Source organism: Glycine soja, chromosome 1 (genome assembly GCF_004193775.1).
Source record: "Glycine soja cultivar W05 chromosome 1, ASM419377v2, whole genome shotgun sequence".
NCBI classification, from domain to species: domain Eukaryota; kingdom Viridiplantae; phylum Streptophyta; class Magnoliopsida; order Fabales; family Fabaceae; genus Glycine; species Glycine soja.
The window spans coordinates 43,517,000-43,589,088 of NC_041002.1; the positions used below are offsets into that span (position 1 = coordinate 43,517,000).

Consider the following 72,089-nt stretch of genomic DNA (forward strand, 5'->3'; position numbering starts at 1 on the left):
ACTACTTAGATTTTTAAATGCATCATTCATTTGGCTAAAAACACTGTTCATTTTCAGGATTTCATCTTCTAAGCTCTCTGTTATCTCCATTCTTTTTGTTAGCCCATTGTTAGCCAGTTTTCTCCTTGTCAAGGCGCCTTTAATATGAGTTCTAAGTTCTTGATTTTCACTGACTTGCAACGTTAGAGCCTCACGTTCTTTTGAGAGATCCAACTCAAGAGCTCTAATTATGTCTGATTTGTCCTGCAACGGAGCTTTAAGCAATTGATAGTTTGCAACAACATCAGTAGGTTCACCTGATTTAACAGCTAGCTCCACTTATAATGCCTCCATTGTAGCCACAATTTTTTCAACTTCATCTTTTTGGTCTTTATTGTTTGATGCAGATTCCTGTAGTAAGCTCAGATCATACAACAGTCCTTTTATTACATCATCCTTTCTGGATAACTCAACCTCCAGTAAGTTCTGCATTCTGGTTAACTCCGAATCCTTTAGGTTCAGCTCATTCTTAAGTCTGCAAGATGAATTTTCCAACATTTAGTTTACTTTCTTTAACTCTGTGTTTTGATGTTTGAGAAAATAAACTTGTTGGAAAGAAAATTATGAAGCCACATCCTTCTCAATGACATCACTAATTACTTTATCATAATCAGCTTCTAGATTAAGAATCCTATCCAGAAGTTTTTTATTTGCCTTGTTAGCTTCAACAAGTTCACCCTTCAATGCATGATTAGAGCAAGTAACATCCTTTAGAAACTCAATATTTTGTTCAAGGACCTTGTTTACTTCACCCATGTCTGTAATCCTTAAGACATTCCGGTTTAGTTCTGTTACAAGGTCCTTCCTTTCCACTTTTCCCTACTGAACTTCTTTTTCTAAAAGGGAAACTTCAACTTCCTTATCCATCAAAATTGTTTTGCTAACTCAATTTCTACTTGGGAAAAGATTGTTTCTTTCTTCAGTTGCTCAATTAATACAGAGTACTTGGCAAAATGCTCCTCCATATTAGCTATATTACATGACATATTTTTCAATTCAGATGCATAGATAAGTGATTCAAAGTCTTTGACATACCAATCTGCCATAAAAAATTCAGCCTCACACTCAATGGCCACTACTTTCTGTTTCTGTAGTTTCTCTTGATCTAAAAGTAATTTCACAATATCTGTATTACTCATATTGAATTTCATCATCAGTTTAGCAAGTTGGGATCCCATTTCATTCGACCTTTGCAACATCATCTCCTCCTGAAGCTGTAGGTCTGATATGTTTCTTTCTTATTAATATGATCAAAATTGTTCTTGATGTCAGCCAGCAGTTTCCCTTTCAAGATTCTACACATATCAAGCTCTTGTTTTGTCCTATAATTATGTTCCTTCAAATCACTTATGATAGAGTTCGATTCACACAAGCCGTGTGAAAGCAAACCGTTTTCTGCATGCATCCTTGTTACCGTTTCCAGTAAAATACCCATGTGACAGAGATGTAGCATAGACATAGCACAATCATTAAAAACTATCTCAAACCATATCTTCTCAAGCCATGGTTGTATCAATTTAGTGGAATATAAACATTGAGACTTCAAGCACTCTAAATCATAAGCTAAAGACTTGAAATTTTCTGCCATCGTCAATTGGACGTCTTTAATGACATCATCCAACGTAACAATTAGATCCCTTATTTCTACTAGACTTGATTCAACAAGGTTCTCTATCTCCTAATGCTTCAAATCAACAATAGTTTGTAAGCTTTCAATATTGCTGACTAATATACCCTTCTCATTGAGTAAAGTCATTTCTCTGTCTTTCAGTCATTGCTGATCATGGTTAGGACTAGAGGCTTAGGTCATGCCTTAGGTAGGGTTATTGGGAGAGCTATGGGGAGAGAGGATCGTCATGATTCAGATGATGCTCCTCAGCTGTGAAGGCCTATAGCATCGGCACGTAGGCAATGGGAAGCTGCCCTATTGCCGAGGATGAGCCTGTGGTAGCTGCAGATAAGCCTGTGGTAGTTGTAGACGTACATGCACTTGGTGCTGACGCTGGTCATGATGCTGAGGGATTTCTAGGTGGGTCGCGTGACCCATCAGTGCTTACAGAGTATGCTGACCATGTTGCAATCAGTGTATGGAACGAAGAGGTATTTATAATTTTCAAGTTAACTTATTTGTTAAGTATCTGTTATTATTGAAATTTGTGTTCCTTTAAATTATTATGTTAATAAAGTGTTTGTTCCTTTATACTTCAATTCAGGACCAACCTGAATTGAAGTTATCCTCCCATGGGAGGAAGGTGCAAAAATTTGGTAGGCCTGCTTCTAAAGTTGAGGGCCTAGTTGCTGTCACAGGACTAAGTCCTTTGATCGCGTGCTCAATAGACATTGGCGATCGGGGACTTATATCCGCATTCGTGGAGAGGTGGCACAGGGAAAATAGCAGTTTCCATCTTCTCGTGGGGGAGGTTAGCATCACCCTGGATGATGTGGAATCTCTGCTTCATCTTCCCATTGTTGGCGCCTTCCATACCTTCGAGCCTCTGCATGTTGACGAGGCCGTGTTGATGTTAGTTGAGTTACTAGAGGTCTCCAAAGAGGTAGCCAGGGCCGAGACAACAAGTGTCATGGACCATACGTATGCTTATCTTGGCTACGAGATATATATCAGAGCAGATGTCAGGCTGGACATTGGACAACTACAACTCGTGCCTATGTTCTTCGTCTTCTAGGTTACACGTTTTTTGCTAACAAGAGTGCAACCCATGTTCATTGTGTCTTATTAGACGCTCTGGGTAACTTATGTCAAACTGGGAGCTGTGCATGGGGAGCTGCTGCCCTAGTGCATATGTACAATCATTTGAATGATGCTTGTAGGAGCAGCAACCGACAACTTGCTGGTTACATCACTCTCTTACAGGTAATTAATATGCTTTTCATAAGTTAAGTACAACAATGTTTTAAATAGGATATTTAAGATGTTCATTTGAAATTTGTATGCTTTTCATGCAATCTTTGTAGTGTTGGATATATATGAGCACTTTCATTTAGTTGCGGAGTGTGTGGCTGATCCAAACTATGATAAGGTGTCACCACGTGCATGTCACTGGATTGCTACGAAGGCGACTTTGAAGTTCATATCTACAACGACGTACAAGCAACGTCTGGATTGACTTAGGATTCCTAATGTCAGATGGATGCCTTATGGGGAGCATCGACCCGTTCAGGAGTTTGATTTGATTTCATGCTTTTCCGATCAGCTACGTTGGGGGCCCGTTGCCGTCAGACACCAACCAGAGAGGGTCATGCGCCAGTTTGGATACGTCCAGAGTATTCCTGTAGAGGATGCTGATTCATGGGTTTCATTTGAAGAAATAGACGACAGGTGGATGCACTACTTAGACCATCTTGCACCAACAGGTGAGATATGTCTTGTGCCAGGTCAGTGTGTGCCCGAGTACATGGACTGGTTCTTCGTCATTTCTCATCCATGCATGACTGCGGCACAACAATAAGATCTGCCACGACATCCACTTGCGACGCATGATGCCTCATTCGTGGAGCCACATATCCCTTAGGTCCTCAAGCCACTAGCAGCACCGACACATGCCCGTTCTGATGTGGACCAGCCTAGACATGTAGTGGTAAGTGTTACTATTTGCTTAGTTGTATCAAATGTCATTTACGTCAATTATTTTAATACTAATTTGTCTAATTTTTTTGTTTTCTATTTAATGGGATGCTTGCCATGCGATCGCTGAAAGGTTAGAGCGTCTACTCAACCTTAGGATAGTCACAGCAGGCACAGAGACACACGAGGTCATGAAAGAATGCATCAGGATTGCTAGGGGTGTCACATAAGACGACAATGTGTATGTGAGGTCTCGACGTAGGCAGCGCATGGATTAACCATAGTTTCTTTACACATTTTATATCATCATATTTGGACAATGTATATACTTTTCTTGTATTTGAAAACATTTTGTATATTTTAAGTTATTTTGGTTTATAATATTAGTGTTAATGTTAAAATCTTAATTTTAAATTACTTGATTCCAAATTCATTCCAAATTCATCGAAATAGTATGAATGCGATTCCAAATTGAAGCAAACAACTAAAAACTATTTTGAAATAAGACAATATGGATCTCACTAATTTTGAAATTTAATTTTTCTTATTCTCTTACTTACCAATTTAACCAATTTTTTCTTATTCTCTTACTTACCTGTAATTGTTTCTCAGTTTCTCTAAACTTAGTTATATCTAATTCCATAATATATTATAATACTATTAATGAAAATACACAATTTAGAGAGTACCATATTTAAATTAGTCTTTTTAAACATTTTATTTTCTTTCTTTGGATTTGCATTCACTCATTGCATATGCAGTTAGTAAATAGATAAATATCTTAATTATCTCAAATTACTCTTTTTTATTTATTTTTATTTCTAAATTAAGTTTATGGTAACTAGTGAGATGACTAGTTATTCTTAAGAGAGTGAGAGGAATAAATATGGATTATACAACTATATACAAATGGTCAAAATTATGATAAAAATATTATCAAAGTTTAATGTCATATGATCACTTAAAAAATTATATAATTTTTTTAAAAAATTCACATAATATTGTGTTTTAATCTTTATCCTTCATGATAAGATTAACTATCATTATTTATTTTTCTCACTAAATAAATCCCTTGTATTTTATATTTTTTGTTATTAAATGAAATTAAATTTATAAATTCTAATAAAATTTTCTTGAAATACTACAACTAAGTAATGAACACAAATTCAAACATTAACTTCAACATAGTGGACACGTATTCAAGCATTACATTAACTTCAACATAGTGGAAAGAAATAAAATTTGCATGAAATACTACAACTAAGTAATGCTAATTTTGCAACAAGGACACGTCGTCTTCCATTTTCATTACATGTTTACTAAAAACAACTAAAATTTCTATTGACCCAAATTGTTTCCAGTAGTTAGACTGCACTAAGACCTTTAGCACGTCATCATTGGTTTTCAGTTTAATAATTTCAAATTTGATAGTTTTATCTGAATACTCATGGTGGCTTGGTTGTTGAAAAAACAATCGTCTTACCGTTTGTGTTTCATGAATACCATAAGGGGGAATCCCATGAGGTGCAACTTGCTTGATCAAATCTTTCAGTTCATCCACGGTACATCCGGAAGGAATGTCAAACTTTTTGGGATTTTTTCCTGTGAACGAGTAACCAAAAAACTCATGTTTGTTTGACATATTCCACCTCCCATTGTAATATAGCAGGGCATCATGAATAGGGGTCATAGTCGCTTCAAGTAAGTTTAATATACCATTTGGTGTTCTACCAATGGTGCATAATAACTCAATCGGACCAACATACGGAAATTGATGATTACACATTAACATTGTCTTAACATCATCATCATTTTTCAGTTGCATACATTGAAAGTGAAATTGGTTACCTGTATCTGTGAATGGCTGTCGGTAGTAAATTTCATCAAAATATTGTTTGTCGGATAGTTGAAGGATATTGTGTATTTTGGTTTTTAACGTTTGAAAATCACAAGCGTTAGGTACTCAAATGGGTACTAGAGTGGAAGTTTGAAAATAAACACCACTGTCGTTGTGAACAATCGATCCATTTGGAAAAATAAAACCTAATGTCGAGTTCACAATTGTCTGACTGCTTGTTTCTCCCAAGAATGTCATACTTTGTTCTAATAATTAGGTTGGGAGAGAATGTGTGATTTTTTTACAGTGTTCGGGTGTGTCATATATATAGATGATTTTCACTATCATTGCTTCATTTTTTTTAACATAGAGATGCGTGTAAATGATTTCTATTTGTGTTGTCAACTACAACAATATCGTGTCATGCTTTATCTTGCATAAGAATGTGTTGTCAAGTCTTACAATATCCTGTCACGCTTTATGTTAATACGCATGCATTTCACAATGTGTTGTCAACTCAGACAACGATTTATCATACATGCATACAGTAAAAAAAATTAAGAAACCAAGTTAAATCTTAAAATATAATTAAGGGACTAATTCTATGTGTTAAAAATTAATGTGTTCAAACTTAATTCAATAAGTATACAAAGACAGATAACTCTAATGTGAGATTAAAAGGTATATGTTCAATCTTCATTTATGTCAACATAGTCTCTTTTGAACATCATGAAACTTTTGTAATGTTGCATTCTATTAATATATGGAGTTGGCCACTGCTTTGCTTGAGGATGACAATTACTAGACCATAACAATGCTACAGGCGGTAAAGAACAACGGTCTTTTAGATAAACCTGTTGTACATGCAGAAACAATATTAACTCAACCGTAGACAACTGATTGCATAAATTTAAAAATAGCGCTATATATCTAGAATGTACTTGAACAAAATGATTGTCATATACGTGACCGATACAAATTACGCGATGCATTGATGAATCTGTCGGTGGTTGACTTCTAAGAGGAAAGAACGTCATGCTTTGTTGTTGAGACAACGATAAAAGGATTATTATACCTTGATGCAATGACATATCCCATGTCGGTTATATCCATCCACTTATCCATATTCACCTGAATGAAACAAATATACATGTCAATGTTAATTTTAAAGTTAACTCTTAAAAATCAAAACATAAATTACATACCTTGGTTAACCCATCAACAAGTAGTGACATCCTTAATTCCTCAAATTTGTTTGTGCCACCGAAGAGCTTGATATAGTCATTTGAGAATTTGTCAAGTTCTTTAAGCAGATGGTTGTGGGCCAACGACCAAGAGTCTTCACCCACACCTAATAAACTGGCAACTGACTGATATCCATAGTTTCCGTCAGGTTTGACATCCACAATGTTGTCAATGAAATCTTGCATAAATGGCTGAAATTGATCCAACATAGGCATGATCCTTCTTGGATTGGGCTGGTCAGAAGATGATGCACTACGCCTCACTGACGAATTGCTATTTTGCACAGAATGAAAAGCATATACATACTCTTCAAAGTAAACTTACCACAAACATCAAGTTCTTCAAATCTTTTACATATGGTTTCCATCTCTTCCTTGATGCTTACTTCGGGCTCAGATAACCCTTGGTCTGAAAAACTGAGTCTCCTCCAGAACATATGGATTGAATCAAGTGGGATGCAACCAACAACATACTTAGATAGCTCCCATGCATAAGGAAGACTATGCGTGATTCTCATGACACAACCACAAGTGGAAGGATTCTTGCCAGCATAATGTACACACTTAAACTCAACAACAATATGATTTAAAGCATACCTTGAAACCATTCCAAGAAGCCTCTTGTATAAGGTTTTTTTTAAGACATGTCCAATGACATGTGTACTTGTTTCAAAGGATGCTTTAATTTCAGTGTGCTACATCGTCATCATGTTGTTCATGACATCCCAGACACTGCATAAGTCTCAAAGGCTATTTTGTAACACTCTTTTTAAAGCCCAGTGAGCAGATTCAACCCTACATTTCAATTACACAAATAACAATAAACATATACAACAATAAAATTCCATCAATTCATCAACGTTAATAGAAATAATTGAACATTTTCATACCTATTCGTTGTTGTGTTTCCTAAGTGCATCACCTTATTTGTCTAGGCAGTAACAAATTTTTCCTTAATAGAACATTATCCATGTTTCGTTGACATAGTCAACAAACATTGGCCAAGCTAAACAAGCCATTTCAAACTTCTTCAGGCATTCATCGAACTGCTGCTCCAAAGGACAATCTACCAGACTTCTCTGGGCATCCATGACATACTCCTAAACATTTTTTTGACCAATTAATGATTTACATTTGGCCTTGACATTCTTGCTTATGTGAAAGCTACACAACAAATTTGTACACTCAGGAAATATATTTTTCACTGCATTCATCAATGTTAGGTCTCTGTTAGTCATAATAACTCCAGGGAGGGCATCACGTCTTAAAAATATACCTCGAAACCGTTCTAAGGCCCATACCACATTATTAAGACGTTCACCCTCCAGATATGCAAAACCAGCAGAGAATGTCATCCATGTTGGTTTCACCCCAACAAAATCAAGTAGTGGGAGTCTGTACCTATTTGTTTTGTAGGTATTGTCTATCAAAAACACCAAATTACATGCATTGACTAACTTCACTACATCCGGGTGACACCAAAAGATACAATGTACCACGTCTTCATCCTTTAATCTATGCCAATGAATATATTGATCCCATTCAAGAAGCTTCATTAGATGTTGCATTTCAATATCACTTCCTTTAATGGAAGAACGGAATGCACTTCTTTCATTGTATATTTGTTTGATGGTTGTACAACTATTAGCATTGTGCTCCTTCAAAGTTAGCAGGATGTTTCTTGGTTTCACCATTGACTTGGTCATATCAGCAATAAGTGTCTTTTCAGCTTTAGTCAATCGCCCAGCGTATGGATGTCCAACTAATGACTTGGCCAATTCATGATTATGAATCCCCCACATCAACTTCACCATCCAACCTTGCCCTCCAACCACTGGTTTGCCACGAAGCTTGAAGGGACACCCACATTTCCTAGTCCCATTATTTCTTCTAAAAAATTCTTTCTTCCTACACCTATACTCACCACTCCTTTCACAGCCAATTAACACAAATGAACTCCTTCCTTTACTACCAGTGCTTGTGTCAGACCTTATAATGACTGCCACAAATCCATTTTCATGAGCAACGAATTGAGCCCACTGTAAAACATCATCTTGGCTACCAAACAACTACAACGCAACCCAAACAATTTTAGTTTTCTACAACACATTCATTTTATTAAATCACTCACAATAATGAACATTATTACCTGAGAAGTATTGAATGCATCCAAACAATCAACTTGTGGTTCATTCACACCACATTCTTGTTCATTTTGATCATCCATATCAACTTCTTCAGACATTATAGTGTCATACATCCATTGATCTTCATCCATCTTAACAATAAATCATAAATTTCAACACAGACATACAACACCTAACCGCACTATACATATAATACAAAACTCTACATAATAACTCATGATTAGTAACCGCACTATACATATAATACACCTAATCTTTTACTGTTAATCACAATAACTCATGATTAGTAAAATGCAAAAACCCTGTATCATTCTACACGTATAAATAATTAAATTATTTTTTTAAATGACAATACAAACAAACTAATAATTAAAAAAGTTAAAACTTAAATAAATATTACAAATTCAAAATCTGTATAAGCTTACGGATCAAGTTGATCCATATAAGCATTATGGATCAAGTTGATCCGTAAGGCTTATACGGATCAACTTGATCCGTATAAGCCTTACGGATCAACTTGATCCGTATAAGCCTTACGGATCAACTTGATTCGTAATGCTTATATGGATCAACTTGATCCGTAATGCTTATATGGATCAACTTGATATGCATGCTTAATATCAACATACAGATCAACTTGACCCGTATCAACCTTACGGATCAAGTTGATCCGTATGATTTACGGACCACCCCACTCACGCATACCTAGCAAAAATGGGTACCTCGTTTGCCGTCGATGTCAAACCAACCACCGTAACAATGAACACCGCCCCCTTCACCTTCACCGAAGCTCACCTATCACAAGAAAAAATCACACGAAAGCGAGAAACGGAAGAAAAAATAACCTTCACAACGAAAAGCACTGTACACCCCCCTTTTTAAAGAAAAAGATAGAAGAAGGGGCATTTTTGGCATTTTCAAAAATGTTGGGTGCACCAGCAATAATGCTGGGTGCACCTAGCATCAGCCTCCAATCTTTGCACCTCAAACTTTGGGTCTAAACCTTTTCCCTTGATAGGCCCATCATAAGACACTTGTTTCTTGCTCACCTCCCTCTCCTCTTTCATATTGGGCTTGGACAAAGAAAAAGATTGGGCCCTAATTTTTGACTTTTTGAGCCTCGATGCTTTGACGATTTTACCTTTATTAACTTTTCCGTTTTTGTGGATTCTTGCCCCCTTTGTGCATTTTGAACTCTAGTTGAGTAACTGTTATCCTCTTTACTTCAAAACCAGAATCGCAGATCTGAACCATTATAAGGAGAATCTTTTTGTTATGTTTTTTCCTAACTAGTCTTAATAATCTCCTTTAATTGCAGAGAATATCAAATTTTGAAATTGAAGCTATATCTTGTGAAATCTTAATAGATTTACCTCTCTCCCTTAACCCAAATACCTAATGGTTAGGTTTATTTTGTTGGGGCATCTTAACCAACATCTGTGGACCAAAAGTTGGCTTTAATTCATCATCCAATGTTGATTATGGATTTCCTAATTTACGATCAATTTATTAGTGCCAAAATTTTCTAACACGTCAGCGTTAACCATAGCTTCATCCTCCTTCTGCAACCCTCTTATGTCACCATTGTCGCTATGAGAGATGTCTTCTACTGCCACAATTTTATGTATCCCTTCTTTCTCTCCAAACTCTAAGCATACATATTTCTTATGTCCATAACGTCCACACAAAAAACAAACTGCATGCAGACCTCCTAATTTATTTTATTTACCTTCAGCGTGGTACCCAATCAACTACCCACCCTCCATAAAAACTTATTAGTGTATAGATCCAGAGGCAATTTTGGTATTCGAATCCATGTTGGTATCCTGGTCACTTCCTTCACATTGGATAGAAAGAACAACCTCCATCTCTTAACTAGCAAGTATTGATCAACAAGAATATAGGGTCCTTCAAATAAGGCACCCTTATAATCTTCTTCCAATGAGAAGACCATCGTAAAGAAGTTTTAAGGCATGCCAATAATTTGGATTACACCCACCTTAGCCTATTCCTTCTTCAATTTGTTCTCTAATATCTTAAAACTAACTTGTTTCCCAAGTAGAGAGACCACTAAAGAGTTCTTCTAAGGAGTACTTCATTCCTCCAACTCTTTTTCATTAACTATAATCTCAAGGCACGACACATACGAGACCTCCTCCTCTTCATAGACTATAGGCTTTGCTATCCATCAACATTTATGTAGACAAATCCTCATTACTACCTTTCTTTTCCCCTTCAATAAAAGGATAATGAAGTAGGCTACCCTTATACGCACAACTCACCAAAAGGGAAGTAATACCTTCACCCTTTTCCGAACCTTCTTCCTTATGTGCACTCTTATCATCCAATCTCCCCACCCTCAATTTCACCTTTTTGGTACTATGAACCCTCAAGTATTTCTCTTCAACAAAAAAATGGCAAGATCAGATACGAGTGAAAGAAAATAAGCATAGGAAAGAAAAGAAAGCCTTATTGTTGGCCTATGCTTGAATATAAGACTGTTGGGATTAGGAGCAATAGTCTACCTTGTGGGAAAGTCTTTGAGCACTAGTTCCTTGTCTCCATACACTCCAAGTGTATATTCTTCCTCCTCAGGCAAAGTATCCTAAGATGGATAGTACTTGAAAGGATCAATACCTAGAAAATCATCCTTCCAAAGCTTTGTAAGATTAAGCATGTCAAGCTATACTTCTTGCATCTTTGGATGAGGAATATGAGACCCAATATCACCCTTCTCCTTTTAGACTCTGTTGCAAGTCTGTCGTTCTAAAACTTTGTATCCTTTGAAACCATGATACAATTTGGTATAAATATTGGGATGGACAATGGTCTTAAGGGTAAGATCCATTATGTTCCTCGTTATTTAGTTGGTTTCATTAGTTTTCTATTAAGCCTATTGAAGAGTTATGTCACTTTGAAAGGTTCTTCAATTAACATCATGATCTTCCTTTGCTATAGATGTTCTTTCATGACCTCTATGGAGATAGATTCTAGTGCTCCATATATCTATTCAAAGCGTCTGAGTTTGTTAGCATCCATTGTATCATACTGAGCAATAATAAGCTGATCATCAACATCAGACATTGGTAATGCTCGAATAGGTGCAATTCCAGGATTTATTTCAATAACATCATCCTCTACTTCTGTAAAAGATGCTTCAATAATAGACTAAAGCTTGGCCTCCTCAAGATTTTCCCTCTCCATATGATCCATGTCTTCAGGAACAATAGCAACTTCCATCTCTGTTTGTCTTTGGGAACCATCCAAAGACAAAAGCTCAGTTATATGTTTTGCTGTTGTTGATTGAGAATTTCGGTATTAGGGTCGAGTATTTTTAAATGAACAAATAAGATTTTAATTTTAAGATAGTGTACTAAACCAAAATACTTTTAGGGTTCTTTATTTTCAAACTAACAATCTTTATATTTTCAATTTAACAAGCAATGTATCCTTTTTAGAAACTTATTACAAGAACAAATTTTATATTCATTACAAAATGATTATTTGGATTAAAATATATGATTCATACAAATGTAAATAACTTATGTAGACAAACATAAAATAACACTTGAATTGAAAAACATTTACGATTACATGAATATAATTATAATCACACAAGAATATATACAATCATTTGAAAGCAATAAAGAATGAGTTATAGGCAGATGAAAAGGGTTATAGATAGAAGAAGATATTATTGAAAGGAGAATAAGTCATAGAAAGTATAATAAAGATAAAAATAATAAATAGACAAGAGCATACATTTTTCCATTGAAGTGTAAAGCCATTGAGAGTGGCATTGTTTAGTAACTGTTGTTCTAAATGTTTGATTTACAATTCATGATTTCTTTTCTTTTAAATTAACATATTCGAGAATAGAAAACAACCCCTTCTCCACATATTAAATCAAATTTACCCTTTTCGACTTCACACATTTCTATTTCTTATACTTGTTATTTTTTCGATTTCATATTTTCAACACTACAAGATAGGTCTTCCTTATTATATCATCAACCTTAATTGATAGAAAGATAATCAAACAAAATTCAAGAATAATTCATTTGAACAATCCTAACAACTATTGATTGTACTCTCTCCAGTTCATCCATCTGAGTTTTCTTCATCTTTTGTTTAGACTGTGCATGTATGGATTTAACAATAACAACTTCATGCACTAGCTCACTGTCTATATCTATCAGGGTGGCCTTCTCAGCACTCTACCTCTGAACTTATTCGACAGACAATGTCTTTAGAGATTCCAAAATAACTTTGTCTGGAACTTCTTAAAATAACTTGCCTACCAAGGCTTCAATATTCATCTTCAACTAGCTTCTTCTTATGGTCTTTAGCTGATAGAGCTTTCATAGATGCGAGCACACCTTCTTCCAACTCTAAAGCCTCTTCCTTTTCTAGAGTCTCATCTAACTTGACCTTCTTGCATGCTTCGACTAGAGGCTTCTTCTTAGCCTTAGCAAAGGTTGCTGAAAAAAGATTATGGAATTCATAAACCAAGAAGGGGGGGGGGGGTGAATTGGTTTTTAAATCAAATCAAACTTAAAAATAAAGTTTTGAAAAACTTTTTCTTCCAAGGATTGTATCACAAACTTTTGTTAAAACCAATATCTAATCAACCACCCATACACTATATCCTTTTGTTAAAGTTCTTTTCAAAAAGAAATTTTCTTAAAACTCAACAGATTGATCAAGAATACAATGAGAGAGAAAAGATCAGGAGAATAAGTACACCAATTTTTATACTGGTTCACTCTCTATCTCTAGAGAAGCTACTTCAGTTATCTAATTCATTTTGAATTAGATTTCCACTATGCACTTTGAATTCCTACAAGTAATCACAATCAATCTCAGTTTCTATCCAGAAAAAGAGACTAAGGTACCCAACCCTAGGGTCCTTTATGAATAAGAGCCTAAAGACACTTACCCTTAGCCCAAACTAGAAAACCCTATTCTAGCATGCCTTCAAAAATTCATGCAAATGCTAAAACATGTAAAAACATGAGAAACTAAGTGAAGTAGAGACACAACTTGGTCATTCAAATGCAATAATCTATGCTTGATTGAATGGATCTCTTCTTGATCTCACAAGGTGTTAACAACTCACTTTTACCATTCAAAAAACAAAGACTTGAATGTGTGAGTCGAACAAACTTATTCTAAGCACTTATTCTGATCTCCTAAAAGTGAGAACACAAGGTGGTTATTTATAGAGAAAACAATTATAACCGCCTGTAATCAATTAAATTGTCAATGTAATCGAGTATCCCAAAGAAGTAATTGATTAGATTATCATTTGAGTCGATTAAAGTGTTCTTCCCAAACCTGGAAAGCTTTCAAGAACAGTGTAATCAATTAGATTCTTGATTTAATCAATTAAAGTGTTCTTGATCACTTTTGGGAACACTTTTGAGAATGAAGTAATCGATTACGATCACCTGGTAATTGATTAAAGCAGAGACTCATGAAAAACCATAGATGGTCTCAAACAAAACTGTGTAATCGATTACAGATAATTGGTAATCGATTAAAACGAAAAAGGATCTCTCTGCAAGCTCCAAATGACTTATGTAATCGATTACGAATAGCCTGATAATCGATTAAAACAAAGAGTTTTATACACCGAGGAAGTTTCTAACTTTTGAAACAATCTTCTTACCTCTACATGATGATGCATGATGTACATATGGATAGATTGAGACTAAGATGCAATAATCAATACAAATGCCACTCAAAGAGTCGGGCATGTAAATAGACAACTTCTTCAAGCTCCAAAGCTTAATCTTCATGTTGCTCCCCTTATCTCTAACAATCACCCCCTTTTGGCTTTAATGATGCCAAACTTGAATTTCCATTTGAGTGCATTTGGAGAGTCTTAAGAGTAAAGACTTCTTTTGAAAAAAACCTAAAAGTATCTGAACACTAAGAGAAGTGTCAAATCATATCTCATCATCACCATTGAATAGAGTTAGTATGCAATGTACTACTAATGCAATGCTTCTCCCTTTTTTGACACAACAAGTCCAAAAAGTCATAACTACAAAAAATAGACAAATATATGATGTTAAATGGGAAAATATCATAACATTTTATTGATACAATAACCATTACAGATTGATCAGTACAACCATTTTAAGAAAACATAACTACTTAATCAAACAACATAATAATTGACTAGATAAATAAAAACAGTATTAAAAGCAAATAGAAAGGACAATCAAATAGTAGAGGCAAGCACTAGAAACACAACTAAGCTTCATCCTCATCAAGGTTAAGGAGGTTACTAAGGGCCAACCTAGTCTCAATGTTTTCTAGTTGGGTAGTTACATTCTTCAAAGAACTATGAACTTTAGTTGAGTGCTCTTGAGGGAGGTGAAACATAGCATCCATCTTCTGAATCACAAGGGACTCAAAAAGACTCCATTGATATGCAGGCTCATGTTGAGCTTTAGATTCAACATCTTCTTCCATCTCATCAATGTTTCCAGTTGTAGGCTCTCCAGCCATTATCCATTCATGATCAACAAACCTCATTCAAAGCTTCTTGAGATGCATTTCGATAATCTCACTAGATGTTTTGGTAAAATCCATAATCTCATTAGAAACATCAACATTGAAGTATTCAATGAATCTTGAGGCAAGCACAACATAAGGAAATTCATAATCCACCAGGAGACGACATTTCAACACAATGTCTTCAATCGGCAGTACCCAGTTCATCTTTATATATGATTTCAGACCATAAACTATCTATAGATCATCATCCGTTACCTGAGCATGATTGCTTAACCTAGGTGTGAGAATGTAGGTGATAAGGTATACTAACATTTTTTCCTCTACAGTCAGTCCACCAACTCCGAAGCGATTCCTTAAGTTTTTAGCAGGTCAAAAAGCATTCCCCTGTATCTTTCTGTACCCATCAGGTGTTTCATCAAACTTGCAAACTCCACCTATGTCCAGACCGACTACTTCCTTCTACACAGTAGCATCAATGACCAAATCTACTCCATTAACAATAGAAAAAAGGTTACCTTCAAGGTCTACACGTGCACAAGTGTAGAATACCATGACCAACTCTAAATAAAATGTTCCTTTCATCTACACTAACTTTGACAGTCCTTGTACTTCCAACAGATTGGGAAAGTTGAACCCTTGTTGAGAGAACCATTCTAAGTCCAAATACTTGGGGACCCTCACATTTTTTACAATATATATCATCTTATAGTCATTCTTCTTGCTTTCATCTGTGAACCATGTGCCCAAACGGTTGATAACAACCTTTGAACATTCTCCTTGCTTCCTCTTGGAGGTTCTTGCTTTCTTCTGTGCTCTTAAAGGATTACTTGCCATCGTGAAAAGGAGACAGAGAGTTTGAGAGCAAAAGATGTTTGGGTTTAGAAAGGAGTGGTAACAAGGGTTTTAGAAGAGGTGTTGGTCTGATTTGTGGATATGATAAGGTTGGCTTTCAAATAAGGGCTAAGGCATTTTGGTTGGATTAGGTGGGTGGCAGGAGTAAATACAGTAATAGTGGTGGTTACTGAGGTGAAGACGAATAGATGTACCATATTACAACACACAAAATAACGCAGGTAATCAATTACAATTACATGGTAATCAATTAAACGCTTTATGAGATTCTTATTTAAATATATTGGTATATTGTTCTCAAAACTAGAGTAATCTTCTAATTGATATTGTACGTATAGCAGTTGTAAGCAACAACTTGTAACAAACACATATTCAACTTTTGCTACAGATAGAGTGACGAAGTTTTGCTTCTTACTTGCCCAAGATAACAGACAATGTCCAATATAATGACATCTACCACTTGTGCTTTTTCATTCAACTTTGTCACATGCATAGTTTACATTATAGTATCCTACTAATTTGAAATCTTGATTTTTCTTATAGAACGAACTTTGGTTAGTAGTACCTACTAGATAGTGTAAGATCCTTTCAGCAACTTGAGATGTGACTCTCAAGGATCAAACTGAAATCTAGCACATGAACATACACTATACATAATATCATGTCTACTAGCAGTAAGATACAAAAGTGAGTCGATCATACCTTTGTAGATCATCTGATCTAATGGTTTACCTAATTCATCTCTGCTTAGAGGATTGGAAGCTTGCATAGGTGTTTTCACTAGTTTGGCACCTTCCATCTTGAACTTATTTAGAACTTCTTTAGTGTATTTCTATTGATAAATGTATAAACCTTTACTATCTTGTTTGATCTGAAGCCTTAGGAAGAACTTAAGTTCTCCCATCTTGCTAATTTCAAACTCACTCTTCATCAGATAAGAAAAATTCTTGTAAAGAGATTAATTAGTAGCTTAAAAAAATAATATCATCAACATAAATTTGAATTATAATGAAGTCTTTGCCAACTTCTCTTTTGAAAATACTTGTATCCATTTTGCTTCTCATAAAACCATTTTCTAAAAGAAAAGAGCTTGGTATGCCATACCAAGCACGTGGTGCCTGTTTCAATAAACATTGTTTGGAAGAGTATGATCTTCAAACCCAGGAGGTTGTTTGACATACACTTCCTCTTCAATAAAGCCTTTTAAGAAAACACTTTTAACATTCATTGGAAATAACTTTATATTTTTATGAGTAGCAAAGGCAAGCATGATTCTTATAACTACAAGCCTAGCAGCAGGAGCAAAGGCTTCAATGAAGTTTATACCATCTTGTTGGTTATAGCCTTGAGGTATTAGCCTAGCTTTGTTCCTTACCACCTTACCTTGTTCATCCATCTTATTTCAGAATATCCATCTCGTTGCAATGATGCTTTTGTTCTCAAGCTTGGAAATAAGTTTCCAGGCATCTTTTTTGGTGAATTGGTGGAGTTCTTCTTCCATTGTAATGATCCAGTCATAATATATTAATGCTTAATCTATCATCTTAGGTTATATTTCAAACACAAGAGCATGAGATGCAAGATATTTGAATGATCATTTGGTTCTGATTCCTTTGGTCAATCTCCAATGATCTGATCTCTAATGATCCCCAATTAATCTATTCTGAACATAGCAAGTTTTTTTCACTGCTTCTGCTCATAAGTTTTTAGGAAGTGAGTTTTCTCAAAGCATCGTCCTAGCCATTTCTTACAAAGTTTTATTTTTTCTTTCCACTACCCCATTCTGTTGAGGTGTTCTCAGTGAAGAGAAGTTGTGAAACATACCATTCCTTTCACATAATGATTTGAACTCAACATTCTTAAGCTCAATTTTGTGGTCTCTTATGATGGAAGAAATACAAAACCTTTTTCATTTTAAACCTGTTACAAAATATGTCAAAGGCCTTAAAAGACTTATGTTTATGTGCGCGAAATTAAACCCATGTATATCTTAAGTAGTCATCAACTATGACAAAGCCATATTTCTTACCTCCCAGACTCAACGTTCTAGTTGGTCCAAACAAATCCATATGCAATAGTTGTAGTGGTTTGGTGGTGGAAACAATATCTTTAGATTGAAAAGAAGTTTTGATATCTTTCCCTTGTTGACATGCTTCACATAGAAGATGGATTTTTTAACAAATATTAGGCAATCTTTTTACTAAATCTGTTTTAGATAATTTTGAAATATGTTTCAAATTGACGTGCTCAAGTTTTTTTCGCCAAATCCATTTTTCATCTTCTTTAGAAAGTAGATACATTACATTCTATTTACTCAGATCTATTAGATAGATCTCATACAGATTGTTGTGCCATCTAGCAGTAAAGAAGGACTTTTCATCTTCTATCTTTACTGTACATTGGTCTTTGTTGAAGGACACAATATAACTACTATCACAAAATTGACTTAGACTTAACAAGTTATACTTCAAACGTTCAACATATAAGACGTTGTCTGTGGAGGCTAGAGAGGGAATACCAATTTTACCTATACTAGTGATCTTCCCCTTACCCAGGCCTCCAAAGGCAATCGGTCATCCTTCAATTGGCTTTTGGTCGAGGAACATAGACCTTTTCTCTGTCTTGTGTTGTGAGCAGCCACTTTTCAAGTATCAACTTAAGCCCTAGCCTTTTCCTACCAAGGATATCTGCAATAGGAACAATCTAACATTTTCGTACCTAAATCTTTTTGGGTCCATAAGCATTAGTACCCTTTGACATCTACTTTTTTTTATGGATGCATCTAAACTTGGAATGCCCAAACTTGCCACAGAAGTCACATTTGTTTAGATCATACTATGAATTGGAGGATGATGCCTTTTTTCTAAGCCTAGGTAAGACTTTTCATGGGAATGTTAATGGAATTTTAAAGACATGGTTAAGGTATTTGAACTTTTCGTAAAATTCCCAAAAGTTTTCATAAGACATGCAACTTCCTCTCATAGTTTTTCAACTATGGAGGATTCGTCAATCTTATAGCCCTCACTTGGACTCTTTTCCAGAGTTTGGATTTTTTTTTCAGACTTTCATTTGATTTCTTTAATTTAGTATTTTCACAAATAGATGATTTATATTTTTCTTTATACCTTTTGAATTGAAGAGAAATCATATGACTGTTCTAAAGAAGAACATCATAAGGCACACTTCTTCATCGTCTGATGAAGCACTAAAAGAGGTATCAAATTTAGAGCAAGTTTTTAATTCAACTTTTTTGTCTGTATCTACCATCAGAAAGATGTTGGCTCTCCTATCATCTAAATTGTTACTCTTCTCACTATCTGAGTCATCCTAGGTGACCATAAGACTTTTTTCTTCTTCTCACCAGTGTCTCTTTTTCTTTAACCGAGTACACTCAGCCTTTATATGTCTAGGATTTGTACATTCAAAACATATGATCTTATTGCTTTCCTCCTTATATTTCCTTCTGAACTTGGTATTTCCGTCTGGAGGAGTGTGGAACTTTGATTTCTTTTTTCAGCATTTGTTTGAAATTTCTAGACATAAGGGGCACTTCATCATATATGGATCCTCTAGAATTATTATTTGAGCCACCAAACTCAACCATTTATACTTTTAGAGAAGCTCTTCTTTTCTTTTTCTTTTTCTTTAGGAGCTAGTTTCTTCAGTCTTGAGGGCAGCAAAATCTCTCTTTGGTAGATGATCTTGGTTCTAAAGGTGAACTTCACGAACTCTTAGGATACCCAACAGTTCATCCCATGCTAGAGTTTTTAGATTTCTAGCTTCTTAGATGGCTGTTATTTTTTATTCATGCACCTTGGGAAAGTTATCTAGATTCTTTAGATTTATCTTAGCTTTGGTGAAGGTGTGTCCTAGAGCCTTAAATCCTTTCCAAAGCACTTGAAGTCTTCCAAATATGTTGTCCAAAAATTCTCCTTCTTTCATGGAGAAACTCTCATAGTGTCGCATCAGAGTGGTAGTTTTTCTCAATTGAACATCTTTTTTTCCTTCATAATTGATGCTCAATGAATCCCTAATGTCTTTGGCTATCTTTAGTCTGCATATCTTGTTATACTCATTATTGGATAAAACACATGCCAAAGTATAACAAGCTTTTGTGTTCAACTCCATTATAACATGGTTTGCGCCTGTCCATTCTGCTTCAGGTCTAATAATGGGTATATCTCCATTTGTGATGATCAACTTGAGTTTGTAATGATTGGACTTGATGTACATCTCTATTCTGCCTTTCCAAAATAGATAGTCATCTCTTGTGAAGCCTGGTGGCCTCGTGAGGAATGCTCCCTTAACAATGAACTAACCGTTGTTGTTGTTGTTGTTGTTGTTATATGCCATCAGGATCTTTTCATCTAGACGTTATCAAGTGCTTAACCCTTAGAGCCCAGGCTCTAATACTAAACTGTAACCTTGTGTTTGGATGGAGCAATTAAAGTGAGTAAAGTATTTTAACTGAGCTATTAAAATGCTTCTTATATTTTAATTTGTTTGGATAAAGTATTTTAGAAAGTAATTAAAATGTCATCATTTTTTTAAAGCATTTTAATAGACTAAATTAGAAGAATTTTAAATTCTCACAAAAACCACAAGAATTAAAATTCCCCATCCCTCTCTTCCACTGTCAGCCACTCACTCACGCAGCAAACGCTTTCTTCCACTTTTCCCCTCTCAGCCACTCTCTCTTCCCCTCTCAGTCACTCTCTCACGCTCTTCCCCTCTCATTCACTCTCTCACGCTCTTATCCTCTCAGCCACTTTCTCACACTACAGACGCAAGTAAGTTTTCTTTGCGATTTCGATCCACACTCTTGTTGTGTCAAGTGAATTCATTTTTTTCGTTAATTTGTGATTTATTTTTTATTTAGTTGTTTGATTTCATTGGTTTTGTACTCTGGGTACTCATTGTTTGATTTCGTTGCTCATTGTTTGATTTCATTAATTTGTACTGTGGGCATTTTTGCAAATTTGTTAGGAACAGACCTTGCACTCTAGGTGCTTGTGTTCATTCTTCAATGACAACTTTCTTTTCACAATATGTTTTTCTGGGATAGGGTTTTGGTTTGTAAATTTTTTGGATTAATTGAAGGGTTTCAATTGTGTGGTTAGAGTTCCAATTACGGTGTATCGTTTGCTATTTTGATTTTGATTGATATGCTCTTGCATTGTAATGTTTGATTCTATTCACCTCCATTCATCTTAAACAAAACTTGAATTTCAGTACATTGTATGGAGGGCCTATACATTTTTCCTTGCTTCAAGCCCAAAGGGCTCTTCCATGAGGGGACATGTTCAAAATAAAACAATTGGAATTAGTAGTTAAATGCCTATTGTTCACCAAAAATAAAGTAGTTAAATGCCTATTGGAATCTGTAGCAACTAGCAATTTTTTTCCAGATTCATGTACATAGCTATTCTTATACTAGAGTATACTGTCAAAGGAACTAGGATCATCCTTAATCTCCTTATAATCATTGTCAAATTGTATATAAATACTAGATCAGCTGAATAACTCCCTCAATCTATTCAGAAAATTCATTCTCAGTTTTTAATTTGTGATTTATTTTTTATTTAGTTGTTTTGGATAATTGAAAGATTACCTCATTAGATTCTGTTGGAACAGGGGAATGTCCTAGAGTCAAGTTTGGTAGTCAATCATCATTATTGAGCATCAAAGTTAGAAATTGTTTCACTAAATTGTAAGTATATAAATATTGCCAATACTAAGTTAACAAGAGCTTTAAGATATTAATTTCTCTATTAGTGTACAAACTGATTATAAATAGGTGTTGTGCAGATTAACTATTGCCCTTTGTACTACTTATTTGTTGCATCAAACATAAGTGATAATTTATATTTTATGCAATCAATATCACTAGAAGGTAAAGTAAAATGAGCCAAGAAATATGCGTACGAATGGTTTTTTGTTTGTTTGTACATATATTATAAGAACTTGTTCTCTTCGCCCATGGAAGCTTCAACTTGAGATGCCCCCAACATGAAAGCCTCCCTCCGTTTGTTTTGCTTCTAAGAGATGAACTTTTTTCCATGACTTCGAGATAGCTTCATTCATGGAACGAAACTTTAGTCTAGCTTGTAGTGTTTGTGCCTGGTGGGGGTGTTATCTTAATTCTCAATTTATTTGCTAAGAATTTTAAGTGTGTGGTAGAGAATAATGTATAACTTAAGAAAAAACCCTTTTTGGGTTGGTAGTAGCTAGATGATATGTATGGAGAAGCAATACTATTAACATCTGGATTAACCTCTTGAGGAATAATGTAGTTATCTCTATTCTTTACAATAAATATTACAAAAGAATAGAATATTTTATTAAAATATAAAATGATAAGTAAGACTTAAATAATATTATTTACATACTTAAATTTCCAAAACAAAATAATTACTTAATATTATTTTTTTAAGAATAACCTAATATAAAAAATCTAATGTGGAAAAATTAGGGGACCAAGGCCCCCCTCATGTAGCCGTAGGTCTGCCCCTGATCATGTATGTTTGAAAAGTTGTTTAAAAATATGTTATTTCCAAAATGCAAAGATATATTTAGATTCATATTATTTAATATATTTTTATTTATTTATAAGAATGGAAAATAAATATACTAAAAGAATTACATCAATTTACGCATGTGTTAAATAACTGAGCTAGAAGTCCCTTTAGTTCATACTATTTAATATGAACAAATAAATTTGATGTCTTGTAATTAAATCTACACCAGCTTGAAGAAAGCCACAAAAAGATGAAACTGAAGAAATGGTGCGTACAATGTCATGGGAGGGGGGAAAAGAGTGCAGCTAAAAAGTAATAACAGGAACTATAGTCAACAACCCATGGCATGCTCCCTGAAGTCATTATATCATCATTGTTTAAGACACTATTGATCTATAGTCATACCCAACAAATTTTATAAACCATAAACCAGTAATAACAGGAACTTTATTATTAGCATTCTAGAATCAAAATTTCAACTATTATGCAATTGTTACTCATATATTGGCCCCTTTTCCATGTCAACTTCCTCTGCTACTTGGTCAATTCATTGTTGTCCAAGTGATATGTTCCTCTAAAGAAAGGAAATGTCTTAGACAATCTTCTAGTCTGTGTTTGATGAGTTAAAGTTGCACTTTTTTTACTGTTGAATATTGATACTCTGATTTTGAAGTTTGTAGATATGGACATTTATTTTTGTTTTGAAGTCTGTGTTAGTATTTTTTTTTTATAATTTTTTATATATGCTGAATCTAAAGCACTTCATAATAGAATTAATTAATCAGTACTTTAATTACATACTTTTAATTCTAACAGATAATTTTAACAAATCTTAAAAGCAGTATATCTAAAACCTGTACAATCATATATACCATATCAATCACATCCCCTTTGCCTTTGCCTCGAGTTCAATTTTTTATTACAGGGGTCTAATCAAACCCAAAAAGGAAAAAAAACACTTCTTTTTTTGTTGTGTATATATAGTTAAGAGACATTTCTTGTCATCCAATTTATATTCTGCTAAATATCAGGTTCCTCGACCTTTTACACTTGATGATGAATGAAAATTAAGGAATGAAGAACATTGTTTTTTTTTTTTAATTTGGACCTTGTAATTCTTGTTTAAGATCTTTGTTTGGAACTTGATTAATTAGGACCTTGTAATGCTTGTGTTGATTCGTGTTTATGCGTTTGTGCGTTATTAACAATTTGAATTTTCTTCCTGTACGAACAATGAAATTAATATCATTTGAATTTTGTACGAGATAATTGTCCTTAAATTACATAATTATTTAATTTTAATATGTTTTCTAAAATTATTGCAAGACTAGGTAATTAATTTTTTTTAACAAGAATAAAGAATTACATATCATTCATCTTTTAATTTTGTAGTATTGTTTAATCCAAGTTTTTTTTTTGTGCTACTACAAGAATATTGTATAAGATTCAAAATTGTTTAGCATTAAAATTATTTTGATTATTTAATTATTAAATATTTAAAAAATTTATTATTATATATTTTATAAAATTAAATTTATTTTGAATATTTAACTATTTAAAAAATGACTCATGTTTATTTTTATTCAATATTGAAATTTTAATTTTTAAATAAATATTTAAAAATGTAAATTTGAATTTCATTGAAATTGAATTACTTTGTCCAAACAAGGAAATTAAAATACAAGAAATTGAATTGCCTCATCCAAACAAAATATTTACAAAATGAAAGGAATTTAAATTAAGGCAATCAAAATGTATGAATTTGAATTTCCTAGAAATCTTAAAATTCCCCATCCAAACACAAGGTAAAGGAAAATATCACAAGAAGGAGGGTTGAATTTTGATTTTTAGAAATTTTAAAGCATTTTTCTAAAAGGCTTAAATATATTTTTAATCCCTAATAAATATTTGATTTTGCATTTGCTCCCTAATAAATTTTTGTTTTGCGATGAGTCTCTAATAAAACAAAAAAAATTTTTTGGTCCTTGACACTTATTGTTAGTCCCTAATAAATTAGCAAATTTTGGGTTTACTCCATGATAAATATTTTCCATTTTTTATTAATACAGACTAAAAAAAATTTGTTAATTTATTAGGAAGCAAACATAAAATTTTCTAATTTATCAGAGACAAACAAAATATCAAGGATAAAAAATAAAAGTTTTATTTTATTATAAACTCGATGTGAAGAAAGAATTTATTAGAGAGTAAATACAAATATCGGGTATTTATTAGGAATCAAAAATATATTTAAGCCTTTATAAAACAATGACAATATCGTTTGGTGATAAAACATAAAAGAATAGAGATTAGATTTCTGCAAAAAGGTCCAGAAGATAGCCTCAGATTTTGTAAAATAAACAAAGTTTTTCAAAAGCAAAAATCAAATTCGAACCTTAAGTCAATTTAAAGCACAAAAGAGAAAACAAGCAAGATAAGACACAAAAAGTTATATTGGTTCATCTCAACCACCGAGACTACGTCCAGTTCTTAGAAAACCACCAAGTTTCACTAACTTCAACAAGTTACAAGTATTAATCACTATCACTTTTGGCTCTACAGATGAAGCTCTACACCAAGTTTGTTACAACTAGTATTATTTGTCCTACCAAACCATTGTTGACTCTAATACAAATAAGAAGATTTTTTTGTTTGATTAATTGCACAATAACCAACTCTCAATCGTCATACAAATGGATATTCAATCTTAACACGTAGTCTTGTCTCTCAAGATATTCAAAGTGTTCTGAGAGCTATTCGAAGCTTTACTATAATTTATAGAGAGTTTTTTACAAAAAGAATTTGAATATGAGTGCTTTAGTTAGTTCTTCATATCTTTAAAGCTTTTGGTATTTATAGGCCTTTTGCAACAAATTTTTGTTGTCTCTAAACAAATAGATTTCTTCTCTTTAGCTTGTCTCTAAAAAATGTGATCGTTGGAGCATTTAATGCGCATACTTCTTCATACCAAAAATTTCTATTCTTAGCTATCGTGTTGAACACTTCAGTAGGAAACCACTTTCTTTTGCGTCAGAGCAAGTCTATACAGCAGAGCGTTTCTTTTGATGGCAATTACCAATTTTCAGAACTTGAGTTTCATTTATTCTTCATAGGATTCGACAGATCCTAAAGAATATTTCTGGAAAACAAATCTCAAACATAAAGTATTAAATGAAGTCTTAAATATCATTTTTTTAATGTTGTATCAGATCATGACTTTAGCTTGCTATCATCTGAAACATCAAACACATACTCGTGAAGCTTTTTTTGATATCACATAAGACGCAACTTTTAACCTTCAGATCTTGATCGGGCCTATTAAGTATATTAGTTCAGATCTTGACAATAAAAGTGTTTCCCAACATCATTCACATCCAAAAATATGTCATGGTTACATGTAAGTGATCAATCCACAACAAACATTAAGTAAGGAAGCAAGATACTAACATGGAATACAAATATGCAATATATATATATATATATATATATATATATATATATATTAAATCATATCAAAAGATACAAGAGAGTGCATAAATTGTTACATCTAATCTCTTACAACTAAAGAAATCAACTATCCATAGCCATGGATAACATCAAAATACATGGAAGATAGAAGACGGAAGAAAATGCTCCCATGGAGCAAGAAGGATCTCCTCTACTCCAAGGAACTATCCAAATCCATGTCCTACTACATAATGATCCATAATGCCTTCACAAATGAGGGTTAGCCCTTTATATAGTCAAGCATAATTTCTGTTTTTAAAAGACAATTGGTTTGGCCATGGATTTTTGGCTTAGCTGGCTGACAAATTCTACACCAAAATGTTGCTTTAGTTGACCCTTCAAGGCTTCAAAACTTCAAAATCTAGATCCAAATTATGTTCTACATCTTCAATCTCTTTTTTTCCTACAAAAAAATAGGGTAAATTACTACAACATAACCAAGAACTCAAAAAGCTAGACTAAAATTCATAAAATAGTGAAGACAAAGAAATTTGAGTTAAAACAACCCTCTAAATCAAGGTAAGAGCAAGAAAAATGCCTTAAAAAGCACTCAAAAAATACTCGATTTTGGCACTTAATAGGGGGCTAAAAGTAATCGGAAAAAATGGAGGAAATGAAGTGAAATTAAGACAAACCTTGAGAGAGCCATTATAATTTACTCTAAAAAAATCAAATAATTTAAATGAGTTTTGTTGGATCGAGTGGTCTCAGAATAATTAAGAAGGGGGGGTTGAATTAATTATTCCTAAACCTTTACTAATTAAAAATTTACTCTTCTAAGGCTTTTACTAAATTGTTAAGAGAATGAGGAGTACAAGAAAAACTTAACAGAAAGTAAAAGCGGAAATTAAATGCACAGCGGAAAGTAAAAGAGTAGGGAAGAAGGAAACAAACACACAAGAGTTTTTATACTGGTTCGGCAACAACTCGTGCCTACATCCAGTCCCCAAGCGACCTGCGGTCCTTGAGATTTCTTTCAACCTTGTAAAAAACCTTTTACAAGAAAAGATCCACAAGGGATGTACCCTCCCTTGTTCTCTTTGAAACCCTAGTGGATGTACCCTCCACTAGAACTGATCCACAAGAGATGTACTCTCTCTTGTTCTCAGTCAAACCCAAGTAGATGTACCCTCTACTTGTACCACAAAGGATGTACCCTCCAATGTGTTAAGACAAAGATCTCAGGTTGTTAAACCTTTGATACTTTGTGAATGGGGATACAAAAGAATTCTCAGGCGGTTAGTCCTTTGAACACTTTTGTATTAGGGAATGGGAAGAATCAAAAGAATTCTCAGACTGTGTCGTTTTAAATTCTTTGACAAGGGAGAAGGGAGACACAAAAGAATTCAGGCGGTTAGTCCTTCGTTCTTTTGGAAAAGGGAAAAGAGAGACACAAAAAGAATTCAGGCGGTTAGTCCTTGGCGAATTCTTTTTGGCAAAGGGAGAAGAGATGAAAAGAATGAATAGCACAAGTTTTCAAGGTTCAGAAAACCAGAAAACTTTGGAAAGCTTTTGGCACAAAGAAGAAGAAGAAGTTCAAAGAGATTCAAGGCTTGTAAAGGATTGTATAAGATTGATTGAAAAAGTGTTTGAAAGATTGATTGAATGAATGATTAAAAATACAAAACAAATCCTTGCTTTTATAAACTCTTCATGTCTGGTCAAGAGGACCATTTAGAAGAGTTATAACTTTTAGAAAAACTTAAAACCAATTTGAAAAAGTCAAAAACCTTTTGAAGAGTTACATCTTTTGATTTATTTAGAAACAATCATTGGTAATCGATTACCAAATCAGTGTAATCAATTACACAAAGCTTTTAGTGAAAGGATGTGACTCTTCACATTTGAATTTGAATTTCAACGTTCAAAGGCACTGGTAATCGATTACCAAAACATTGTAATCGATTACAGCTTTTTTGAAATCAATTGGAACGTTGTAAATTCATTTGAAAACTTTTTCAAATCCATTTTGCTACTGATAATCGATTACAACAATCTGGTAATCGATTACCAGAGAGTAAAAACTCTTTGGTAAACATGTTTTGAGAAAAATCCATGTGCTACTCAGTTTTTGAAAAAACCTTTTCATACTTATCTTGATTAAGTCTTCTCTTGATTCTTGAGTCTTGAATCTTGTTCTTGATTATTCTTGATTCTTGATTCTTGAAAACTTGAAACTTGAAACTTCTCTTGAATCTTTCTTTTGATTCTTGAATTCTTTGGCATCATCAAAATAACCTTTGAAGGCATTGCTTCCACAAGTTTTTATATTTTATAACTTTGGGAAAAAAATTCCTCTTTGTCACTAGCATATAAGAAATTATGTAGCTGACATAATTGACTATATACCTTGTCAAAACCATTTTTTTTCAAAAAAACTTTGAGCATATAATCAATTATGTGATAGGCATAATAATGTTAAGGTATATAATCGATTATGTCTATGACATAATTGATTATATGCCTCAATATAAAAAAATCTCAAAAAAGACATAATTAATTATGCAATAATTTATTATGTCTCTAAGTAAAATAACTTTTGATCATGTGAAAAGGCATAATCAATTATATGCTTCAAATAAAAAAAGGTTTCATTTTCATTTTTGCGCAATTGATTGACAAGTACTCTTTGTAGCCATATAATTGATCATGGGCACGTCATAATTAATGGATTAGGTGGCTACCAAATTTGTATTTGCATAAATTAAAAAATCAAAATATCATATTTTCAACTTAGGGGTAAAATGATATTTTTATTACTGTATCAATTTTTTTTTTCTTATTTATCAAATAAATTTAATTAAAATATTTATTTTCTATTATAATCTATTTCATCTCAACCAAATAACTTATTTTCACTCTATTTCTATGTTATTGCTTCTCTTATTTTTCTTTCTTCACTTATTCTCTTTCATTTTTTTTCTCTCAATCAAACACAATGTAAATGAGTTCTAAAAATAACATTTATATATAAGAGGAATGAGAATGCAATTCTTAAGGCATACATATTGATGCTGAATATTCAGGGTCAATGACTGATACATAGGAAGTCCATACTAGATATTGTATTTTTTTTTTAAGGAAATTGAGTAATTTGGAGGAGTAAACAAACAAAATGCATTTTAGGAAGTAGTAATAATAATAAATTGCTTTCTTGCGAATTGTAATTGACATTGATTATCTTTTCATTACTTATAAATATAAATAGATCATTCATGCTGAGTAGTAAAATTCAATCGAACACATTTGAAAAGAAAAAAAGTTTGTTTCGCATTTTCTCACACATATATTGCTTTCATGTAATGTATGGGATATACCCTGCAACAAAAATCTGTTGGTTATTATTATCTTAGAGGAAGAACTGGGAAGGAAGTGAAAAGGACAATAGGCCTCGATCTTTCTTTAAGCAATGTTCTTGGTTGTGAAAACGTCAACAACACAACCTAATGGTATTCATATTTTGCCAAAATAAACTTTGAAACAATCAATATCGAATATGTAGTGCTGGTAAAGTGCAAATGCAGCGAAAAAAACTTGCCGACGAATGTTTTGTATTAATTAGTGAAAAATATTACATAGAGATGTACCACTAAATGCAATATCTTGGGAAACGTAATAGCAAAGTTCACATTTAATATTAGGGTTGATATTTTCCATTTTGTCTATTAAATTAATGCATATTTATTCAAGAACTATTATTCCATCATTTTTTTTAGAAAAAAAAAATTGATTTAAGAAAAACTTAACAATAATGATGAAACAATTTTGCAAATAATTTTATAAATTTGGTCACTAATGCATTAATTTCTTGTAATGACTTAGTTCTAATTTCCTTAGGAAATAACTTCAGTGGTTGATATATGTTAATTTTTTAATATAAACTCCATTAATCTAATTATAATTTTTAATTATAAAATTCAATACTATGTACAGAATATTCACTAATATAGCTTTTTTAATGTGAGTAATGTTAAAAATAAAAAGTATTAAAAAACATCATTATAAAAAAAACAATACATACTCCACCAAACACGTGAATAAATTAGTATGTAACTATATTAAATATTTTGTAAAAGAGTTTTGTCATCAATAGTGATTTGAGTTCAATGGAGAATAATTATGGTTTAGACAAAAAAAATGTGACTAATATAATACAAAGATTTTAATGTTTATATATTAAGAGTATAAAATAGTTTTACAATATCATTTAATCATAAATTACTGTTTGAATTAGTCTCATAATAATTAGATAACTAAATTTTTAGTTCCTAAACTTTTTCAAAATTTGGGTTTTAGTCCGTATACAAAGTTTGACCGGTTAATGTCCTTAAACTTTATAAAAATTCAATTTTTAGTGCATAAATAAAAGTTTGACTAGTCAAAGTTCTTAAGCTTTTTAAAAATTAAGTTTTTAATGCATAAAGATTTCTAACATTTAATTTTTAGTCCCTAAATTTTCATTAATTATGGGACAAAAATCAATTTTTTTTTATAAAATTTAAGGACTAAAAACCAACATTTTAAAAATTTTAGAGATTTTGATCGGTCAAACTTTCATTCTAAGGATTAAAAACTAAATTTTAAAAAGTTTAAGAACTTTGACCAGTCAAAATTTTGTATAAAAACTAAAATCTGAACTTTGAAAAGTTTAAAGATTAAAAACTTAATTAACTCTTACTTTCAGATATTTTTTTAAAAAATTTAACAAACTTATTATATATGATGAATTGTAATTAGTTAACTATGTAAAAAATTTTACACTACCATAATCCTTTTTCTCTAATACAAATTAGACTTCAGTAAAAATAAAAATAAAAAAGTATATGTAATACAATTAGATAAGTTGAGGAATATTCAACCAAAAAAAAAAAGATAAGTAGACGAATTTAATCTTTACATTGGCTGCTGTAAATAAGTGCTTATTTTTTCCTTTTAGAAAAATAACAGTTCTCCACTGTTGATGATAAAATTAATGAAATAAGTTCTTACCTGCCTACAATTTATTAAACATGTATATATATTTAATGACCAGTTAATTCTATTGATAGGTACTTTATTTAAATTTTTTTTTAATGAAAAAGTACTTCCCTAGGTAGAATCCAAGACTTTTAATATCTAAGATTGGAATTAAAGTTTTTTTTCATTTTTTTATTTGAAAAATCCTTATTAGGCAAACTCTAAGTCAAAAGTGGGTTTGATAATTTTGAGTCTTTTATATTTAGCGAATATTTCAATTTTCAACATGCAAAAGCTTCAATATGAATCATGCTCTCCCTAGCTAGTAGTTACTGCATTCAACTTAACTAGAGATGATAAAATTAACTATCTTCTAACTCACCAACCGGTTTCAAGAAGCTTCAAAAGGGAGTAAGGAAGAGATGCAGTGAGAAACAAAGATCAAACTGAATGTAAATGGCAAAGGCACATCAAATAGTGCTAGGGAGCAATTGGGGAATCAGAAACATTTTTCAATCCATTTGTGGCCATCTTAACCTCTATTCTAGTTGTCACTGCCATTTATCTAACACAGGAGGGAGAACAATGGTCTAATGAAAGGAACAAGTTTCATTCATTATCAAAATGTAACTTATTTTCTGGTAAGTGGATTTTTGATAATGAATCATATCCACTCTACAAGGAGCAGCAGTGCACATTCATGTCTGATCAATTGGCTTGTGAGAAGTTTGGAAGGAAGGATCTAAGCTACCAGAATTGGAGGTGGAAGCCCCACCAATGTGACTTACCCAGGTCTCTCTCCCTACCCTATGACATTTTTTAAGGATGTATTTAGAAGTGTGATTTTGAGAAGAAAAGGGAGGCTAATTTTTTTAATTTTTAAATAAAGAAATTTATACAATATTTATAAAAATAAACAAAACATTGATATATTAATCTATTGCTTTATTTATTTTATTTTAAAAATAATTAAATGAAAAATATTGATTAGAAATGAAAAGTCCATCCTTTATCTTTCAAAACCTAACTCCCAAAATATCCTAGCAATGTTCTTAATGAGTATCAGAAAGGGTACTTTGTTATGGAATTAATAAATGGAAAAATTTTATTAGAAATCATGTTGAGAAATTATTAGTGACATTTTTTCATATAAATTTTTCATTTTTGATTCATTAACCAATTTTTCTTTCTTAATTACATACTCATTCTTTTCTACCTACATATATGTATGGTATGCGTCAATATTAAGTTAGGCTATGTTTTTTTAGCTTTGTGAAATGTGGCTCCTTCTTTGTTAATAAGGTTCAATGCCACAGCATTGCTTGAAAGGCTAAGGAACAAGAGGATGGATGGTGTTTGTGGGGGATTCACTCAACAGAGGCCAATGGGTTTCAATGGTTTGCCTAGTTGAATCTTCTGTGCCCCCAACTCTCAAATCTATTCGGACTGTTGCAAATGGTTCACTCAACATTTTCAAGGCCGAAGTAAGTCTATGGGAGTAGAAATTAAGGATAAATAACCTTACTCCTACCTACTTCTCGCATGGTCCTACATTTCAAAACTATTACTACTGACTTTTTTTTTTTTTTCAAAAGTTCTGTTTTTTATTAAACACATTTAATTAACTTGAGCACAAATTTGAAAGGAATTATGTATGAAAAAAACAGTTAATGGATTTAAAGTAATTATTAAGCATTTCAGTATATATTAATTGCTTAATAATTTTGATAATTAATTAATCAAAATTAGGTGAGATTAATGTGAAGGTGTATACATGGATAATTGACGTAACAATGATTTGAATAGAAATGTTTTATTTGACTTTATATTCTATAAATATCATAGAAACAAAATGATGTATACATAAATTTCTCTTTCAAGATATAATGTTGATGGATGATTAAGAAAAAAGAAAATAAAAAAAAAATCATAAATTTGATTCGTTCTTATTAGACAATAACCTTGACATGTGCAAGTATCTCTTTACGAGATTAACCCAATGAGGTTAGCTTAATGGTAAGAGGGTTTAAGTAGTATGCACACAAGTCTTACGTTCGATCTTCAGTATTGTCGTCACTTTATACCCTCCCCAAAAAAGAGACTTAATTAGTTGTTTAACTAACACGTTTATTAATTTTAATGAAGGAAAACAATGCAACAATTGAGTTCTATTGGGCCCCATTGCTGGTAGAATCAAACTCGGATGACCCTCTGAACCATAGGGTAGCAGAACGAACTGTGAGAGTGCAGGCCATAGAGAAGCATGCTAGGTACTGGACTGATGCGACATTCTGGTGTTCAACACTTTCCTCTGGTGGAGAAGGCGCGCAATGAATGTGCTGTAAGTACATGTACAACAATTCACCAAAACCCCCCATAATCGCTTTCATAATTTCATTTCATCATCTTGCATGCCTTTCAACAACTCCAATTCCCAACCACCATGTACATGTCATAGTGTTGGGAATTGTGATGTTTCCACCATAAATGAATCCTATGCCTCTCTCTTCTCCTACCACCAATTTAGTTCCATCTAGAACAATTTTAATTTTTAAGAACACAACTTAATGAAGTATAAGAGTTTTGGTATGTTTGATAATTCCTTCCCATTTTTTAGATTTAAAATAATTCTACGCTACTCAACCAACAATTTCTCATCTAAAATCTATTAAGATTTTTATTTATTTTTTTATTTCCAAAACAAGTATTTTTTTATAAAAAAAAAAAACAGTTGAGGCGCCTTCTCATTAATTCTTCTCCTTGTTAATTAGAACTAATATTGTGTCTTTGTAATGGTTGCTTTTATTTTGATAACTAAAACTAATAGTTCTCAAAAAGATAAAATATTGATTTTACTAGAAAACTGTATCATTCAAATCACAAATTTGATTAGAATTTATTAACAATACGAAAAATTATAGTCATTCAATTAAAAACTATTAGTCATAATTACTTTAAAAATCATATTTAAGGTGATTTGTAAGTGCTTGATATTGTATAAATCTTTATAGTTTATAAAAATTAATCTCCTAAAATATTACATGTGCTTGTGTATTTTTTTAATACTTACAAAATTAAAGACTAAGAAAGTTAACAAGATAGCTTAACTCTTAAGATTCACCAGAAAAAAGAAAAGCTTAACTCTTAAGAAAAAGATATAACATGCATTAGTCATAATTCTTTTGGTTTTTGGTCAGTAGAGTCTTAATTTTAATAGTGACAGTGTAACCTGCAAGCAGGTGGGGTTCATTTGGAGACCCAAATGGGGTAAACAAAAGGGTAGGAATGGTGCGAGTCTATGAAATGGCCTTGAGGACCTGGTTTGACTGGTTGGAAGTCCATATTAATCGTAACAAAACCAAGCTGTTTTTCGTTTCTATGTCACCAACTCACCAAAAGTAAGTGCGACAACTCCACATTTCCCATCATTATAAATAGGATTAGAACCCGTCTTAAAAATAGAGTTTAAATATGCTTTTAATTTTAGTAATATATTTTTTTCTTATGTTTGTCGTGATGTGTCGGCGGGACAGTTTTTTTTAGTTATATTTGTTATATTGTACTCACTTTTTTACTTTGTTTCTTTTCAAAAATAGTAAATGCAGAGGCTCCGCTGGAAGTTTTGTTTTAATTATTATTCTCCATACTTTCTATTATAATAGTCATTCTAAATCTTTTTAAACCTTTCAAGAAAAATTAATAAATTGATAAAAAAAATATAATTTTATAGAATTAATCTTACCGTCATCAATTTATTTTTAAGTTTTATTTTCTATATCACTAATATTATAAGCGATATAAATAAAAAAATATTATATCAACAAGTTAGAATGATCATTATTTTGAAATATTTTTTTTTTCTTATACAATGATTATTTATGGGCCGAGGGACTAATTTACGAGTGCAGAGAACTCCTAAAAGAAAATGAACCAGTATTTAATAAAGTAATCAAATTATATATAGGAATACACAAGTACATAACATATTGATTGCTCTATGATTACACTATGATCTAATCAATGCTCTAATTAGATTTATAATATAAAAAATGGCAGGGCTCATGAATGGGGAGGAGTTAAGGGTGACAATTGTTACAAAGAAACAGATCAAATTACAGAAGAAGGGTATTGGGGGAATGGTTCAATTCCAAGTATGATGCGAGTTGTGGAAAATGTGATTGAGGATTTGAATGGAAGAGGTTTGAATGTTCAATTGCTTAACATCACACAGCTCTCAGAGTATAGGAAAGAAGGACACCCATCTATCTATAGAAAGCAATGGGAGCCTCTAACTGAAGAACAGTTATCAAATCCAAAAACTAATGCTGATTGCATACATTGGTGCCTAACTGGTGCGCCTGATGCGTGGAATGAGCTCCTCTATGCCTATATTTCCATCGATGACTAACATTTGACTAGAAAAATTAAGTTTGGAATGTAGTATTTTGCATGCCAAGTTGTTCGTTTGTTTATCTTGTGTTTTTCCTTTTCTTTTCCTTTTAGCTTTGTGATCTTATTTTTCTCTTATTGGTGTGGTGAGGGGAGTCAAAGTGTAAAAAAGTTGCCTCTCTATATATGCCAATATATTTTCTTAATGTTTATTCTCTCACGTGATTCATGTAGTGGACTTTTATTTAGTGGAATAAGAAAATGTTAGTTTTGTTTAGTGGGTATTTTCCCCTTCCAAATGTCTCATTTGTCTTGCAAAATTGAAAACAACCCATGTTTCAAACTTTGGTAGCATCAAAATATATAATTGCTAAGACCGTAATTGGGTCGATAAGCCGTGTATTTAGTTGTTCCTTGTTTGTTACGAAACATTCTCGAAGGATAATATATTTGGTGAAAGGAAAAACAGTAAAACAAGATGCCAGCAACATCCATGAAGAAAGCGTTCGGTAAAACTCATTTGCAAATTTTGCACAAAAGCAATTTTAAAAACAAACACACACAAATACGTTGGTACCGTAATAATTGTTGACTTCTACAAATAAATATCCCCAAAAACTATATTTAGGAAAATTGATTGTAAAAGGATCAACTAGTCTGACAACATACCATAAAACAAGTTGGCACAGAGCTAGCTTAAAAAAATAGAAAAAGCAGTAGAAACATGAATAGGAACAAAATAAACCGAATAAAACATAACCCTGACTTTTCTGTTTGTTCTAGTTCTGTTCAATCGTTGACTCTTTTGTTTAGTGAAGCTTTTGAAATCGTGGAAAATTAGCTGAGGCCACAATTTCGGATGGTTTGGTCCTGGATGCGACACAGGTCTAGAACAGGCTATTGCTTTCAGAATATAAAAATTACATTCTGAAATACATTTCCTTTTTAGCTTCTGGAATAATCAAAAAGTCAAAAAAACATGCCGGAAATAGTGCAGGAAACAACTTGGAAAGTGCATCAATAAACAACCTCTAGAACAAGTTCATTTGTCTTGAACCATGAATGATATTTCAAATTTTATATTGGCTAGTATTGCAAGTAATTTTCATTATTTATTCATATTTTTAATAAAATCTAAAATAGACCAATTTTAGTGATTGAACCCATTTGCGACATATAACAAACCGCATAAGTCCCAACATGTTTATATTGTATTCTTGTTAACTCGAGATAAGAAAGAGTTGGCCCCGGCATATCACTAAGACACTAACAAAACATAGCAGCAATTAGGAAAGACAAATGCAAAACGTTCCGAACACTTTACCCTTAATAAATAGCCGAACCATTCAAGATGATACTTTTCAAATTTTATAATTATAAAAATATATTTTATTTTTACTTTAAAATGATAAGATATTTTATTATTTTCAACATCTTTTTATAAATGTTAATCATAGAAAATGAATATTTTTAACATTTCTTGTACAAATCTTTAAGTAAAGTATAAATAATACAATACTTTATAATAAATCAAAATAAAATTAAACATTTTCTCAAACGACATGTATGTAGTTTATTTTAAAAAATCGCTAGTTTTTATCAGCTTCATAAAAAAGTTATTGAAAAAATAATCTACTCAGCTAGTTTGTTTAAACTTAACAACTATAATTGTAAAATAATTGTTTTTTTAAAAAAAAGTAAATAAGATTTACTTTTTAGAATAAACAGAAAATTATTTTTAAAAAAATTTAAACAAAGACTAGAAAAAAACATAAAACTGCTTCTTTTATTAAAATATGCAATTTTTCTTTTAACAAATAAGTTTAAACAAACCAGTTCAATTATTTTTCCAAAATTAATATAAACTAAACAAGCACCTAGAAAAAACGCTTAGAAGCTGATACGCTGATCCTATAGCCTTAATTCAAATAACAAGTACCAAATCATGGAAACTTGGTGGTTAATCAAATAGAACGCATACCATCAATCTCTCTTTAAAATCAAGATGTACCCAATACAAAGCCATTAGCATTACCAACATGCAAAATGTTTAAGCTTGAAAAATGTTTGAGCCAATATCTGTCTTCTAATGCCAAAAGCACCACAAATAAATAAGATAGGGATAATTAAAGTGCACCAGGCATGGAATAGCAAACTAGGCAGTGTCTGTTGCAGGTTGGGTAACACCAGACTTCACCAACATCTTAGTCAGGGCCTCTGGGGAGCAAACTTCATACTTGACTTTCCCAGAGGGTGAAAGGAAAACCTCTGCAAGTTCAAGCTTTTCTGAGGTTAGACTTGTGCTGTCCATGGTTTTACTTAACACCTTCAATGCAAGTTGTACTGCTTCTTCTCTTGTGATGTCATCCTTGTAGTCCTGTTTCAGTATTGATTGTGCTGCCTGGTTATTTGCCCCAATGGCTCCAGCTTTCCAGCCACCATAATTTCCACTAGGGTCGCTCATGTAAAGCTGAAAGCCAAAGTTTTTGTCCCATCCTGCAAATAGGAACGAAACTCCAAATGGCCGAAGACCACCGAATTGGGTGTAACCTTGCTTGGTATCGCAGAGAGACTGAACTAACTGCTCAACTGGCATGGGCTCTTGATAGGCGTATGTGTAGCGTTGGGCTTGGACCCTTGCGGTATTGATTAGGATGTTGGCATCAGACATTATCCCAGCCACAGCGCATGCAACATGATCATCAATCTTGTACATTTTCTCGGTGGAAGTTGAGGTTTGGAGCAGCTTGGATGTGACCTTCTTTTCACCAACCAGCACTACCCCATCTTTTGATAAGATCCCTATTGCGGTACCAGCATTCCCAATAGCCTCCATTGCATATTCCACTTGGTAAAGACGTCCTTCCGGGGAGAAGATTGTTGTACGGCTGTCATATCTTCGAGACATTTTGATCTCTGATTACTGATCTATGCAAAGTAGCAAGATGGAAATGAAAGGAATTAAACAGGTATTTCCTAGTTTGATGCAAAAAGGAGGAAAGAATTAAAATTCTAATACTTTTTTTTCTCTATACCTACAAGCTCAGCAGAATATTATAAATTTAAGAGACAGTAAAACAATGGAATGATCTAAATTCCCCTGAGCTACCCCCAACCCGGTCACTCTTCCAGCAAAAAATCAATTCTCACCATACTAAAAAATTAATAAAACCTCTATAACATACATAGTTTTTTTAAAAAAAAAAATCATTAGATTGAGAATATAGGCTTCACTGCACTAAAGTTCCCAGTCTGCATTATGGATATAAGTGCCAACTAAGAAATAATAAGAGATAAGTCCCTGATTCATGGCCAACAAATATAGAGCTTCCAGATGCAATTAGGAAAACTGAAATGAAGTAAAAGACAACAATATAAAGAGTCCTCGTTACACAACCAGTTGTGACATTTATATTAGTGAAAAACTGTTGAATTGATGGCACAAAAAACAAAGCAAACAGTTGTGACATTTAAGACTATTGTTGCTTTTATCTCTTAAAAAAAAAGAAAAAAAGAGCCTTTTCCTCGAAAAAAACAGCATATTAAATACTGCAAATCACATAAACTAGATAACTCTGTTAAAAACACAGTTGTATTTCTCAATCTTATCTTCAAAATATGTTTTCTACTACCTACAGGACTACATCATGTAGTTATTAGCATGAAGACATAGAATGGATAAAAGGACAAGGGGAAGTAAAAAATCTTGCTAAAAAACAAGTGAAAATACAATTCAGGAAGGAATTGTGTTGTGATTATTTGTTCAAGCTGACAAAAGGAAGATAGTCATGTTGATTTTGCGTTCTACTCAATGAGCCCCTATGAAGGTTCAGGTGTCTCCTTTGGGTAAGTTGTCAATCAAATAGGAAGTTTACCTACAAAGGGGTCTGTTCTGACATACGCTTTCTCTTGTTTTAAAATGTTTAGGAAAATTTTGATACTGTCGGTATTTCTGTTGAAATGATTTCATATGAAAATCATAGCAGTATCCTCCACGATATCCTGTATACTCCAGGCCAGGAACTTTTAAATTGCTCAACTTTAATACAGGGGTTGAAGACCCAAAGGAAAATATTATTCAGCTGAGTACCCAAGGGAGTGAAGAAGACAATTGGAATACCAATCCTTTGCTCCATAATTTGAGCTTACAAAATGATGAAAATATGGATGGTTCATGATTCTCAACTGGTGGTTGAGAACAGGATCATTCTGAATAAATTTAAACTAAGTTATATAAGTGGATTCCCGAATTCTTTCATGCATAATAAGCTCTCACTATTTTCTGGAAGGTTAAAGGTCCAGGGTCATGTCTTTTGTCAAAAAATGATACTGAAGAGAATTAATACTATTAATCTGATAGAAATGATAAGACCAGATAAGACCATATCTCCAGGTGTTAATGCAGCACATTACAATCGTTCAGAATATGCTACTATTGCTAGACACTCAGGGTTACATGGATTAAGGATCAACATCTACCCTTCTTGACAGATGTTACAGGGACACCTTAGCTACAAAACAAGCCAACCCTCTACAAAATATGGACAAGCTGAGCATCATGCTGAGAATAGTGAGACATGTTTAGAAGGGCACGCAAAACAGAGTGAAGCTTCCAACATCATATTAGTGTGCATAAATTTCGGGTACATATAAAATGAACAAGCCAGGAAACTCATTTAATGGACAACCCTGGAAACTTGTTTAGTATTAGTTAAATATACAATCAACTAAAGAAACTTCAATCAGACAAAGTTTCCTGTTCACTTGACTTTATGGCATTGTTGAAGATGTCCTCTTTAAAAAAGGAAATCCAAGATCAATGAGAAGCTTTAACATGGAAATCAATATATATATATTTGAATTACTTGCTAGGCCTAAAGATGAAGCGCCTGAAAAACGGCCATAGCAATTTAGCCATACCAAATAACCCTTATAATCTTCCCTGCCCATTGAGCAGCTGGAGCAGCATGAACTTCCATTCAGGATCAAAATTAAGATGAAATGTAACACACTAACACCACATAAAATAGAAGGACAAAATGAGCAGTGTTGATAACTACCACCATATGAACCAATCAACATCTTAAGGTTCATTAGCATTGCAACTAAGCAAGAGCACATCACACATCAAAATTCAACTTTCAACTTTTATTACACCTCATCAACTGAAATATCAGTGCAAGTGTGTATTTCAGAGAGAGACACACAAAATAAGAGGAGAGGAGGGTAGCAAAAAGGAAAAGAGAAACTATCGTTTGAGCACTCAACATAACTCACAGCAAGGTAAATGTTTGATTAGGAACAACAAAAAAAAAATTCAATCCAAAACAACTTTATGATTTTGATCCGTTTTGCCCTAGTCTTACTTTTTGAAGAAGAAACAAAAAATACAGTAATCTATATCAACATTAGGAAATAAAAATAACTGCTTCAGAAAATTATGCAAGTCAATTTGACATGGGGAAAAAAGCGTACACATAACTATCTCCATAAACCACAAAGATCGAATTTTTAAACCACCCACAAGCAAATCTACCGTGCAGAGCAACAAAAAAAGTCACGGATTTAACTAATATAAAAGAAAACCAATTATTCGACCTATTCGATAACCAACACCGAATAGAAGAAGAAAAAAAGGAGAGAAACAGAAATTGAAACTGAAATCGAAAGAAGAAACGAAAAAAGCTTACACGAAATCGGAGGTGAAGGGGAAGCAGCGGTGGAGTGTGTAAAAAGCTGCGACGGAAACGAAGTGAGGAGTGTTAAGGTTGAAAGAGGGATTCAAGACTCGAATTGCCCTTTGGACACGAAAACTTATTAGACGCCTTTTTCTTTTGTCTTTTTTTATTAGTATTTTACAACGAGTTCTTTTTTTTTTTTTCTTTCTTAATGTTTGGACTTGGGTTGGAAGACTCGACATCGTAGTTATATTATTATTTGATTTGATAATTTAATGATAAAGATAAAAGAAATTTTATCTAATTTTTGTTCAAGTTAAAATTTGTCTTTAAAGTATTTACATATTTATTTAGGTGGTGTATGACTCGACTTTTATTTTAGTTTTTCCGAACATAATTTGAGGGGGTAAAAAAATAAGGAAGTTGATTTTTTATTAAAAAGAATAGAAAAGTAATTTTAAAAAATAAGTAAATTTATCTTCAAAGTTGCAATCCACTCTTTTTTTAAAGAAAAAAAAAGGAGCCTAGGTCCTAAGAGGAGAACTCAGATTAAAAGCCCCGAAGGAAAGAAGCATTACAAACATCAGTCATCAACTCCAAGTAAACAAGGGTGGGCAAAGAGTCAAAAACAAGCAAATCATTAGGACTTAAACCATAATTTGCAAAGAAATCGGCTACTTGGTTTGCTTCACGTAGAACGTGAGCCCAAGACCTAACAATAGAATTCCCCGCTAGGTGATGAATGGATTGCACCAATTGGGCACAAGCATGCTTACTCATGCGCCTGTTTTGAATGATGTTAATCACAAAACTAGAATCGAATTCAACCAAGACATCTACAAAACCTCTCGCAACCAACAATTTTATCCTTATATCAATCGCCTTCACCTCATCCATGTTGATCAAGCATGCTCTCACTTCCTCAGAGAAACCAAGCACCACCTTGCCACAACTGTCCCTTAGCACTCCTTTGTAAGAATTAATGTCTCATGTGAGAGACATGTAACTTATGTAGGAACTAATAAGTAAATAATTAACGATTAAAGGTTAAATTGTAATTGGGCTTAATAAGAGAAGCTTCTAGAGCTAACTGCTACTTGATAGGAGTAGTGGTTATAAAAGGGGCTTAATACTCACTAACGTGAAATAAGGCCTCTTTCCTGACTAGAAAAGTGTTCTCTCTCACCCATAGTCATTACGAATGGAGAGAGACAGAAAAGAAAGGCCTAAGGAAGTGAAATCTTATTTTTCTCCTCTTTCAAGGAAATCAAAGTGCACCGGAGAGAAGTTCCTATGAAAAAAGGTACACAAAAAATTATCTATTGTTTATTGACTGTTTGTGAGAATCATAAGTTTCAAGATCCTGTTGTTTCCTATAATTGATAGTCTAGGAAACCCCTTAAGAATTTTTACATGTGGTATCAGAGCATGTGTTATGAAATTTATGATTCTCCAAGAATGATTTAATTTCTCTCAATTATGCATGAACCCTAATTATGAAATTTAGGGATAATTTAATTTCTCTCTATTATGTATGAACCCTAATTATGAAATTTAGGGATAATTTAATTTTTCCCAATTATGCATAAATCCTAATTATGAAATTTAGGAATTTTATTTTCCGTTGCATGTATTGTTTTATTGGCAATATTTTATTATTGTCGAATACCAATTTTTGGGGAAAGATTATTTGAAAGCTTATGATTATCAGAGAGAAAGTTGCACGGTATGTATATATTAAATTTGGAGAAAGTTTTTACTTCTAATGGTGAAAGAAAGGAAGCATGCCATTGACGTAAAGATTCAATTCCAATTTTGAAAAGCTGCGCAGATACGTTTGTTGTAGGGAAGAATATGGAATTTTGGAAATTGTTATTTGCAACCTTATGTTTGTTATTTCCAATCTCACTTGATTTTTTTTTCCGTAAAATTATTGTTAAATGTGATTAAAGGATTGAAAGTTTATGTTCTGTAATTAAATTAATATGAATGTTTTGCAATTATTGGTAACAGTAAATATATGTATATGCTACATATTTGCTTGAACGTGTTTGAATGCAAAAATACAAATAAATGCAAATATTATTTTATGGCTTGGAATGAAATTAATAAAATTGCTATGAATTGTTAATAGCAATAAGTATGTGCAGACCATACATATTTGATTGGAATTAAATGTATGCTGAATTTGTTAGTCACCAAAGTGACCAAATTTGTAAGGTTATTTAATTCCAAATTAATGATTATTTCAATTATACTTGGTTAGAATTAAATGTATGTTGAATTTGTTAGTCACCAAAGTGGCCAAATTTGTAAGGTTATTTAATTCCAAAATTAATGATTATTTTGATTAGTCATAGAATAATGGATGTTAAATTATATGGTTATTGGTTTATGAGTAATTGAAATTCATTGTTATAAGGCATTTATGGATCGCCCAAAGGTTGATTAGTTGTTCTTATAATTAATGAATATAATTGTAGGCGATTTGTGTGTATCATTAGTTTTATTTATATGCCCAAAGGAAATAGATACTACTAATTGGTGCATATTTAATTGTCAAATAATGTTAAAATTTTATTAGCATCATTATGTTTGTATGTTGTGTGTTGATGTATCACCCAAAGGAGAACATCAATATACATTGACTGTTATCTGAATGAATCATATGTATGACATGTATTTTATGTCTCAAAACACTTATGTGAATTTTATTATGTAATACATGTTTTGAATTCATTGGATTCTTATGTATCATCTGAGCCAATTTTAATGGGCTTAACTTCTCTGACTGAAATGAGCAAGTCCAATTTCACCTCCGTGTTTTGGATCATGATCTTGCTATGTTGGAAGAGAAGTTTGTTACTATTATTGATGTTAGTAGCAATGAAGAGAAAGTTCATTATAAAACTTGGGAAAGATTTAATAGACTCAGCCTAATGTTGATGAGAATGACTGTTGCAAACATTATTAAGACAACTCTCCCTAAAATCGAAAGTGCTAAAAAGTTTATGTGATTAGTGGGAGAGTGCTCTCAAACAGTTGATAAGTCTGTTGCTGGGACATTAATGAGTACATTGACCACCATGAAGTTTGATGGTTCACGTACTATGTATGAACATGTCATTGAGATGACAAACATTGCAGCAAGACTTAAGACCTTGGGAATATAATGGTTGTGAATGAGAACTTTCTTGTTCAGTTTATTCTAAACTCATTACCGTTTGAGTTTGGCCCGTTCTAAATGAACTATAATACCATGAAAGATAAATGGAATGTGCATGAATTGCACATTATGTTAGTTCAAGAAGAAATGAGGCTTAAGAATCAAGGAAGTCACTCAGTTCATTATGTAAGTCATCAAGGAAATCAAGGAGCTTGAAAAGAAATTTATGAAGAAGCATGATAAAGGCAAAGGGTCATTAAAGAACAATGACGACTCTTTGCAAATCCAAAGGAAAGTATCAAAGGGAAATAATTGTCAATTTTGTAGGAAATCTGAACATTTCCAGAAGGATTACCTAAAGTGCAAGTCTTGGTTCGAAAAGAAAAGTGAGCTTAATGCTCATGTATGTTTTGAATCAAACTTAACTGAAGTTTCTCATGATACATGATGGATTAATTTTGGATGTATGACTCATGTTTCTAACATCATGCAGAGATTCCTTACCATCCAAATCATAAGCCCAAATGAAAAGTTCGTTTTTCATGGGGAATGGAGTGAAAGCTCCAGTGGAAACAATTGAGACTTATTGTTTAAAACTCGACACTGGACATCGTTTAGATTTATTGGAAACTCCTTATGTACCTAGTTTATCTAGGAATTTAGTTTCATTATCTAAACTTGATGTTACTGCATACTCTTTTAATTTTGGTAATGGATGTTTCAATTTATTTAAGTATAATCATCTCATTGATACTGATATTCTTGTGATGGTTTATATAAATTGGAAATAAACAGTTTGTATGTTGAAACTGTTTTAACTCTGTATCATAATGTTAGCACTAAACGTAGTTTAGTGAATGAATGATCTGCTTTCTTGTGGCATAAACTTTTAGGTCACATTTCTAGATAAAGGATGGAAAGATTAATAAAGAATGAAATTCTTCCTTATCTAGATTTTACGGATCTAAATATTTGTGTGGGTTGTGTTAAGGGAAAAACAAGCAAAACATACAAAGAAAAGAGCTACAAGAAGCACTCAGCTTCTTGAAATTGTGCATACTGATATTTGTGGACCTTTTGATGTTAGTTCTTTCATAAAGGAAGGATATTTTATCACCATTATTGATGATTATTCACATTACGGTTATGTATACTTACTGCCCGAGATTTCTTAGGCAATAGATGCCTTAGAAATTTACTACAATGAAGTGAAAAGGCAATTAGACATAAATGTGAAAATTATTAGATATGATAGAGGTGGTGAGTATTACGGAAGATATGATGAAACTGGGCAACACCCAGGTCCATTTGCTAAGCTTCTTCAGAAACGTGGCATTTGTGCACAATACACAATGTCCGGTACACCACAACCAAATGGTGTATCAGAAAGGCATAATAGAACTTTAATGGATATGATTAGGAGTATGTTAATCAATTTGACTTTACCCGTATCTTTGTGGATGTATTCCTTGAAAAATGTCATGTATTTGTTGAATAGGGTTCCTAGTAAGGCAGTTCCAAAGACACCTTTGAACTGTGGACAAATAGGACACCTAGTATAAGGCACCTGCATGTTTGGGGTTGTTAGGCAGAAATAAGGATTTATAATCCGCAAGAAAGAAAATTGGATGCAAGAACAATCAGTGGATATTTCATTGGTTATCCAGAAAAATCAAAGAGGTATATGTTTTATTGTCCTAATCATAGCATGAGAATTGTCGAAACTGGAAATGCAAGGTTCATTGAAAATGGTGAAATCAGTGGGAGTATAGTTCCACGAGAAGTGGAAATTAAAGAAGTTAGAGTGTAAGTCCTTTTAGCTTATGCCTCTAGCAGTAAAGTGATTGCTCTTTTTAGTTGTTGTTACAAAATTAATGAAGAGGAGCAACATAATAATGAACCCATGATGCATAATGAACCTATTATGGAAGAACCATAAGAAGTAGCATTAAGGAGATCTCAAAGAGAAAGAAGGCCAGCTATTTCGTATGATTATGTGGTATACCTACATGAAACAGAAACAAACTTAAGCATTAATGATAATGATCCAGTTTCGTTTTCACAAGCTGTAAGTTGTGATAATTATGAGAAGTGGTTAAATGCCATGAAAGAAAAGATAGATTCCATGGAACATAATGGTGTTTGGGACCTTGTAGAATTACCAAAGGGTTGTAAGAGAGTTGGTTGTAAGTGGGTCTTCAAGACTAAACGTGACTCTCATGACAACCTTGAACGTTACAAGGCTAGACTTGTTGCTAAGGAATTTACTTAGAAAGATGGCATTGATTATAAAAAGACATTTTACTGGTCTCACGAAAGGATTCTTTCAGGATTATCATGGCATTAGTAGCCCATTATGACTTGGAGCTACATCAAATAGATGTGAAAACTGCCTTTCTGAATGGAGATTTAGAGGATAATGTTTGTATGGACCAACCAATGGGGTTCTCAGTTGAAGGAAATGAACACATGGTGTGCATACTAAAGAAATCAATATACAGTCTTAAAGCAAGTTTCCCACCAATGGTATTTGAGGTTTAATGATACCATTATTTCCTTTAGATTTAAGGAAAATATTGTTTATTGGTATATGTATCTGAAGGTTAGTGGGAGTAAGGTTATTTTCTAATTTTGTATATTGATGATATCTTGCTTGCAGCTAACGATCTTGGTCTTCTTCATAAGACTAAGAAATTTCTCTCTAGAAACTTTGAAGTGAAAGATATGGGTGAGGTAAGCTATGTGATAGGGATAGAAATATTCCATAATAGATCACAAGGATTGTTAGGCTTATCTCAGAAAGTATATATATCGATAAAGTGTTAGAGAAATTCAAGATGGAAAGGTGTTTAACATCGCCTATTCTAATTTAGAAATGAGACAAGGTTAGTCTCACACAATGTCCTAGAAATGATATGGAACGAAAACAAATGAAAGTAATTTTGTATGCATCAGTTGTTGTTGCATCTGAGAGCTGAATTTGTAGTATGTTTTGAGGCTACAATTCATGCTAATTGGCTGCGGAACTTTATTTCAGGGCTTGGAATTGTCGATAGTATTGCTAGGCCGCTGAAAATGTATTGTGATAACTCCGCAACAATAATTTTTTGTAAGAACGACAAGTACTCTAGGGTGATAAGCATATGAAATTGAGGTGCTTTGTCGTGAAGGAAGAAGTTCAAAAACAAAGAATGTCAATAGAACATATTAGCACAAACCTTATGATAGTTGACCCTTTGAATAAGGGATTATTGCCCTAGACATTATAGAACATGTTGAAAGTATGGACATTATTGTTATTGATGATCATTAAGTATAATTTACCTTATGTAATTTTGCGGACACTCTGAGCTCAATTATGATATGTTTCTGATTACCTGTTCTCTATGTTTGCATGCATGTTTGTGTTAGAGTAATGTTAACAGGTTTTGTCTTGAATGAAGACATTATGTTGGACCAATTATGTACTCCTAAATAATAGTCATATTAAGGAGAAGACTAATTTGTAGTACATGGAAGGGACTATGTCGATTAGATGATGTACAACCGTCATGACTCGAATTGGTTCCTATTCTTAATCATGAAATTATGATGTACCCAATGTATAGAACAATTTAGTCAATTTTTAATGCGCATTATGTTAGTTAATCTATTTATTTATTTAGTCCTTAATGTTTATTAATGTCACATAAGCCAAGTGGGAGAATGTAAGAATTAATGTCTCATGTGAGAGGCATGTGACTTATGTAGGGACTAATAAGTAAATAATTAACAATTAAGGGCTAAATTGTAATTGAACTTAATAGGAGAAGTTTCTAGAGCTAACTGCTACTTGATGGGAGTAGTGGTTATAAAAGGGGCTTAATACCCACTAACGTGAAATAAGGTCCCTTTCCTGACCAGAAAAGTGTTCTCTCTCACCCATAGCCATCACGAATGGAGAGAGGCAGAAAAGAAAGGCCTAAGGAAGTAAAATCTTATTTTTCTCCTCTTTCAAGGAAATCAAAGTGCACCGGAGAGAAGTTCCTATGTAGAAAGGTACACAAAAAATTATCTATTGTTTATTGACTGTTTGTGAGAATCATAAGTTTCAAGATCATGTTATTTCCTATAATTGATAATCTAGGAAACCCCTTAAGAATTTTTACATCCTTCACAAGAAGTAATGACCAAAAGAACTAAGCATAGCAGTTTAGTTTGAAGGTGCCTTGTGGGGAGCAACCCAACAAATGAAGGACAATTTACACTCATTTGTAAAGAAAAGAGGGAGAGTAGAATTCACCTGGTTTGACTGAAGAATCTTCGCCACATCTTTGTTAATCCTTTGGACTAGACTTCCTCAAGATTTAATGATGTTGAAGAAGATAAACTCGTTACAATTCCTCCAATTGGTATTACAAGCCACACCAAAAATAATAGGGCAGCAACCTGCATTTTAAGGATTTGCCCTTCTTAAGTTGCTAACAAGTCAACCGTGCAGATCCAAATAGAAGAAAACAAGAGGAGGCTGATAATTAGCCAAAGACAACCAAATTTTATTAGCAAAGGAACAGTCAAGCAAGCAATACGTAATAGATTTTGAGCCTAAAATGAAGAGGGGGCACCCAGCTAAATCTATCTTGTGCCTATGGAGTCTGATTTGATTAACAAGCAGAGCATTATTTGCCACTTTCTAGAAAAAGATTCTTATCCTCTTAGTACCAAGCCAATGCCAAATAAATAAAGGATCACCGCTGTTATTATGACTAGTAATAGATCTATAATCAAAATCCAGATTAAATTCCTCATCCATATTGAATTTCCAGGCAGGAACATCGTTAGTATCTGTAATAACAAAGGGAATCAAGTTAACAATGTAGGCACACACTCCATAGGCGATACAACTTGTAACTTAGGGATATACAATCCCCCATTAGGAGCAACAAAGTCCACAACTTTAGCTTGCAAGTCGCAATCATGACTGGGAATAATGGCCATAGAAAGCATACACCCTTAAGATGGAATCCAATCATCCATCCAAAAATGAGAAAATCTAATATTACCAGTATGCCAAGTTAGGCATTTTTGGAGATGGTCCCAATTCTTAGAGACCCCCTGCCAGAAATTAGAGACTATTTTTTTCTTATCCTCAATGGGTATCTAATCTGGTCCACACTTGTACTTTGATCTAGCAACTGATGCCTAAAGAAAGTGTCTTCTATCGATCAATTTCTAGCCAATTTTAAGAAGGAAGGCTTTATTAGTAGATTTAGTTGACCTTAGACCCAACCCACTAGCTCATTTTGGTTTACACAACTAGTCCCAAGCTATAGAATGGACTTTCTTAGAAACCTCCTCGTCCCCCCCACACAAAGGCTCAACATTTTTTTATTGTTGGCCTCACACGTCGAGGAAGGGAGAATGGTCGATTGCATAACATAGGTGGGCAAAGCTTGTAAGATGGACTTGGGGAAGGTTACTCTACCTGCCATTGACAACATATAAGCCTACCACGAGCTCAACTTACTATTGACTTTATCGAGGATAAAATCAAATGTATGATTAGTAAATTTCTTGTCAAGAATTGAAATCCGGGTACTTATCTAAGTCCTCGATTTACTTAAATCCACTTGGCACCACTATATCCTACTTGACTTGCCAGCTAGCATTATTATAGAAAAAGATGCGGGATTTTTCATCACTCTCTTTAGCTCCAGAACTATCACAAAACAATTTAAGGGTCAACTTGATGGCATCTATCTAATCCGTCGAGGCTTCAACAAATAGCAGAATATCATTCGCAAAGACAAGGTATGAAATTAGGAGCCCCCTTTTGTTTAACTGGATGGGTTTCCAAGCTTTTTGGTTGATCGCAAGGTTGATAAGAGGAATGAGGCATTCCAAATACAACACAAAGAGATACAATGAAATTGGGTCGCCTTGGCGCACCCCCTATTTAGGCAAGAACTCCTCCAACACTTCTCTATTCCATAGCATTCTCATTTTAGCATATGGGATGCAACACCAAATTAATTGCACAAAATTGGAAGGGCATCCTATGTCATTAAGTATTTCTTTAACAAAATCCCACTTCAAGCGATTGTAGGCCTTTTCAAGGTTTACCTTGATGGCCATCCATTCCTTTTACCTTTTTGATTCGCACGGAGCGAAAATTTTCTTATGCTATATGTTGTCCCCACTTTGTCAATTGGGAATAAAGCTAGCTAGGCATGGGTCCACTAGTTTCTCCATCAACCCATGTTAACTCATTGGTAAGTGTACCAAATTTATTTGTCAGAAGTAGTAAAGTACTCGGAAGTCCGAGTGTCGAATCCACAAGAACTTTCTTTGTATTTAGATAAAGATTCAAATATCAAAATAGAAGAAAAAAATAAAAAAAATTAAATTTTAAAGATTTAAAGATAAAAATAGAAGATAAGAAAAGAAAAAGATAAGAGAAAATAAAAGATTAAGATAAAGATAAGAAAAGAAAAGATAAGATAAGAAAAATAAAAGATAAAAATAGGAGATAAAAGAAATAAAATCAGAACATGATAAGGTTGGAACCTGGTCTGCCTTGTTTGCCTAGGATGTACGAGTTTATGATTTTTCTTTATCAATTTAGGTGATTCTATTCTACCCACATTTGTTCAATTACTTGCCCGTGATTCCTCACAATGACAAGCCTATTTTATTTATCTATCTTCCAAATTCCTTTGTAATGACTCAACAAATAAAGATGAAGTATGAATTCTAGATGTTTGCAAGAATGCATAAGCATAAAATAATCATTCTATGTCTAACAATGACTTTCTTATGAAATCTTTTCTTTTTGTTCTATTAGAAGTTACCCTCTTTCGAGCGTCTAACCCCTAAAACCAATACATGCATACCTTCTTTAAATCCTATTTAGAAGTTACCCTTTCCCGAGTGTCTAACCCCTAACATAATATAAAGATGAATAATAAGATAAAAGCATAAAAGATAATATAATAGAAAACACCTTTGATAAATAGTGAGTACATCATACATCGCTTGGCTTTTAGGTCTGTCAGGCCCTAACTAAGGGTTTAGCCACTCATGACCATTGAGAGCTTTACAATAGATGGGTATAAGAACTGATGGGATAAGAGGGGTGAAAGAAAGGGAGTAAATGAAACCCCTACTAGAGGGGGTTCTGTGGTGTCTCTCCTCCTTGGCTTGCCTCTCTTTTTATAGTTGTTGAAGTGGACTTGGGCCTAATGCTAAAAATCTTCCTCAGTAATATTTTTTGATATTTTTTGGACTTGTTTTGCTTTTAATCATATCTTCATGAGACTTCTTGATATTTTGGATATTTTCTCGATCTTTTTCTCTTTTAATCTTTCATTTTCATATCTGCAAGCCATAAATAAGAAAAATATCAAATCTTAATATTTAAGCCAAAGATAACTGCTAAATAAATATTTTTAAAGATATTTTTATTATCAAAATAACTCATATTTAGCAGTTATCAACCCACATAGCCTATGAGTAAGAATGTTAGTCACCTGCTCATAAGAGACATTACATAACCCTATCGGATGAAAATCCTTCAATTTGTTTACACCCTCAATTATAGGATAAGGGTGATGAAGGTGTCATTGATTTCTGCCATAGTTTCAAGACCACAAAAAATACTCTGCACAAGGTCCACCAAATCATTTCCAACCACATGCCACTAAGATTGGAAAAACATTGCTTGTAGCTCATCAGAACTCGGGGCCTGGTAACCCTTCATGCTATGAAAAGTTGCATACACTTCCTACCTGAAAATATCTTTCCCCAAAAGATTGATCTCATTTGGCTTTGGAGGAAGAAAATAATTGGCCAAACAAAATGGGTAGAAGACAGAAAAATCATCAAAAAGCTTTGAAAAATAACCTGTGATATACTGCTTGAGCTTATCTTGCTAGCCAATCCAAGCCCCATTTTCATTAAGGATCATGTCCACCTTATTACACCACCTTCTTATGGAAGTGATACCATGGAAGTAGTGAGTGTTGGGTTACCAAGGAAGATCCACTTAGAATGAGATTTTTGGTACCATAAAATCTCCTCCTCGACAAGAAGTTTTTGGTATTCAATCCACACCATTCTCTACTTCTCCAACAACAAACAATTAGATTAGTGTTTGAGATATTCTAGAGCTTCCTTAAAACCTTTTCTTGACGAATATATGCCCAAAGATATGTTTATTCCAAATCTAGAGCTTCTTCTTAAACATGTTAATTTGCATATTCCAAGAATCTTGCTTCTGCCAATTATCACCCATGAACCATTCAAAATCTTCACGCGATATCCATGAAGACAAAAATCACAATGGTCTTTGCTGCTTGTTGGGCATCCCATTGCGCTCCAACTTCATTAAAATATGAGTGTGGTCTTATTTTCAACTGGGGGAGGTGATAGACCGAAGCTTCCTTAAACATCAACCACCATTGGATATTCACCAAAAGTCTATCCAAGCGTATACTAGATTGCCCCGTCACTAGGTATAAGGAATTCCCTGGAACCCTGCATCAATCAACAAACAATTATCAACTATGGATTTAACTGTTCATGTTGCGGATAGATGTTTGAGACATCCAATTGTTCCTATCATGGGGATTAAGGGTAGTATTTGAAGTCCCCAAGGATCGTGTTAAGTCCAAAACCTTTTGTGTTTTAATTATAACAAACCTTTTGAATACAAATATTAAGCCTTTTGAATTTATGCCTGTTGATAAAATTTCTTAAGTGTACTCAGAAAAGACAAGTTTTGTAGAGATCAACAATTAAAGTAAACTCAGGGTTGTCATGAGTCACTCAGAATAGATGATAGACTTGAAAGCTCAAAAGAAGACTTAAGTATCCTTGGTTGTGCATTGCAATGAAGTCAACATGCTCACTGAATGAAGATAAAACTTCAAGCCATGAGAAAGAATTAGAAACTAAAGGATTAGAAGAATATTGCTTTAGATAGAACTATTATGAGCAATCATGAAGAACAAAATTTCTGCAACACACTCAAAATGAAATTTCTCCAATAGGATTAATTCATTTTGGACATCGTATTTAGAGTTCCAAAAATAAAATTGAGTTATTCTTAGTGGTTATGGAAAGGTTGAAGAAATAACTTCAACATTCATGAAGTCATGATCTTAAAGAGCCCATATCATGGACAAAATAGAACCTGAAGTTGCAGCTGATCTACCTAGAAAGCTTGATATATGTATAGTAATGTGAAGATTGCAGATGAGCATACAACATAATGGAGTTGTCATGAAAAAAATAGGTTGTATGAATTCAAAAGTTTTAATGATTCCTTTATATTATTTTCATTCCTAATTTGAACTGAAGTAAGATTAATAATCCTACAAAATTTAACAGTAGCACCTTATACAAATAAACTAAATAATCATTAAACATACTTCATAACTCACAATTTAGCCCTTAACAAGAGTTTGATATGTCTAACTAAAATTTTCCACATGTATTTGCTTTGTATACGACAAATTAAAAAATCTTCTTCAAGAATATATTTGAACTTATGCAAATAATTCATAACAAATTTATTATCCATTGTCGATGATTAAGATATTAAAAGTGAAACCTTTTTTTACATTAATGTCATGTTTTTAATTCCTCGAAAAGATAACACTAATGGTTAACAAAATCAAATTTGTGTCCTTATATATTCATTTAAATTACATAAAATGAACATCATAGCCCTAAAGACCGGCCGGACATTTGGCATTTATTGTTAGCATCATCTTTCAAAATGTAAAGCATTGATCAGATCCTAATTTTGGTTCCTACCAAGGTCAACTTGCACCCTAACCAATGAAACCACATCAACCTACCAAAACCACATCTAGAACTGATTTTTACATGAAAAGATGTGAACCAATTAAAATTTCACTCTTTTCTATTAAAATAAAGTGTGAATCATACTAATATTCTTATTTTTTTTTCAAATTATACACTATTTTCTTTACACATAAAATGTCTTAAATCACATAAAATGAACATCATAGCCCTAAAGACCGGCAGAACATTTGGCATTTATTGTCAGCATCATCTTTCAAAACGTAAACATTAATTAGATTCTAATTTTGGTTCCTACCAAGGTTAACTTGCATGCTATCCACTGAAACCACATCTACAACCAATTTTTACCTAAAAATATTTGAACCAATTAAAATGTCACTCTTCTAATTGAAATAAAGTGTGAATTATACTAATATTCTTAACATTTTTTTTAAAATTGTACACTATATGTTTTCTACACACAAACTCTCTCAATTACTATAAGTATTAAAAAAAGAAAGAAATATGATGTATAATCTTAAAATTTGTTAGGAGTTGTTGGAGCTAAAAATGTTAGCTACTGAGGCTAACTGTTATCGTTGGCTAACAAATAATTCAATTGGCTAGGTTAGTTGACGATCATCAACAGCTCAATCTTAATGGATTCTAGCTTGCCCCAATGCTAAAGATGATTGGCAACTAAAATAGTCATTTATGTTGGTTAACAACTAAAAGAAGCATTTTTTATAGCTAAGGACTAATTCTGTTGATCGACAACTAATGACTAATTTTTGTCAGCTAGCACAACAAAGTTGAATTATAACTATTCCAGAGAAGACCAAGTTGGAAGGGATATGTGAACCTAGAAGACACTTGAAAGTAGTTCTTTTGAGGCTAAATGCATATGGATCCCTGATTTTGCAAAAAAAAATAGGAGAAGTGGTTAGTGGAAAATAACATGTTTGTTTGCTACAGTTTTAAGGAACGTGGAACCACAATATTAGCGGAAGTCAATAGTACTGCAAGAATTTTAAGATCATGTAACCCATGATCTCCCTAAAATCTAGGATTGAGTAGTTATTGGAAAACAATTGATGCTTTTTATTATCATTGTAAACAAAGGAGAGTCAAATGTAAAAGAGGTTCTCGATAAAAAAATAATTAGACTTATCATTTCCAGCCATTTATCCTTTACTTATCACTTTATTTACAACTTTATTTACATTTTCCTATGCTATTTCTTTATTGCATTATTTTACCGCAATTTTCATAGGAGTAAAGTAGCTTAGAGACTTGAGTTCCATGATTGCTAGAAAGCTCTTTGAAGTGAACCGAAAATCCAAACAAGGAACAAAATTCCTTCTTTTAAGTTAATTATCTAAAAGGAATCACTTGTTAGTAATTAATCGACACAATGACCAATCAATCAACAGGTTTTCACACCAACAAGAGTATTAGTGTGAGTTTTTTTTTATAATTATGTGATATATTTTTTTTGAGATCTAATTAATCTCTTTTCATCGGGTCTATTCATTTTAGTATACCTATAATTACTATTGTGTGTCTAAATAAAAGATCGAATTTCATCATACCTTAATTAAGAAACCTAAATGTTGAATCACTTGTGCTAATAATATTTAATGATGTAATTTACTTTTAAAACAAAAGGTCTTGCTAATTGGTGATTACGAACATTGATTAAGAAATTAAAAAAAAATATTTATTGTATAAATTATAGTAAAACACAATAAAAATTATAAATAACCTAATTTTTTACCTTCTAATAATTTTTTTCCTTTTTTAACTCCTTAATGGTATCCTAAGTTATGGCGAATTTACTGTAGAGGGTCCCCTTTACAAATTTTTTACGTAAAGGGGTCCCTTTTCTAACAAATTACGCAGGGGGTCTGTTCCTACGGTGAAGCCGCTAGCAGGACAGGCGAGAAAGGAGTCCCGCTAGCAGCACAGGCAAGAGCTGCACTGATGCCACCATTCTTCTTGGCGAGATGTGCTGACTAGGCATTGATGCCGCCATTAAGAATAGCGAGATACTCCACGTAGCTGTCTCGCCAGTACTAACTGCAAGATAGGTACTGGGTTAGGGCAATCTCGCCAGTGCTAACTGCGAGATGCTCCATGTAGGCAGTCTCGCCAGTGCTTCCTGCGAGATTGGTTACGCATGCTAGAACCCTGTTCATGACGAGACTGAAGCATTGGTTGGTCTGAAGCATTTGTTGGTGATGCAGGTTAGGGTTCAAAGGCTAGAGCTGTAGATGTTCACATGCATTGCAGGTGCAAGGATCACATGCATACAGTGTAGCTTGCAGAGGCTCACATGTATGACAGATGACTTCGGGCAAATTTTGCATGCTTTAATAATGGCCAGACACAAGTAGTTTTTGTTTAAATAGAGCATGACACAACTTCAAATTTCACAACATTGTGAAGCAAGAGAGAAAGAAAGAAGCTGGTTTGAAGAGAGAAAGAAAAGGATGAAACACGCTTTGTTTGAAGTTTGTTTTTGTTTGAAGTTACTTCATTTCATCTTCAACTTGAAAGTTCTATTGAAAGTAAGGATTTTTTAAATTTATTTTAAGGAACAAAATTTTATTGAGTCAAATTTTAGAAGCATTATTTGATGTTGTTTCAACTTAATTTTTTTAATAATTTGTATCATTTACAAATTGTTTATTTTGAAGTAATTAATTTTGTGGTTAAAATCAAATTTGAAGCTGAAATTTAAGTGTAGTAATTTTTTGAATTAGATTTTGTATTTGAAAATTATTACCACTAATTATTTCAGCCTTAAGAATATTTATATGTGATAGTTGCAGATTTTGAAGTTGAGGAATTTTTCAAAAATTATTTAATTAGTGTAATAATTTTTTTTAGAATAAAGTATGAATGTCTAGTTTAAGTTTAATAGAGCAAGCAAATAAATATTTTTATTTTTATGATTGACAAAATATTAGTTGAAGTAATAAATTTATTTGTTAGACTAAAAATTGAAGGTAAAGTTTAAGTGTAATAATTTTTGGAATTAGATTGTTATTTTAAAATTATTATCAGTAATTATTTGTAAGCGTCTTTGTTCATGGTTTTTGTGGCTTAGAAATTTGGCGTGTGACCCTTCGGGTTATAAGCTTTTGTCGATGCTATTTCTGACTTACAAATATTTAGAGGTGAGTCTTCGAGTTTTGGAAGTTAAGGAAATTTTTTAGAATTATTTAATTCGAGTAATAATTTGTTAGAATTATTTAATTGGAGCAATAATTTTTTCTGACTTATAAATAATTCGAGTAATAATTTTTTAGAATTATTTCTGACTTACAAATAATTTTTTTGTTAAGGAAATTTTAATAGTGCAAGCAAATAGATTTATTAATTTTTATCATTCGGAAAATATTTAATTGAAGTAATAATTGTTTTTTTAGACAAAAAATTAATACGTGAAGTTTAAGCGTATTAATTTTTTTAATTAGGTTTTTTACTTTGAAGTTATTTTTTAATAATGTTTAATTATTTACAAGCATTTGTTCATGGGTGGACAGGTGTTACAAATAATTACATGATTTCCTTCTAGTTTTTTGAAGTTAGAATGAAATTTTAATCTGTAGTTTAAGTTTAAGTTTAATTTTAAGTTTAAGTTAATAGATGAAGCAAGCAAATACACTTATTTATTTTAAAACTACTGTTGTTATGATTAATTATTTTTAATTTTGTTCATGTAGGTATATCATGAATTCAATTATTACAATGTTGTATTTCAACGGAAGAGTATATGAAGATAATGATGGTGTAATATTTGAAGGCAGTAAAAAGGCGATTCAGATTAAACGCGGAATTAGTTTTAATGCTTTGAAAAAAAATTGGAGATAAGGTAAAGTTAGAAAATAATGAAATTATTTCTACTATAAGTTGTAGATTTTTAGTTTCAGGAAAATATGTTGCATTGCAAATTTGTGATAACGAAGATGTTGAAACTATGATCGAAAGTTTTCAACAACAACAACAAATGTCAGTTCTAGAATTGTACGTAGAAAAGGATATTGCTGGTGGTTCTATGTTTCATGCTGCAAATTCTGTTACGTCATGTGGACATAATAATGTATCTCATCATGAGTCGGAACTGCCAAGAAATATAAATAATTTACATGATGATGAAGATGATGATATGATGATTATCTTGCGTCTAACTCATATGTTGAAGAGTCTTTCGAAGAAGATGATATTGTTGATGGAATATCTGATACAGACGATGAAGTCACCGACATCGTTGAACCAGTTTCAATTGTTCATCCAACTGAAGGTAAATTTTATGAAATACAAAATTAGTTGAATACATCTATCTTTTTATGAGAATTGTATTTAATGCTAACTAAATACGAGTAGTTTGTTGATGTGATTTTGTTTTTAAATTATTAGGTGTACCAGGAATTCAAAATCCATTTTGGAATGATGCTTTGCATTATAATAATATCAATTGCAGTCATCCGGACGAGGAGGACATTTGTGGTTTGGACATGCCAACGACTTTTAATGTTGGACAAGAATTATATGTTGGCATGAATTTTGACAGTAAAGATGCGGTAAAAAATGCACTGAAACAATATGTGATGAAGGTGCATCAAAGTTTTAAGGTTGTTGAAACGAAATCACACAAATATATCGTTTGTTGCCCCAACAATAGCGCAGAGTCTCCTTGCCCTTTTTATATGAGGGCAATTTTATCTAAAAAAACTTATGCATGGAAAGTGACACAATGGGGTGGACCGCACACATGTCTAAATATGACTATGACACAAGACCATGAGAAGCTTGATTCAAATTTAATTGCGACTTGCGTAGTAGGTACGTTTTTTATGTTCATATTATCCTACTTTTGTGTTATTTGTTATTTTATTTTATTAATTGAATTACAGGCATGATTAGAGAAGATCCATCAATAAAAATTTCTTTGATTCAAGAAAGGATAAATAGTGAATTTTCTTATAAGGTTTCATACAGAAAAGCATGGATGGCGAAACAAAAGGCGATTGCAATGGAATATGGCAATTGGGAAGAGTCGTATGCGAAACTCTCGTCATGGCTAACACACATGCAAAATCATTCTCCTAGCTCTTATTTTCAAATACTACATGACGATTTTATTGTTGGTAATAGCGTGAGTCACGAACATCGTGTGTTTCATAGAGTATTTTGGACATTTGGTCAATGCAAAAAGGTTTTTAAGTACTGTAAGCCAATCGTACAAGTTGACGACACACATCTATACGGGAAATACCATGGGACCCTGTTAATGGCCACATCACAAGATGGAAATGGTGGTGTTCTTCCTCTAGCATTCGCCGTGGTCGAAGGTGAGACGTTAACAGCATGGTCATGGTTTTTGGCCCACTTGCGTGAACACGTCACAGATAAGAATGGAATTTGTCTAATATCTGATCGTCACACGAGTATAAAGTCTGTTGCCGCTAACGAAACACTTGGTTGACAACCTCCCCACGGTTATCATGTGTACTGCGTCTGACACATAGCGAGCAATTTCAATCGCAAATTCAACAACGCGAAACAAAAAGAGATGTTCAAGAAATTGGGTAAGGTTTATTTTATACATTAAGTTAATTTCACTTTCATATCTACGTACAACTTTTGATGGTAACAAATTTGATGCAGCGTACACTTCTTGCAAGCATGTGCTTGATCAAAACTTAGAAAAATTTCGTCAATTGAGTCCAGCCATAGCAAGATGGATTGATCGCATTTCAAAGGAAAAATGGAGCATGACTTACGATACATCTGGACGAAGATATGGTCACATGACAATCAACCTATCAGAATGTGTGAATAAGGTGTTGAAAGATTGTCGCAGCATTCCAATAACAGCGTTGGTCAAGTCAACATATAGTAGGTGCCGAAAGTACTTTGTTTATCGTGGTCGCCTAGCCCAAAGACAATTAAGAGAAGGCCAAGTATATTGTTCTAAGCTTTTTACAGAACTTAGGAAAAATCAAGAACAAGCTTGTTCGCACATTGTTCGCGTGTATGATATCCACTCGACAAGGTTTGAAGTAGAGGAGACCTTCAATCCTATAACGCAACGTGGCGGACAAAAGTGGACAGTTAACTTGAATGGCCATTATTGTCAATGCGGAAGGTATTCTGCGCTTCACTATCCATGTTCACACATTATTGCAGCTTGTGGTTACGTGAGCATGAATTACTACCAATATATAGATGTTGTTTACACGAATGAGCACATCTTAAAAGCATACTCCACACAGTGCTGGCCTCTTGGGAATGAAGCGACAATTCCTCCTTCTGATTAGGCATGGACACTAATCCCTGACCCAACTACAGTTTGTGCGAAAGGTCGGCCAAAATCAACAAGGATAAGGAATGAGATGGATTGGGTCGAACCATCTGACCAATGACAAAAATGTAGTAGATGTGGAGCAGAAGGGCACAATAGACGCCGATGTCCAATGCAATCTAACCATGGGAGTATTTCATTTAATTGATTTATGTATGTTAGATGAGTGACTTGTATTGCTTTAGGTTTTGTTCAATGTATTTACTTTGTGGTCTTCAATGAAATCGTCAGTTACTTATTTTTGAATGTGTGCTTCTAATGAAATAAAATTACATTTAGAAGTTGAAATAAATGGAGTGGATCAATCGAGGTTGAGTGACATTGGTGTTGATCGTTAGTTACAAACATTAGTTATTTTCTTTTCTCTACCTTAGTTTTTTTTAAACTATCTACAATGACAAACTATGGACTTAGTCATTATGGTTTAGTGTCTAAGTGTTATGGTTTAGTGTTTAGGGTCTAAGCCTTAGGTTTTAGGGTTGAGAATTTAAGATTTAAGGGTTTAGGGCTAAGGGGTTAGGGTTTAGGGTTTAAAATTTAGGGTTTAAAATTTATTGTTTAGGGTTTAGAATTTAGGGTTTATGATTTAGGATTCAGGGTTTATTTTTTATATTTTAGGGGTAAGGGTTTAAAAGGTAGGGTTTAAGGTTTAGTCATTAGTGTTTAGTGTTTAGGGTTTTGGGTTTAGTTTGTATATTTTAGGGGTAAGGGTTTAAAAGGTAGGATTAAGGGTTTAGGGTTTAGTCATTAGTGTTTAGTGTTTAGGGTTTAGTTTTTATATTTTAGGGGTAAGGGTTTAAAAGGTAGGGTTAAGGGTTTATGGTTTAGTTTTTATATTTTAGGGTTAAGGATTTAAAAGGTAGGGTTAACGGTTTAGGGGTTAGGGTTTAGAATTTAGTGTTTAGGGTTTAGAATTTAGGATTTAGGGTTTAGGGTTTAGTTTTTATATTTTAGGGGTAAAGGTTTAAAATTTAGGGTTAAGGGTTAAGGGTTTATGGTTTAGTCATTAGTGTTTAGGGTTTAGTTTTTATATTTTAGGGTTAAGGGTTTTAAATGTAGGGGTAAGGGTTTAGGGTTAAATTTTAGGGTTAAGGGGTTTAGGGTTTAGAATTTAGGATTTAGGGTTTAGGGTTTAGTTTTTATATTTTAGGGGTAAAGGTTTAAAATTTAGGGTTAAGGGTTAAGGGTTTAGGGTTTAGTCATTAGTGTTTAGGGTTTAGTTTTTATATTTTAGGGTTAAGGGTTTAAAATGTAGGGGTAAGGGTTTAGGGTTAAATTTTAGGGTTAAGGGATTAGGGTTTAAGATGTAGGGTTTATTATATAACCCTTGTGGTTTAGAGTTTAGGGTTTAGGGTTTAGAAGTTACAGTTTAGGGTTTAGGGATTATAATTTAGTGTGTAGGGTTTTGAGGTTTGGGGTTTGGTGTCGAAGCCGTAGGGTTTAGGGGTGAGTGTTTAGAACTTAGGGTTTAGGTTTAGAACTTAGGGTTCAGGGTTTAGAACTTAGGGTTTAGTGTTTAGAACTTTGGGTTAAGGGTTTAGGGTTTAGTGTGTAGGGTCTAATCCGTAGGTTTTAGGATTTAGGGTTTAGGGGTTATGGTTTATAATTTAGAGTTAAGGGTTTAGGGTCTAAGTCGTAGGGTTTACTGTCAAGTCTTAGCGTTTAGGGTTTAGGGTTTACGGTTTAGGGTTGAAATAAAATTACTCCAGACTCATATGCATCTAATGAAATAAAATTACTTTTCTAAGTTGAAATAAATGGAGTGGATCAAGCCAGGTTGAATGACATTAGTTATTTTCTTTTGTCTACCTTAGTGCACATATGACATTGATGTTCATTGTTACTTAGAAACATTAGTTTTTTCCTTTTCTCTACCTTAGTTATTTTTTAACTTCATTGATTATTATAGTTTGATACGCGACATAAACTGTATCCATAAGTAAGCCTTAATAAACTGAATACCATACATTACGTGTGAAATTCAAATGAGAAATATACAACAACATATTTAAACGGAGACAAGCAAATCATTCATTTTGGTGTCTGTGATGTCGTGAGGATGTGCCACATGGTCGATCCCATCTTCGTGCTTGGCGATCAGGATTTCTTCTGCCCCGATGCCTCCCCGCTTCTTCTTCGTCAGCCTCCGCAGAAAATGCGTGACGCAAATCAACACCGAATAAGTCACCCGTATTAGGTATTTGTCCCGGTACATTCCATTATGTTCCTAATGGGGCATTAGGTGTTGGAATTGGGCCATGATGTTGCTGTGAAGGGGTCATAGTGGACCATGAAAAATGAGCTTGTGTTTCCGCAACACCACCGAACGAATGCTGACTTGCAGAAGTATCAGTGTGATGACCCTGAAAAGGATACTGATACATCTGTGTCGGATACTGAGCAAATGTTTGTGGCGTGTAATACATTCCATGGCCACGCTCCGCCATTTGTTGGGAATATTCTTCCGCTTCAACAGCCTCCCTTCGTCTGTCTATACCCTGAGTTTCAACACTTGACTGAAGCATGTGAAACTATTGTGCGGGAAATTGACGCTCTGATGCAGGACCATGTGACACTGGCTCAATGACTCTCTCTTGCTCTTCGGATAAAATTGTAATTTTTTCCACATAAGGCACGAGATCATCAACTGTCCATGTATTCCTCCCTTGAAGAGACACCATGTATTGTAATGTCTCTGCAACTTCAGCCTACAATTATTAGGGTCAGAAAATTAATGGCCATCATTAAAAAAATGTTCAAGTTAAATATTCAAAAAAATTAAAAAATACCAATGTAGCCATGTTTGCATTTTGTGGGTCAACAAACATCTTTGTCTTTCGCCTATACCAGACCATGTAGTCTGAGTTAAAGCTCAATAGGCCTTCTTGTCGGGGATAAGCGTCGACCCTAAATGCATGGCGATTATTCCATTGATGAATCATTGGGGCGAACAATTGCCCCCAATTTTTGTCATGTTTCCCTCTTAATGTTATGCCATGAATGTTTAAGGGTTGCGAAGGAGACTCTGGAATTGGTTGCTGCATCCCAAATTGTCTCAATACTCTGTCCGGTTGGTGCCACTCAATAACTTGGAAACAAATTAGTGGCACCACCGCGTATCACGCGAGACTTCCGACTACACAAATGGGAGGCAACAATGATATAACGGTTGCTGTGTAAGGCTCCCACACAAACTGCATATAACAACATAGTTGTCAACATTTTAGTAAAATAACACATATCATTTTTTATTTTACAAATACAATACCATTTTCTTATCTCATGACGTTTCATAATATCCAACTTGCGACGAAAAACTCTCACATCATCATTGCCGATATGTTGGTTTTCACGTCGCAGCCACCTACAAAGATTAAAATTTAATATACCCTAAAACCATTTATTCTATTGAAATGAAAGACGCTTTTAAAAATGACTAACCTGTGCCCCAGTGGTTTATTTTCTACTTGGGAAGGAGTCCTCTTTGGAGCCAAGGTTGGACATCGTTCCCATGCCCACATTTGTAGTAAGATGCACATACCTCCGATTGATTTAGTTTTATAATCGGTGACACTGCACATCTCTCTGTATAGAAAGCCAAGTACAACAGCTCCCCATGCATATGTGCCACAGTCTTCAAAGTCACGTAAAAATTGAAGGTACCTTAGCGAAACTTTGTTACTGCTTTTGTCAACGAACAAGACACCTCCAATGAATCTCAATATCCATGCACGGGCAAACCTTCATACTTGTTCTTCGTCATCGTCGTTATTTATTTGTGCAAAATGGTGAGCCAGCCAACTTAATTTAACCACACTACCTTTAATTTCACCTTCTTGTGGTCTGACTCCCAATAATTCCTCACATAAATTAGCCCAATCAAGATTTGTTGGACCGATTAATGGTAAAACATCCACACTTATACCTAACAATACAAAGACGTCTTGGAGAGTAATAGTACACTCTCCGCATCTCATGTGAAACGTATGTGTTTCCAGCCTCCATCTTTCTATCAGAGCACTAATTAATGAGGCATTTATTTTTAAGTATCACATCTTCATAATCCAGTAAAAACCAGATTGTCGAAGAAAAGGAAAAATTTGCTCTGAAATTTCTTATTCCCCTTGATACGTGGGGACAACTCCTCCGATATGTAATTTCCGATCTTCTTCCCCATTCCAAACATGTTCTGAAACATGCTTAGGTTGCATCCATAATACATCAGCATCGATGGGGCCAGACTTAATGTTAATATGTGATGAACATGACGATGAAGATGTCATTGCTATTGCAAAGTAAAATATAATACAATAAATTCGTAAATCAATTTATACATTATTTGTAGATAATATAAATTAAACTACGCACATTTATAAAAACGTTATTAAATATATAACAATAAATTTGTAATAAATAAAACTGAACAATTTTGAATATATTCTATAGATAAATTAAAATACATGTGAAGAAAAATTTAAATAATTTTTTTTCTACAATTAACAAAAAAAATAATTAAATAAAATATGGACTACAAATTATTTATAATACAAACAAATATTAAAATGCAAAAAATTATTTAAACAATATATATACAAAAATAATAATAATGTACAATGTATCATATATTTAATAACGTAAATTTCCTAAAACAAATAATATTAACCTAAAAACTAAAACTAACACTATCTTATCATATATATATATATATATATATATATATATATATATATATATATATATATATATATAACTAAAAACTAAAAATAATTAACTCAAACAATATTAACTTATCAATTCATTTATTTAAAACTATACTATCTTATAACACTAATAAGACAAATTTATGCGTGTCTAATATTACAATTATTTATTTACGTGTAAAATGCTTAATATTACAAAAACTAAAAATTTACGTCTACCTAAAATTTACAAATATATACCTAAAGCTAATATTAATTTATGCCTAATATTTCTACAGTTACCTAATATTACCTGTGTCTAATATTTCTAAAGCTAATATTACGTGTGTCTAATATTTTTAAACCTAATAATATCTTTGGCTGTGGCTGGCTAAAGTATCTCATATATATATATATATATATATATATATATATATATATATATATATATATATATATATATATATATATATATATATATATATATATCACATATATAATATCTAAAAATATATACTACAAACTAAATAATATTTTCATACTAACTAACCTAACCTTCAAATATCTATTAATACATAAAAATTAATAACAGCATACATATTAATAATAGTAACTAACCTAACCTTACAATACCTATTAATCCTAATTAACCTAAACTTACTATACCTATTAATACTAGCTAACCTATTATTTTTATAATATTAACAACAGAATATATAAATCATAATATATAAATCTTATTTAAGAAAATCACTTACCAGAAATTATGGAAGAGAAAAACACAGCAAAGGAACCACAACACCAGCACACAGACACTCAGTGAAACTCAACAAAGGAGAAAAGCTCAGCTTGGAGAAGAGAAGTGTACATAAAAGTTTATGTTGGAGGTTTTTTTATAGAAGAAAACGTATACAAGCAAAGGTCAAAAGCTACTCTCCTTTTCAGTCCAATCCTACTCTGCATGCTGCATCCCTAAACACTGCAAAGCTGAACCCCAACACTGCAAAGCTGAAGCCCTAACACTGCAACCCTGGGCTGAGAATCTTCATGTGAGCTACAGCCTGTGCTAGCCTATCTCGCCAATGGAGAAGGCGAGAGCTTCCTACGTGGCTGTCTCGCCAATGCAGAAGGCGAGACCTTCTTGTGTCGCCTGTCTCGCCAATGGAGAAGGCAAGAGCTTCTCCTACGTGGCCCGTGTCGCCAGTGCAGAAGGCGAGACCTTCTTGTCGCCTGTCTCGCCAATGGAGAAGGCGAGACCTTCTCCTACGTGGCCCGTGTCAGGTCCTGTAACGCCAATGCCAGTGGCGGGTTAAACTTTCTCGCCAGTGGCTATGACGGATTCCATGCAAAAACAAATCCTCTCTGTGAATAGTTTTAAAACAGACCCTAATCCGTAAATAGTTTCTAAATGTGACCCCTTTGCGTAAATTTGCCCCTAAGTTACCTGTTAACCTTTGTCTCAGACAAAACATGAAAGCTTTTCTCAAAATTTGTGTACCATTGGATCATAACTTTCTGAGTGTGCAATTCAATTCTAAACTCTAGAAGATCCACTTCGAGGACATAGTGTAATAATAGTGCGTGAACAGTGGAGTTAAAACGGTCAAAGGATTATTCTACATTTACCAACAATCATTCTACAGTTAATGTTAACTAGCAAATAAAGTAATCAACTGCTCCTCTAATTTACACCATCAATCTTGCATAGAGAGAGGTTGCAACTTGCGAATGCAACACTAGCACTGCAGCACAAGCAGCACCGACTCATTATTGTTCAAACTTTAAACTTCAAAATCAAAGTTTTTGATTCTGTCATTTTGTGAGTACTGACTACTCTTTATTACATACCCGTTAATGAATCTGAAGCTATTTTTTTATTTTATTTCCCTTCTTGTTGTAAGTGATGTATTTGCTTTTTCAAATTTCAGGCTCACCCTTGATTTGGTTTCCTTATAGAGGAAAATCAAAATTCAAAATCAAAATCAACCACAACCCTCCAACACCACCATGCAGAGCTGGAAGTGGAACAGGAAGAAACCACCTGTTTTCCCTTTGCTTGTGCTTATTTTACTGTTCTTCATAGCCTTCTCAACCCTCCACAGTGAACACATTATACAACGAATCCATGAAAATCCAGATCATGTTCACAACCACCAAGAAGTTTCTTCAGCCACCTTTGTCAAACCCAACCTCTCTGGTCACCTAAAGCAAGCTGCAGGTATGGCCTTTCTCTTCACAGCTTGCTCTGTGCTTCATTGAAGACTGAAAACTGAAAGCTTGATGTGTTTTTTGGGCAAATTTTTAAGCTTTCTGTGTTTGGTTTGTGTTTTCTCTGACTTGCTGAAATGGGGTTGTTGGATTTTAGAGGTTTTGGATAGATTCAGTAGATGCAACTCCACTGTAGAGTACAATGGCCGCAAAGTTGCTTGGCTCGGCGATTCTCAGCATTCCGGTCACTGGAGTGCGAGGCCGGAAAGTTGTGATGTTTTTTCAGGCAAATGGGTTTTTGATAATGTTTCACATCCACTTTACAACGAGTCAGATTGCCCTTACATGTCTGACCAATTGGCCTGTCACAAGCATGGAAGGTCTGATTTGGGGTACCAGTACTGGAGATGGCAACCACATAACTGCAATTTGAAAAGGTGATTCTCTCTCTGAGCTTTGTGTTTTTTTTTTTTAACTGTGAACATGGTCAGATTATGCCGTTATGGTTTTGTACTTGGTGACAGAATGAGTTGGAATGATCCAGTTCAATAGTTTTAAGGTTGTTACTATTTTTGTGAAGTTGATGTTTGACCAAGATTGAGTTTTGTAAAGGTCCAAGTAGAATAGCATTTGTTCAGTTGTTCCTGTGGGAATTAGAGTTGAAAAAATTTAATTTTTTCTGGTGCCTAAAGTAGCATCGGATATGGTTGTATAAGTGGTAGTTTAACTATTGGGTTATATATTTTTTAATCCCTACTAATTATAAGATTTCGCTTTAATGCTAATCCTTATAAAAAATATCTCCTTTTGGTTCCTCATTTATGGAAATGTGTCAGGTGTAGTTCCCTGTTACTGACACTGTTAACTGAAGTGGAAGGAAAGGACATGAACTACACCCAACAAATTTTCATAAATGGGAGACCAAGGAGATGGTTTTTCAGGGACTACAAGCGCCTATTTATAGGGACTAAAAATATATTTAACCCGCCAACAAAGGTTTGTCAGTTGGTAACGATTGAACTCCTATCCCACAAGGAAGTGGGGTTGGAATCCTGTTGCTAATTGAGGACGGACGATGTATAAGTATCTCTGTAAGTGTTCTTTGAACCTTGAGGCATGCCCTAGCCTTGGTGAGTCTTCAGAACTTAACTCACCTAAACTTTTTGTTACAAAAAAAAATATTTAACCTTTGATTTTTTTCTGACAGATTAGGTTCTTTCTGCTAACTTCACTGATTTCTTGTATAAAACAGGTGGAATGTGAAAGAAATGTGGGAGAAGTTGAGAGGCAAAAGGCTAATGTTTGTTGGAGATTCACTAAATAGAGGGCAATGGATATCTATGGTATGTTTGTTACAATCAGTAATTCCTGCTGATAAGAGATCAATGTCACCAAATGCTCATCTCACCATTTTCAGAGCAGAGGTAAGAAGCCCATACTTGAAATATTTTTATGATGATTTTCAATGTAGCTTCCATTATTCCACTAAATTTCTTTATAGACATTGGATGTTCTAAGCCATTGGGTTGATGGGGTCACAAGTACACCATTGTCTTAAAGTCTCTTCCTGCACACTGCTAACTTTGTGCCAATTTTCAGGAATACAATGCAACTGTGGAATTTCTCTGGGCTCCTCTTCTTGTTGAATCTAATTCTGATGACCCAGTAAATCACAGACTAGATGAACGGATAATTCGTCCTGATACGGTTCTTAGACATGCATCACTGTGGGAAAATGCTGATATACTTGTTTTTAACACATACTTATGGTGGAGACAAGGCCCAGTCAAGCTATTGTTTGTATCAATTCATCAATATACATGTGTTCTTATAAGGAAAAAATTGTCTCATCTATTCTGATGGATCTTGTATATTGTATTTGTTCTTTTGCAGATGGACAGCTGAAGAAAATGGAGCTTGTGAAGAATTGGATGGGCATGGAGCCATGGAGTTAGCCATGGGAGCCTGGGCAGATTGGGTATCTTCAAAAGTTGACCCACTCATGAAGCGTGTCTTTTTTGTGACAATGTCGCCAACTCATCTCTGGTGAGCACCCAATCTATGTTTTGCATGATCCTATGCTATAGATGGAAATATTGCTGGTATGCATTCTTGGACGTGAACCTTTTGCCATAGGTTATACTATATGATATAATAGCTAGAGGGGAAAACATTTTTTGTTGGCTGGTCTAGACTATTTTTGTTGTCCATCCTTAGAACTTGAGGCATAATTGTGTCAGTGTTAATGATTATCATTCATCTTAGCTGTGTTTTCATTAGGATAATACAATGCAAACTTGATGTTATTTGCCTGTTATAACTAGAGTTTTAATTCCCTAGCTCCTGCTCCTCCCACTTCCATGACAACATGCTCGTCTGTCAAATTTGGCACTGTAAAAAGGCTTCTATTTCTGGTTTGAATTTTAACTTTCTTCTGATATATTAGCTCTTGGTTGGTTCCTATATGGGGCCTCACACAGACCCTGGAAAAGAAAAAGAAAAGTTTGACTTTTGCTGAAGTTATGTATTTAAGAAAAGTGGATATGAAGTGGAAATATTTTCATTTGTTATTACTGGTGTATTATATTGTTATAGATGGTTCCCAGATGCATCTCATCCAAAAATGGCTAGATATCTTCTCATATCTTGATTGATACACCTTTTTATATCATCATAACATTAATATATGAAATCCAAACATTTAAGGCCCTATATTGAACTCTATTCTCATTCAGGAGCCGAGAGTGGAAACCAGGAAGCAAGGGTAACTGTTATGGGGAGAAGGATCCCATTGACCTTGAGGGCTACTGGGGAAGTGGTTCAGATTTGCCTACAATGAGCACCGTGGAGAAGATCCTAAGACATTTGAACTCAAAAGTTTCTGTCATCAACATTACTCAACTATCAGAGTATAGAAAGGATGGTCATCCTTCCATTTTTCGCAAATTTTGGGAGCCCCTTCGGCCGGAACAATTGTCAAATCCCCCGTCTTACTCTGATTGCATTCATTGGTGCTTGCCTGGGGTACCTGATGTGTGGAATGAGTTACTCTTCCATTTTTTGTAGAAATTGTTTAACTATTCAATTTCCTTGATTGAATATAGCAGCCAATGTCTTCATTTTAAAGAGTGGCAAAAGCTGCTTACATTAGTTGTTTGCACGCAAGGGTGGACTGTTTTTGACAAGTGAATGCTGAAAATTTAGAGATCTCAATGTTGATGCGCCACGTTAAAACTTGGCTTCACACAAAAAGGAACAAAAAACTAAGTTATTTGTATGATTTCTTTTGTATGTGATTTATTCCATTCTCACTTTCATCTCCTTGTGCACATTCTTATGAAATGATTTTTTCAGTGTTTTACAACACTAATATACATATGTAACACTAAGCATGGTGATGTTGTCTCATAAATCATAAGGGTTCTAGCAGGTTTAGCATCTTTAATATGTTAGTTTCACTTTCACATCTAGCTAACTAAAAAATAGATACTTGTCTGTATACTAGTTATCATCAGGTATTCCCTCAGGCATATAAAAAAAAGGTTATCATCAGGTATTCCCTCGCAACACTGAATCACACATGAGATCCTCACTTTCAATTATAAACTGGTTACATACAAGGATGGAAAGACTGAAGAAATGGAAAGTGATGCCTTAGATTGGAAATGTAATCAGGCAAGGATCCTGAAAGATTGTTGTTCTGTAATTCGCTGCATGAATTGGTCACATCAGTGGTCAATCTGTTTCACTAAACCAAACACCTGGGAATATTTTACATTGATTTCTTATAATATGCAAAATTAAGGGATAGTAAAATGGTGATTTGGTTCAGAACATGAATTTTCAAGTTTTTTTAACAATGAATGAGGAGTCCAACATGCAATTATGCATTGTAGATTTACAAAAGTAAACACTACCTTAATTGTTATGGCGTCAAACTCCTAATTCTTGGAAAAATGACTTAAGATAAATGATGATGGTCTGATTATCTGGATTGGTATAGCAGCAGTAGATGAAAATCTTATAAATGTCAAGTGATAGAATTAACAAGCTAAATCTTAATTTTTTTTAATGAAAACTGGCAAGCTCGCCAAATACTCCCATATGGTAATTGAGGGAGAAAGTGTTCCAGAAAATCCAACTGAAGCCAATGTCCTGTAGATTGATTAGAATTAAAGTTAAATTACTACAAACCTTAGAAGATGGTGCGACATAAAAATGATTGAATGGATGAAAAGACTAGATTAAGAATATAATAATCAGAAGCATTTTGTACTTTCTATGAGGATGAACTTACAGGGATATGACATGCCCGTTTCTACAAGTTATGCATGAACCAAAGAATAGCATAGTAAAAAATGGTCTAAGGAAACAAACGTAGTAATAATGTAAGTTGTTAAAAGAGAAATTAATGAGAATGAAGCTACACAAGACTGACGAGTGACCCTTAATGTCAAATTCATCAAAACTGTAACTTATTTATTGTTACTTTTGATCTAAACTGGTAACTTCAACTAACTAATAAAGATGTTCCTTTTTTTTTCTCCCTTTTCAAGACCTTTAATTTTTAGTAATAATAAGTGCTACTAAATTTAA

General features: G+C 33.3%; 3 protein-coding genes and 1 pseudogene across 4 annotated transcripts; 3 read left to right on the forward strand and 1 right to left on the reverse strand.

The window, feature by feature from the left end:
* Positions 1-1,950: 1,950 nt before the first annotated feature.
* Positions 1,951-3,164, forward strand: LOC114380056. The gene is made up of 4 exons (XM_028339008.1): positions 1,951-2,139; positions 2,253-2,699; positions 2,869-2,911; positions 3,013-3,164. The coding sequence occupies exons 1-4, from the start codon at positions 1,951-1,953 to the stop codon at positions 3,162-3,164; spliced, it is 831 nt and encodes a 276-aa protein (XP_028194809.1).
* Positions 3,165-31,698: 28,534 nt separating this feature from the next.
* Positions 31,699-35,877, forward strand: LOC114416424 (annotated as a pseudogene).
* Positions 35,878-37,543: 1,666 nt separating this feature from the next.
* LOC114416434 (proteasome subunit alpha type-4) lies at positions 37,544-41,445 on the reverse strand. 2 transcript variants are annotated; one of them, XM_028381296.1, is made up of 2 exons: positions 41,291-41,445; positions 37,544-38,523 (listed from the first exon to the last, which is right to left on the reverse strand). In XM_028381296.1, exon 2 carries the CDS (start codon positions 38,506-38,508, stop codon positions 37,756-37,758), a length of 753 nt encoding a protein of 250 aa, XP_028237097.1. In that variant the 5' UTR covers positions 38,509-38,523; positions 41,291-41,445; the 3' UTR covers positions 37,544-37,755. The 2 variants fall into 2 exon arrangements, with proteins under 2 accessions (XP_028237097.1, XP_028237107.1); XM_028381306.1 differs by having other exon boundaries at positions 37,544-38,528; positions 41,291-41,434.
* Positions 41,446-66,960: 25,515 nt separating this feature from the next.
* On the forward strand, positions 66,961-70,821 carry LOC114416446 (protein trichome birefringence-like 35). Its single transcript, XM_028381316.1, has 7 exons — positions 66,961-67,104; positions 67,214-67,503; positions 67,651-67,930; positions 68,746-68,917; positions 69,093-69,289; positions 69,387-69,539; positions 70,229-70,821. Exons 2-7 carry the CDS (start codon positions 67,293-67,295, stop codon positions 70,557-70,559), a joined length of 1,344 nt encoding a protein of 447 aa, XP_028237117.1. The 5' UTR covers positions 66,961-67,104; positions 67,214-67,292; the 3' UTR covers positions 70,560-70,821.
* Positions 70,822-72,089: the final 1,268 nt, after the last annotated feature.

Coding starts and splice junctions, on each gene's coding strand:
- LOC114416446 (XM_028381316.1), top strand. CDS start 67,293: ATGCAGAGCTGGAAGTGGAACAGGAAGAAACCACCTGTTTTCCCTTTG. Junction 67,931..68,745: donor CATAACTGCAATTTGAAAAG/GTGATTCTCTCT, acceptor TGTATAAAACAG/GTGGAATGTGAAAGAAATGT. Junction 69,540..70,228: donor ATGTCGCCAACTCATCTCTG/GTGAGCACCCAA, acceptor ATTCTCATTCAG/GAGCCGAGAGTGGAAACCAG.
- LOC114416434 (XM_028381296.1), bottom strand. CDS start 38,508: ATGTCTCGAAGATATGACAGCCGTACAACAATCTTCTCCCCGGAAGGA.
- LOC114380056 (XM_028339008.1), top strand. CDS start 1,951: ATGGGAAGCTGCCCTATTGCCGAGGATGAGCCTGTGGTAGCTGCAGAT. Junction 2,700..2,868: donor ACATTGGACAACTACAACTC/GTGCCTATGTTC, acceptor TGATGCTTGTAG/GAGCAGCAACCGACAACTTG. Junction 2,912..3,012: donor GTTACATCACTCTCTTACAG/GTAATTAATATG, acceptor CAATCTTTGTAG/TGTTGGATATATATGAGCAC.